This window comes from Schistocerca americana, chromosome 5 (assembly GCF_021461395.2).
Source record: "Schistocerca americana isolate TAMUIC-IGC-003095 chromosome 5, iqSchAmer2.1, whole genome shotgun sequence".
In the NCBI taxonomy this organism is placed as follows: Eukaryota; Metazoa; Arthropoda; class Insecta; order Orthoptera; family Acrididae; genus Schistocerca; species Schistocerca americana.
The window spans coordinates 561,509,959-561,582,047 of NC_060123.1; positions in this window are offsets into that span (position 1 = coordinate 561,509,959).

Here is a 72,089-nt window from a genome sequence, read left to right on the forward strand (position 1 = left end):
TCGTCCAAATTAAGTTAATATACAGGATTTCTCGGTATATACAGGATAGATGGCCACTCTGTTCCCTGTCTTCTAAGTGTTAGTAATACAAAAGAATTTCATGTTCCCAGAATCACATTCCAGAGGACCAACAAAGTGTTTTATTGTTACAGTTGTCCAAGTCCAAAGTGAGAGGCGACACGACACACAGCTATATAATTTATATGTGATAAATAATATAAAAAATATTACGAACTATTCATACAAAATAAACAAGGTATCAAAACAAAAAGCGTGAAAGGAAGGAATACCGCGCCTACCAGTTGTGCAATAGCCTGGCAACTGTGATAGGAACTGAAAATTTTGGTCATTAAGTCCGTAAAGTTCTACTCTCCTAAGAACTATCTTTGACAGCTCGTAATAAGTGTTGTTTTTGGAAAGGAAATTCCGTTCTATCATTTCTTTGCCATTAGTACGAAACTTTTTCAGTGTAAATATGGAAATTTGTTTTTGAAATACAAACAGAAAAATGATTAATCAGTAGAGAAAGAAAGAGTGTTGGAAGAGATAGATACTGCTCTTTTATTTCGACTTATAGTCGTTTAGAACCTACTGAAATGACACTTAAATGTTGATACAATTAATATTCTCAGGAGTGGTATAGTAGTGAAGTGTTATTAAATGTTCATCTCCACAACTCTGATTTCAAAAGACAACATCAAAACAATAAACAACAGTCTAAAACATTTGTTTACCCAGTGTCCAAGATAGAGCTGCTTTATACATAGTACACGAAGTTCACTCGTTTACAAAGGGTTTCGTTTGACTGCTATACCGAGTTATATGCATCCGGTACCAGGATATTTGAATGAGACAAAACAGTGATTTACTATTCTATCAACGCCTTCATCAGATATAATTATTAGATTAGTGTGCTTTTAGTGATTCTTGTGTTGTGTTATATTGCATCAGGATTGATATAACAAGGAACACCTGGAGTGCAAGGTTGCAAGTTCATTCTTTAGCAAGGCTCATCTGACATCGTTGTGCCAACAATTACGGCAGAAAAAAATATTAGCTTCTAATGGTTCACCATGGACTTCAGTAGGACGACAGAAAATTAGTGTATAGGAGGTGCAGAGATGAAACTTCTATGGGATATATGTACGAGGGTTGGAACTTTAATAGTGGCAACAAAATAGATTCGTGTTTCAAAGTTTTACTCACCTTCAAACTAGTCACCAGCATTGTGTATAACCCGCTGCCACCGATGTGGAAGTCGTAGGATACTCTTAGCAGTGCCAGTTGTGTTGACATTTCGAGTGTCGCGGTCTATTGCCCGACGAATTTGTAGCAGTTCTGAAGCGAATGGTTCAAATGGCTCTGAGCACTAAGGGACTTAACTTCTGAGGTCATCAGTCCCCTAGAACTCAGAACTACTTAAACCTAAGTAACCTAAGGACATCACACACATCCATGCCCGAGGCAGGATTCGAACCTGAGACCGTAGCGGTCGCGCGGTTCCAGACTGTAGCGCCTAGAACCGCTTGGCCACCCCGACCGGCTCTGAAGCGAATGCCGTGAAGTGTTTCCTTCAGTTTAGAAATCGAGTTGAACTTACGAGGGTTTAAGTCAGAGGAGTGCCGTAGGTGTGAAACTTCACCTCTGAATATAAAGAATGACTGTGCTGGTAAAACCTGTACGTTACTTGATTTTCGAACTCCAGAGTGAAACTGAACGTACTGAAACTTTTTTCTCTTTACTTATTCTGATCATTTCTAAACTGACACACAATATTTTAGCGCATTTTAGTCAATCTGACTTTTAATAATCCCTACAAAAGAATAGCCCTGACTAACAATAAGCTATACCCTTCATGAATCACTTACCTCACAATAATCTTCGTTACTCGAACTACTGCAATACAGCGAGCGCCAATACTGCCAGCTAAATAAAAGATTCTAATTACTGAAGGCACTAACTACTGATAGGCAAATGAAAGATTTTGATAGAGCACAAACAATGTATTTACCTTAATAGTGTTCAAAAGTCATCATATATATAAATTCTTGACATCCAGTTTAACTAATTTCCTTTTTCTGACGGACACACGTCCAGATCGTCCGCTCATATTAACATCTCAGAACTCTGGCATCTCTCTCCCCACATCCACCACTGCTGGCGGCTCACCTCCAACAACCCAACGCTACGGGCTGTTTACATCCAACTGCCCAACACTACACTGGCGAATAACTTCCAACAACGGGTTCAACCAGCCACAGAATGCACACAGGGCAGTCAGTGATTTTAAAACAGAGCGCTACGTGGCGTTACCAACATAAAAACCTAAACAGCCTACTCACAGGTGGTATAGCACTTAGCAGCCCCATCAGTCAAACAAATCAGTTACAGCTTGCACTGTACGTGCTTGAGCATTGTCCTGCAAAATGATGGTCAGGTTCTGCAGAAGTATCATCACTTCTGTATCTAAGCTGCTCGTAGGTTGTGTTCCAAAAATGAACAGCATAGAGACAGAAGTGATGACACTTTCTGCGGGACTTTGACATTATTTTTTTTTTGCAGGAAAACGCTCAAGCACGTACAGTGCAAGCTGTTCCTGATTTGCTTGACTGATGAGGCTGCTAAGTGCTATACCACCTACTGCACTCCCCTGACTTAAGCCCTCGTGAGTTTAACTCGTTTTCAATACTGAAGGAAACACTTCACGGCATTCGTTTCAGAACTGCTACAAATTCGTCGGGCAGTAGACCGCGCCGCTCGAACTGTCAACACAACTGGCACTGCTAAGAGTATCCTACGACTTCCACATCGCTGGCAAAAGGTTATATACAATGCTGGTGACTACTTTGAAGGTGAGTAAAACTTTGAAACACGTATCTATTCTGTACGATCTGTAAATAAATAGTTGCCACTATTAAAGTTCCAACCCTCGTAATACACTTCACAAAATGGACATCGTCGACAATAAAGAAATTTTCAAAACAAACCATTAACTAGTACCATGAACGCCGAATGAAAAATGCCTCACGATAGTGATCACACAAAGGTTCGCACCATCAAGATCTAAGACAAACTCCTTGGCAGCTACGAACCGTGCAGGATGTTCAGCTAGGTATCTACTCTTAAATAATGCATACAGAATGATATTAGTGTAACGGGATCATGAGAACTGATGGAATGTAATGGCATGCAACCGAATGCATAACAGTTAGTCGTGGAGCTTATGGTGAAACTGGCTATGCTTTGAGGCCTAGTTGCAGACAGTGCGATAGTATGCTTTATTGACACGGAAAAAACAGACATCAAGAGGCTGAATTTGAGGTATGAATTGCGCGCTTTTCCGGAGGGATAGCTTGCTCTAGATGAGTATGATTTTTATACGCCGACCAGAAATCAAGCAAAAGAAAATTGTTTTGACTTGATATATTGGCCAAAATCAATGCTCATACCACAGTTGCAGTTCTCTTACGCCTATTTTCCCACTCTTGCTTGCTCTGGAGTAAGTATTCACTGCAGCCCTTGCAAAATTATGCACACGAGAAAGAATAATAGGGGACAGAGCACCTCAAACTTCTCGCAGCACAATAAATAACTTTCTAGCCAATTTAGCACAGAGATTAACAGTCAGTATAATTGTATATGATGCTAACTGATCACGATACAACTCTCTTCGTACCTCTAATTCCAGTATTGCTTTGAAATGCATTTCCTCTTCAAATCCCGGTTGGTCGGAGTTGTAAACAGATTCCTTACTAAACGATGGAATAATTTTGTTTATCTTATCTACAAATTTTGTTGGCGTTTCAGCAGTCTGCTGTGCATTGTCAACCTGACGTTTTATTTGAAATTTATTTATCTTACATCTTTCAATTCTGTAGCATTGCTTGAAGTTGCGCAACCACCCACTGCTTTCCTTGAAATCACTGTAATATGCAGCGCGCGCCGGGTTTGATGTGCATAACGTCGAAGACCACTATCATGCACATTTTGTAAACTGTATCAAGCATCCTTGAAACGCGCAAGCACCAGTTTTTGTAACAAGTGCGTCTTGTCCTCCCTTGAATATTCATAGTTTTTCTTATGCCCTACACGGTCATACTGCTGCAGACGTATCCGGAATCTGTTCATAATTTAATTTTTGCTATGCTGCTGACGATCTTCCATGTACGTAATTATATTTATTATCCGCACGTTCGACAACGATTGTCCTTTACTACGTTTCACAGGAAACGAGATTTGTGGCTTCCAGTCCGACGTAATGATGAATTGGAGAGCTCGACACCTGTTTCAGTATCACTTTCACTTGTTAAGGGCGTATCGTCATCATTGTACTCCTTATGTACATTGCCCGCACAGTGAAGCGTGTACGACACCACACGTTCCACTGATTCATCTTGCACAAACGCTAATATTACATCTGCCACATTTTTCTGACTCTGCAAGATTCCTTGGGTTCCTTTCCGATGAAATTTCAGCTTCAGCAACTGTTGTTGTAGATACAATGCAATGTTTGCTTTGTTTACCGTTGCCATTTTTCTGCTTTGTATCAACGCCACTAGCACTGTAGCACTGTTGTTACTCGTCTACTAAACAGTTCGATGACGCTTCCTAGGCTCATATGGGTGTTCAACGTTGGATACTTCCTGCCCCTCCCCCTGTGGCCGTTGGCATCCAGAGTTGTGGTTCCATGGCAGACAAGATGTGGGGCGTCGAATGCCGTGGACATCATTGGCCTTTTGCAACCTCGCACTCGAATGGTTGCTTGTGAGAAAAGGTGATTATAATTTTCTGGAAAACTTGAATCTGTTATTATTTTGATTTCAAGCACACTTTCTTTCTGGTGGTACTTTCGGAAGGGTGCTTGTACATTAATCACCTTTACTATGTGAGTGTTCAAGAGGTGCTATTTATGCTACGTAATACACTTAATTTATACTTACGACCATTCTTAAAATAAGTTCATTAGTCGTTAACTTGTGTGTGACTGAGTAATACTTTCACTCGTGTGAGTCTGATGCTTTAATGTTGCACGGTTCATGTTTCTTATTTGAATTGTAACTAGGCTGTTTAGGTTTTTATGTTGGTGACGCCGCGTAGCGCTCTGTATGAAAATCACTGACTGTGCTGTGTGCAGTCTGTGGCTGGATGGACTCATTGTTGGAATATTCGCTAGTGTAGTGTTGTTGGGTTGTTGGATGTGAACAGCGCGTAGCGTTGGGCCGTTGGAGGTGAGCCGCCTGCAATGGTGATGTGGCGAGACAGACGCCAGAGTTTTTAAATGTTAATATGAGAGGACGATTTGGATGTGTGTTCGTCAGAAAAGTAAATTTGTCAAAAATTTATATACAGGATGTTACAAAAAGGTACGGCTAAACTTTCAGGAAATATTCCTCACACACAAAGAAAGAAAATATGTTATGTAGACATGTGTCCGGAAACGCTTACTTTCCATGTTAGAGCTCATTTTATTACTTCTCTTCAAATCACATTAATCATGGAATGGAAACACACAGCAACAGAACGTACCAGCGTGACTTCAAACACTTTGTTAAAGGAAATGTTCAAAATGTCCTCCGTTAGCGAGGATACATGCATCCACCCTCCGTCGCATGGAATCCCTGATGCGCTGATGCAGCCCTGGAGAGTGGCGTATTGTACCACAGCCGTCCACAATACGAGCACGAAGAGTCTCTACATTTGGTACCGGGGTTGCGTAGACAAGAGCTTTCAAATGCCCTCATAAATTAAAGTCGAGAGGGTTGAGGTCAGGAGAGCGTGGAGGCCATGGGATTGGTCCGCCTCTACCAATCCATCGGTCACCGAATCTGTTGTTGAGAAGCGTACGAACACTTCGACTGAAATGTGCAGGAGCTCCATCGTGCATGAACCACATGTTGTGTCGTACTTGTAAAGGCGCATGTTCTAGCAGCACAGGTAGAGTATCCTGTATGAAATCATGATAACGTGCTCCATTAAGCGTAGGTGGAAGAACATACTGACGAAAATAAAATGAGCTCTAACATGGAAATTAAGCGTTTCCGGACACATGTCCACATAACATCTTTTCTTTATTTGTGTGTGAGGAATGTTTCCTGAAAGTTTGGCCGTACCTTTCTGTAACACCCTGTATATATTACGACTTTTGAACACTATTAAGCTAAATACATTGTTTGTTCCTAATCAAAATCTTTCATTTGCTAACTATATGCCTATCAGTAGTTAGTGCCTTCAGTAGTTAGGATCTTTTATTTAGCTGGCAGTATTGGCGCTCGCTGTATTGCGGTAGTTCGAGTAACAAAGATTTTTGTGAGGTAAGTGATTCATGAATGATATAGGTTATTGTTAGTCAGGGCTATTCTTTTGTAGGGATTACTGAAAGTCACATTGCGTTGCGCTAAAATATTGTGTGTCACTTTAGCAATGATCAGAATCACTAAAGAGAAAACTGTCTGAGTACGTTCAGTTTTACTCAGCTGTTTCTGTATCAAATAACGTAGAAATTTACCAGCACAATCTTTCTTTAGATTCAAAGGGGAAGTTTCAGAATTATTCTAAAAGTGTGCACAATATTGAGTTGTTTCAATCTTTTTAAATTTTCACTAACCATTGTACATACAATAAATACCGGGTGGTTTTACATGAGACGGAGAACATTATTGAACCCTTTCATTGGCAGGCGAAAAGACGGAGATCGATAGCGAAAAGCCGGCCGAAGTGGCTGTGCGGTTAAAGGCGCTGCAGTCTGGAACCGCAAGACCGCTACGGTCGCAGGTTCGAATCCTGCCTCGGGCATGGATGTTTGTGATGTCCTTAGGTTAGATACGTTTAACTGCTTCTAAGTTCTAGGGGACTAATGACCTCAGCAGTTGAGTCCCATAGTGCTCAGAGCCATTTGAACCATTTGATAGCGAAAACCTAGTATACTGTCCGTATACTAAATAAGTAACCATCTGGAGCGACCTAAAGTCAATGTTCACATGAAACAAATTGTAGGAAAACGAGTCGCCAGACTGAGATTCACCCAAAGAATGTTACGGAAATGTAATTCAGCCACGAAAGATGTGGCTTACAGAATACTTGTTGGATTGATTATTGAGTATTACTCATCAGTCTGAGATCCTTACCGGGTTGGACTAATAAAGGAAATTGATGAAATCTAACAAAGGACGGGGTGTTTCTTGACGGGATCGTTTAGCAGGCGCCGACGTATTACGGAGACATTCGTCAAACTCCATAAGGCAGACGCTACGGAACACTCGTGTGTCAAGCAGAGATTTACTTTACGCTTCCATAGCTGAGTGGTCAGTGCGTGCGGCTGACTGCCATGCATGGGGCCCGGGTTCGATTCCCGGCCGGGTTGGAATTTAATCCACCCGGGGACTGGGTGCTGTGTTGCGCTCGTCATCGACGCGAAAATGACCGCAGTGCTGCCAACGAAACTGAGTTGCGCCAGACGGCGGGATTCCCCAGATAGGGTGCCTCGACCAGCAATGCCACACTATCATTTCATTTCATTTCGTACTATTTAAATAGTATTTTCGCGGAAGAAAGGACAACATATTACTTCCTCTCACACCTGATCGCACAATGATCACAAGGAGAAAATTCGATGATTTGCAATGAATACAGAGCAATCATTCTTCCTACGCGTCGTTCGCTAATGGAACAGGGAATGAGGAAAAGATAGTGACATCAGAAGTGTCTTCCGCCACACACAGTAAAATGGCTTGCGGAGTATGGCTGTAGAAGTAAATGCGCAGCAGTGAATCTCTTCCACTTATATGGTTCCTGGATGTCAACGCGTAAAAATGTAACTTCAGTCTCTATATCTAAAAGGCAGTGTCCTGACTCACTGACTGACTCATCATAGCCCAGCCGAAACCACTAAGGACAGAAACTTTAAATTTGGGGAAGGTGTGGATCTTATATTGCAGGTGTCGTTTAAGAAGGGATTTTTCGAAATTCCAACCCTACGGGGGTGAAATATGGGATGAAGAGTTTTTTGAAAAAATGTCGCTATTAAGGCTATTTTTAAGTTAGGCCTACGAAAATTGGTATTTGGTTTCTCGGTCAGAAATAAAGAAATACGTGTTTCAGCAATTTTTAGAAATTTAAACCTACTGCGGTGAAATAGTGGGTGAAAGCATTTTTTTGAAAATATACGACTAGTAACGAACTGCTAAAGTATTTTTAAAGCTCCATCTATGAACATGGGTATTTGACTTCTCGGTTACAAATAAAGAAATACGCGTTCCAGTGTTTTTGGGAATTGAGATGAAATAGGGGATGAGATTTTTTATGAAAATATTTTATTATGAAAGCATTTTTAAAGCTAAATCTACACTCCTGGAAATTGAAATAAGAACACCGTGAATTCATTGTCCCAGGAAGGGGAAACTTTATTGACACATTCCTGGGGTCAGATACATCACATGATCACACTGACAGAACCACAGGCACATAGACACAGGCAACAGAGCATGCACAATGTCGGCACTAGTACAGTGTATATCCACCTTTCGCAGCAATGCAGGCTGCTATTCTCCCATGGAGACGATCGTAGAGATGCTGCATGTAGTCCTGTGGAACGGCTTGCCATGCCATTTCCACCTGGCGCCTCAGTTGGACCAGCGTTCGTGCTGGACGTGCAGACCGCGTGAGACGACTCTTCATCCAGTCCCAAACATGCTCAATGGGGGACAGATCCGGAGATCTTGCTGGCCAGGGTAGTTGACTTACACCTTCTAGAGCACGTTGGGTGGCACGGGATACATGCGGACGTGCATTGTCCTGTTGGAACAGCAAGTTCCCTTGCCGGTCTAGGAATGGTAGAACGATGGGTTCGATGACGGTTTGGATGTACCGTGCACTATTCAGTGTCCCCTCGACGATCACCAGTGGTGTACGGCCAGTGTAGGAGATCGCTCCCCACACCATGATGCCGGGTGTTGGCCCTGTGTGCCTCGGTCGTATGCAGTCCTGATTGTGGCGCTCACCTGCACGGCGCCAAACACGCATACGACCATCATTGGCACCAAGGCAGAAGCGACTCTCATCGCTGAAGACGACACGTCTCCATTCGTCCCTCCATTCACGCCTGTTGCGACACCACTGGAGGCGGGCTGGTACAATGTTGGGGCGTGAGCGGAAGACGGCCTAACGGTGTGCGGGACCGCAGCCCAGCTTCATGGAGACGGTTGCGAATGGTCCTCGCCGATACCCCAGGAGCAACAGTGTCCCTAATTTGCTGGGAAGTGGCGGTGCGGTCCCCTACGGCACTGCGTAGGATCCTACGGTCTTGGCGTGCATCCGTGCGTCGCTGCGGTCCGGTCCCAGGTCGACGGGCACGTGCACCTTCCGCCGACCACTGGCGACAACATCGATGTACTGTGGAGACCTCACGCCCCACGTGTTGAGCAATACGGCGGTACGTCCACCCGGCCTCCCGCATGCCCACTATACGCCCTCGCTCAAAATCCGTCAACTGCACATACGGTTCACGTCCACGCTGTCGCGGCATGCTACCAGTGTTAAAGACTGCGATGGAGCTCCGTATGCCACGGCAAACTGGCTGACACTGACGGCGGCGGTGCACAAATGCTGCGCAGCTAGCGCCATTCGACGGCCAACACCGCGGTTCCTGGTGTGTCCGCTGTGCCGTGCGTGTGATCATTGCTTGTACAGCCCTCTCGCAATGTCCGGAGCAAGTATGGTGGGTCTGACACACCGGTGTCAATGTGTTCTTTTTTCCATTTCCAGGAGTGTATGAGAATTTAAATTTGGTTTCTCAGTTAGAAATAACCAAACACATGTTTCACTGATCTTGGAAATCCCACCCCAAGGGTGTGTAACGGCGAACGAAAGTTTTTATGAAATATTTCTTTATGCATGCATTTTTGAAGCTACTATGAAAATTTTTATTTGGCGTTTCTGTAAGAAATAAAACATACGCCTGTCACTGTGTTTGGAAATTCAACCCCTAAAGGGGGTTAAACAGGGGGTGAAATGTTTTATAAAAATATTTCAGTGCTAAAACATTTCTGAAGCTAAATCTTTGGAAGTGGCTGTTTGGATACGCTTTTAGAGATGAAAAAATTAGTGTTTCACTGTTTTTAGAAATTCACTGACTCATCACCGCCCAGGCCAAACCACTAGGGATTTTTAAAGGGGTTGTCCTAAACTCCACTCCAAAGGGTTGAAACAGGGGATGAGAGGCTTTTTAAAGAATGTCGCTATTAAACGAGTTCCAGAGCCAGAACTACGAAGACTGGTATTTGGTTTCTCAGTCAGAAGTAAAAAAATACGTGTTTCAGCAATTTATGGAAATTCAGTCACTAAGATTGGAAATAAACAATTACCAAAGAACTACTGAAGGATTCTTAAGGCTAGCCGGCGATGTGACCGTGCGGTTCTAGGCGCTTCAGTCCAGAGCCGTGTTGCTGCTACGGTCCTGCCTCGGGTATGGATGTGTGTGATGTCCTCAGATTAGTTAGGTTTAGGTAGTTCTAAGTCTAGGGGACTGATAACCTCAGATGCTAAGTCCCATAATGCTTAGAGGCATTTAAACCTTTTTTCTTAAGGCTATATCTGTGAGACTTGATATTTGACTTCTTGGTTAGAAATAAAAAAAATGTGTTTCAGGGATTCTGGGAATTCAACCTCTAAAGGAGTGTAATAGGGGATGGAAGTTTTTAAGAAAATATTTCGTTACATTACAAAAATTTTAAAGCTAAATTTATGAAAGCTGGTATTTCACTTCTCGGTTAGATATAAAGAAATATTTGTGAGGGGATGAAAGTTGCTATGGAAATATCTCCACAAGAGCGCAAACGGCATGTTTAACAAAAACTTTGGACTTCAGCTATCAGAATCGATTTTTGGCCAGAAGTATACTCGGAGAAAACCATTCTTATATGGCCTTAAGTAGCGCGAATAGCTTGGAAGGTATTGCAATTTGTCAACAACATAAAAATTCGATGTAATAAAAACAAAAACATAAATCTCTGCAGGCCATACACCCTACACGAGCGAAGCAGCGGGCGTTAAGCTAGTTTCGCATAAAAATTGCTAATCATCCTTGGAAAATAATGGAATTAATTTGATTTCATTGACCATAATCGATGTTTTAATCATTAATGCAATTAGTTCTTGACTAACATAGTGATTATTTAAATTTCTTTTATAGAGCGGTTTTCTTCATGCAGTTTTTGATATTACTTGTGCTGGCTGTGTTTCATTGAAACAGATAAACTAGAATAGCGTTCTCATAGAAAAATCCTAGTTTCGGAAGAAAATATTTCCATTTCGGAAATGTTAATAACGACTTTAGGACTTCATTTTCGACGGTTAGGAATAGAGATAGCTGTATTGAGACGTAGTCATCACTCTATTCAAGATCATCACCGTAAACTGTATCCACAGGTTTCAAATCAAGAAAGTGAAACAGAGACATCTGTTGAAACTTCCAAGCTGAGAGGCCGTGGTAATTGTATAAAACTGTTTACAGATGGTTCGTCCCAACCTGCGGGAGACATCCTCAGAGGTGCAACTCTGATAACTTCAGCAAAGACGGGGGCGATACATTAGCAAATATTTTTACACATCGAGCGTGGCATTTCAGCCAAGAATCGTTAACAGAAGCAAAACACTGGTCGTGATTATCATTGCACGGTAGACCAATCAGAAGATAGAGTACGGTGCATTTTACACTGAGAACTCCCTAGGAGGAAATGTTTCATAGGATGGATGCCGCATTTGTTGAATATTAACCACAAACTAATGTAACAACGAATATTTCGACAACTCCACAGCTTTCAAAAATCTGAATATTCGTTCTCTATGGACAACATTATTTTTGGTACTGAATTTAGATCGGAGAGCGACTGCTGGTCGAAATAAGTAACCTATATTGCTGTTATTTAAACAGGAAGTGTCTTGTTGCGCGTAGTGGCCCCGCTATCTTGTGAATATTCCTTACAAATCCGCAAGAAGGTTTACGTAAGTCCATAAACCAAGTGCGTTTCATATGCCAAATGTTACCTTAGTAAAGTCTCACTGCTTACCAAATAAAAGGATTCAACCATAAACCAGAGTTTCGCTGATTTCTTAACCCCAATTTTTATCTTTTTAAAAGTGAATTCCACTGATTTCGTGTCCAAAGTTTTTTCAGTGGATGGTTTGTGTGTCCACCACTTCACACCCTAAACTAAACAGCAATCTCTGTAGTGAGCGGTAGCAGTCGGTCGCCAACAACAAAGGAAAGGCGATACGTATCTCAGAAAGGAATACTGTTGTCGTGGTCTTCAGTCCAATAACTGGTTTGATCTAGCTTGCTACGCGAGTCTGCTCAGCGCAAGTCTCGTCATCACTGTAACCCACATTCATTTAAACCTGTTTACTACGGTCGAGCCTTTCTAATTACATACCGCACGCAAAATTCTGGTTTCATCGCAAATACACAGTCTTAGTTATTGATATTTTATAAGAGATTTTTAAAGATAGTTGAAATTAAGAAAACATTACACAGTTAAATCTTTTGGAGAAAAATGAAAAATCAAATACCGTTTGTTTGAATATGCCCATTGTTTTGTAGGACAGATGTGGTCTCACACGAACCAGAGTGATAAGCGCCGCAGAAACATGGTAAACATTAATTTTTATGGCATCGAGCACACTGTACAAATGATGCATTTTTACAATTGTCACCTTAACACTGAAATCTGAGCTCACAGAATTGATCTAGAGCCAAGTTAAGGATATGTCGCGAGAAATAACAAGGCATTTAAACTGCCAAAGGTACTGGAACTAATGCACGAAGTTTTGTGACATGTCACTGCCGAACGATGGCGAAATGCAGAACAGCTCGCCATAAAAGAGGGGGAAGAAATGTGGAATTTTTGGTTGCTTGAGACTTCGTTGCCGATCGCCTCGTTATCAATGTAGCACTACCGAAATGTATTCCTCGGAGTCCGATATGGAAGGAGTTGAGAGATTACCAGACTACTGACTATAGTACGAGTACCTTTAGTGGCGTCAATGTTTAACTGCATGGTGAAATCCCAGCAGTGCTGTTTTACTCCGCTCGTAGCTTATGCAGAAAAACTACCCTTGTTAAAGTCAGGAATTTTCATCACTATCGATTTTAATTACACTACTGGCCATTAAAATCGCTACATCAAGCAAAATGCAGATGATAAACGGGTAGTCATTTCACAAATATATTATACTAGAACTGACGTGTGATTACATGTTCACGCTATTTCAGTGCATAAATCCTGAGAAATCAGTACCCAGAACAACCACCTCTGGTCGTAATAACGGCCTTGATACGACTGGGCATTGAGTCAAACAGAGCTTGGATGGCATGTACAGGTACAGCTGCCTTTGCACCTTCTGCACGATACCACAGTTCATCAGGAGTAGTGGCTGGCGTATTGTGACGAGCCAGTTGCTCGGCCACGACTGACCAGACGTTTTCAATTGGTGAGAGAGCTGGAGAATGTGCTGGCCAGGGCAGCAGTCGGACATTTTCTGTATCCAGAAAGGCCCGTACAGGACCTGCAACATGCGGTCGTGCATTATCCTGCTGAAATGTAGGGTTTCGTAGAGATCGAATGAAGGGTAGAGCCACGGGTCGTAACACATCTGAAACGTAACGTCCACTGTTCAAAGTGCCGCCAATGCGAACAAGAGGTGACCGACACGTGTAACCAATAGCACCCCATACAATCACGCCGAGTGATACGCCAGTATAGCGATGACGAATGCACGCTTCCGATGGGCGTTCACCGCGATGTCGTCAAACACGGATGTGACCATCATGATGCTGTAAACAGAACCTGGATTCACCAGAAAAAAAGACGTTTTGTCATTCGTGCACCCAGGTTCATCGTTGAGTACGCCATCGCAGGCGTTCCTGTCTGTGATGCAGCGTCAAGGGTAACCGCAACCATGGTCTCCGAGCTGATAGTCCATGCTGCTGCAAACGTCGTCGAACTGTTGATGCAGATGGTTGTTGTCTTGCAAACGTCCCCATATGTTGACTCAGGGATCGAGACGTGGCTGCACGATCCGTTACAGCCATGCGGATAAGATGCCTGTCATCTCGACTGCTAGTGATACGAAGCCGTTCGGATCCAGCGCGGCGTTCCGTATTACCCTCCTGAATCCACCGATTCCATATTCTGCTAACAGTATTGGATCTCGACCAACGCGAGCAGCAATGTCGCGATACGATAAACCACAATCGCGATAGGCTACAATGCGACCTTTATCAAAGTCGGAAACGTGATGGTACGCATTTCTTCTCCTTACACGAGGCATCACAACAATGTTTCACCAGGCAACGCCGATCAACTGCTGTTTGTGTATGAGAAATCGGTTGGAAACTTTCTTCATGTCAGCACGTTGTAGGTGTCGCCACCGGCGCCAACCTTGTGTGAATGCTCTGGAAAGCTAATCATTTGCATATCACAGCATCTTCTTCCTGTCGGTTAAATTTCGCGTCTGTAGCACGCCATCTTCGTGGTGTAGCAATTTTAATGGCCAATAGTGTACAATATTATGTTAGCTGTGATTAGAAGCATGTTATGTTTTCCATCAGATAACTTAAGAAGCGTCTCGCTTGAGTTTTACCATTATTTCTTTCTGTTTAAAAATTAAATGACATTTAAAGCTGCATTGTTCTGTGTTCGTCCCTTTATATGGCCTTCCTGCAGTTGTTCATATCACTGCAGGTTAGGTGGTCCAGGTGGCTGGCCACTGCTGTCCAAGTTTAATGCGCCAGTAACTGTTGTTGTCCCGAATCATCACTGAATCGATGTACGCATAAAGCACAGCATAAAACGTAACCTCATTATCGTACTGGACAGTACTCGAGACAGTTTCGCTTCCGCTCCACATGAAACGAAATCCGATGAGGCTCCAGCGAACGAGGAAGAATACATAGTGTAATGTCTACGTGAAGTTTATTCTTATGATGAATGGAGTATGCAGAAAGTTTTAAATGCAATGTAGAGTTGATAACAGCCGTAGATAGGTGTTTGAAAGACTTCCCAGAGTCACAGTTAAGGCACGGAATTTGCTCACTGGAAAGCCATTTGACCAGTTTCATTCACCGAAAGGAAGGCGATGTTGAAAGCTATGTGTATTTTTTTTATCTTGAAAACAGTGTTTTACTGCCAGATGAGAATTTTGTTTGTCATTTAGGTAGGGATTAGGGGCCTGATAAATGAAGACGGTAGCTAACGCTGAGACTTACCACACGCACAAGGCCTACACTGCATCCCGCGAACATGTCTTGATGAAGACTGGGCGATGTCTTCACGTGCAGGCGACTTTGGTGTCGTTCCACAGTTTACAGTGTTTCACACGCTCCCCCTCCCCTTGTCTCTGCTAACTGTGATTGGCGAGCTGGGAATCTTCTGCTGTGTAAGTCCTTACTCGGCAGCAGTTGCGTATTCTTCCTCCGCAGAAAGGAAGCGAGCGAGGGCGTGCTCACTATCTGCCGGGACAGACTGTCACGGCTTCCTCGAAATCCGAGGACGAAAATGATACCGAGTGGGGAACGCTGCTCTGCATGAACAGGATCCCCATTTTGGTACAGAAGTGTACCTTCAGCATCTCGTTTTGGTTGTGTTGTTTCATTCTGTCATCGTGGTTGTAGTGGCGACTAGGTCTAGTTGTTATAGTTTTTTCAGTAACGTTCTGTACAAGATAGCTTTAGATCTGTTTTGACGTGACACACCTTGTAATGGCATCAGTATTATAAATTCATCTCATTTTTTTTCTTATGTTCAGCCACCCGAGATTATTTCCGTTTCTGCACATTGTAACAACTTATCCTACAATGGGGCATGTTGTATCACTAGATGGAACCAGTTGTTACATAGGCTGATTGAGCCTCAAATATTTCCGGAACCGTTTAAGATGTCGTAATAATGTTTTCACCCAGATGACTAGTGAGTAAATCCTCACAAAATGACGTATTTTCTCTTCCGTAGCTATATACTAAGTACATAGATATTTGTGCCGACTTTACTTTTTCAAATGTAGAAATAACAAGTTCCACTGCTACCAAAACGTTTTAAAAGAGACGGATTTAACTGCATTTCACTTGGCAACCGTAGGGAAACAAATTGCAGAATCTTCAGATCACAAAACGACTCGTTCGTGGTACTGTAAGCTGCCTAAGCAGTAGGAAGACAATCGTTTTGCAACACAGACCACATTCGGACACAGAGAATCTAGCAGAGGATTCCTGCAGGGATCAGTCTTGCTTCTCTAGTTATTCAGTCTCTATACTGCAGACCTTCAGGATCTGTTTGCCAGTGACATCCAAATATAATATACGCAGACCACATATGCATGTATTCTGAAGTGAGTACTTTTCAGTCCTGTCATTTGAAAACGCACATCGCTCTCGTACGTGTGCACGGGTAGTGTACAGAAACCTCTGACAGCAAGTCTACTCTTACGATATTTACTCGCCACAGGATTCCACTTCCCTAAAATATGTAACTGGGACAACACAATTTTCCAGTTGCGAAAACAGCACACTGTCAAAAATGGTTCAAATGGCTCTAAGCACTATGGGACTTAACATCTGAGGTCATCAGTCCCCCAGACTTAGAACTACTTAAACCTAACTAACCTAAGGACAACACACACATTCATGCCCGAGGCAGGATTCGAACCTGCGACCGTAGCAGCATCGCGGTTCCGCACTGAAGCGCCTAGAACCACTCGGCCACAGCGGCCGGCAGCACACTATCGTGGAATGATTATCGATGATAAACTAAGGTACGCTCATCATATCCGTCATATTATTACTAGACGTGAAAAAGCCTGCAACTTCATCAGAGCTACGACTGTAGTATGGTGGGGCACTGATCGGCGGACAGCGATAACTTTATACCGGTCCCTGACAAGGGCACATTTTGATTATGAGCACATGTGCTACGGATCAGTATCAGACAGCTCGCTCGAAAGACTCGACAGTAAGCAATACAAATACTTGCGTATAGTTCATGTCAGTCACCACTAACACATTACTAGCTAAAGCGAATCAACCACCTTTAAAGCTGCGACGAATAGTAGTCCTCTGCAAAAAATTCTTCCTGTGGCTCTCTTTCTACAAATATGGGCACAATGACGAAAAAATTCGGGAATTAACATCCTACTGTGTGCGAAAGATTTTGCCCAAATACACTACTTCCAGCCGTCATGTCTCAATATATGGAGATCCAGGCCGTTAAGTCACAAGGTGTGGAAAATTTCTCTTACACCGCATTACAACAGGCCTTAACGAAATATCGACTCTGTAGATTGATGGCAGGACCAGCTTAACGCGTCAAAACTCGGACCCAGTTAATGCAACGGCAATGAAATTGCTATCTCATTACCCCGATGCGTGCGTGGTGTGCACAGATGGGACCAAGTGACGGCGCTGGTCGTGTCTGTTGGATAAGCTGAAGCAAACGACAAGGCATATCTACGAGCTGGATCAACACTCCACAATTATGATAGACGAGCTGATAGCCATTTTGGAAGCCCTGCTATTCGCACAGACGATCATAGCAGACATAATAGTCATAATTCCTGACAGTATGTCAGCCATACAACTGATTAGAACCCATCTTAATAGTTGTACGAACTCCATAGTTGCAGTAATTACTGACGTCGTGAATCGGGTGCAGAGGAACTATCACAAAGTATTATGGTATGGATGAAAGGCCATTTTGAGATACCTGGAAACGAACATATACACTCATGCTCATAAATTAAGGATAATGCTGATACGTGGTGAAAAAAAGCTGTGGTGGGCGGTTTGCGGGTGTAAATCACCTCGGGGTATGACCATGCGGTGCATTTGACCTGCGTTCGTCGCACGGTGGCGCTGGCAGCAGTCCACATATGCCGAGGTGTGTTGGTGCATGTCAGAGGTACGGTGCAGCGAGTAAGTGTGCAGACGTTTTCAGACGTGCTAATGGTGACTGTGTGTTGAAAATGGCTCAAAGAACACATAGTTATGTCGTTATGAGGGATAGAATACTAGGACGACTGGAGGCTGGTCAAACAGTTGGTCGTAGCACGGGCCCTCCGTGTGCGACAAAGTGTGATCTCAATATTATGGCAACGATTCCAACAGACAGGAAACGTGTCCAGGCGCTACAGTACGGGACGTCCACAGTGTACAACACCACAAGAAGACCGATATTTCACCATCAGCGCCCGCAGACGGCCACCGAGTACTGCAGGTAGCCTTTCTCGGGACCTTATCGCAGCCACTGGAACAGTTGTCTGCAGACGCATAGTCTACAGACGACTGAACAGACATGGTTTATTCGCCCAGAGATCTGGAAGGTGCATTCCACTGACCCCTGGTCACAGGAGAGCCCGTGAAGCCTGGTGTCAAGAACACAGTACACGGTCATTGGAACAGTGGTCCCAGGTTATGTTCACGGATGAGTCCAGGTATAGTCTGAACAGTGATTCTCGCCGAGTTTTCATCTGGCGTGGACCAGGAACGAGATACCAACCCCTTAATGTTCTTGAAAGGGACCTATATGGAGGTCATGGTTTGATTGTGTGAGGTGGGATATCATGGTTGCGGCACGTACACCCCTGCATGTCTTTTACAGAGGAACTGTAACAGGTCAGGTGTATCCGGACGTCATTTTGCAGTGGTTCCCACCTTCCTCCTGATGGATGATAACGCACGGCCCCACCGAGCTGCCATTCTGGAGGAGTACCTTGAAACAGAAGATATCAGGCGAATGGAGTGGCCTGCCTGTTCTCCAGACCTAAACCCCATCGAGCACGTCTGGGATGCTCTCGGTCGACGTATCGCTGCACGTCTTCAAACCCCTAGCACACTTTAGGAGCTCCGACAGGCACTGGTGCAAGAATGGGAGGCTATACTCCAACAGTTGCTCGACCACCTGATCCAGGGTATGCCAACCCGTTGTGCGGCCTGTGTACGTGTGCATCGTGAGCATATCCCATATTGATGTCGGGGTACATGCGCAGGAAACAGTGGCGTTTTGTAGCACATGTGTTTCGGGACGGTTTTCTCAACTTATCACTAATACCGTGGACTTACAGATCTGTGTCGTGTGTGTTCCCTATGTCCCTATGGTATTAGCGCCAGTTTTGTGTAGTGTCATGTTGTGTGACATCACATTCTGCAATTATCCTTAATTTATGAGCATGATGTAGATTGAAGGGTGCCAGAATCGACCTGTCGCGCCAGGCCTTTCTGTGCTGTCGACGGCGGCCGTGTGGGCCCGCGTTCCTCCGCAGTTAGTATATAGTATCGCGGGAGCAGGGGCCTTTTCCACCGCGGCCTAAAGCCATTGACACACGGTCGTTGCTGTCGAACGTCAACGTTGAGCGTGCCGAGCTGAACGTGCTGCTGAACGCTCATCGAACGATGCGACTTGTGCACACGGTACGTGGGCCCAAACGTCATATACCCGATCGCAACGCGCTCCAGCGGTGGTATCTGTCTCGTAAATCACACTGTTTATGAATTGGACGAGCGTAAATGTCCTATATTGGCTCAGTTAAAACGTACTTTCCTCTCTTGACCATGTGCTAGTCAGGTTTCAAATGGCTCTGAGCACTGTGGGAGTTAACATCTGAGGTCATCAGTCCCCTAGAACTTAGAACTACTTAAACCTAACTAACCTAAGGACATCACAGACATGCATGCCCGAGGCAGGATTTGAACCTGCGACCGTAGCAGTCGCGCGGTTCCGGACTGAAGCTCCTAGAACCGCTCGACCACCGCGGCCGGCTAGTCAGGTTTTTCTGTCTGTAGTACCCGTAAGTAAAAACTTCAACATCCGTGCAAATATTATAAGGCTAAAAGGAAAGTACCATGACCAGTCAATGCGGACATTGGCTTATACTCAAAAGTTCCAATACAAATAGTACGATACAAATTCACAATAGTATTCCATACAAGATAAGAATTATTTCATCATTTTCACTTTTTAGTAAAGCCCTAAGTTCATTCTTCCTTGATCACTGATCCTACTCAGTAGCTGAATCTCTACAGCATATGAATTACAAAACTTAAAAGAAAAAAGGACAAAATATCTTACTGCAAGTAGTGAAAGTTGTAGATTAAACTCACGCTTCAAAAATAGTGCACTTATATTAACATAACATCGTTTTTTCTAGATTTTCTCCGGGGGAGTACAACAGGGATTTAAAAAACGAAGGAAAATTGCCACCACCACGTTTGCCATAAAAAAAAGCAAACCACCGCTTCAGGTGTTGTCCCCTATGTAATCCTACTCCCAGATAACTAACCTAGAGGCATGAAGGGACGAAAAGGATAAAGGGAAGGAAACCGCAGAGGACTCGTGAATATTAAACATAATTAGTTTTCTATTTTATTTTATTTTTTATTTTCATTTATTTATTTTTTATTATTTTTGTTTTATATATGAGCACCTTGAGCAGCGGTTCCTGCGACGGCCAGCAGGGCCAAGCGTGTCTTCCGTTGAGTGGGCGTAGATTCCGTTATCGGCTCTGTTCGGTTCGGATAGGTTCAGATCAGTTTTCAACTTCTCATGGTTTGGACGTTCCAGCTGCGAGGCAGACATTAAAGGTGCTCCCTAAGAAATTGGAGAAGTAATGCTGATAGCATGGGTTGCGTGTTAGGACGCTGTGTCGTTCGTTGAAGTAATTCCAATATACTAGCACTGACTTATGACCAGAATCAAAAAGGTAACGGATCGTGTTCCAATTCACAGACCGAGTTTTGGTGGTGGCGTAAAAAGTCCGCTACATGAATAAAAGTGTGTGGATGGCGATCTGAGCGGGTGCTTGGCGTGTAAGAAACGCCAAAATACGCCGCTCAAGTGTCCAGAAATTTGGAAATTTGTAGTAAGGTCTTATGGGACCGAACTGGTGAGGTCATCGGTCCCTAAGCTTACGCACTACATAATCTAATTTAAACTAACTTACGCTAAGGACAACACACACACCCATGCCCAAGAAAGTACTCGAACCTCCGACAGGGGGATCAGCGCGGACCGTGACAAGATGCACTAGACAGCGCGGATCATGACAATACGCTCTAGACCGCGCGGCTACCAAGCGCGGATCAAGTGTCCAGACGTCTTACGCTGGACCAAAGTGGAATCGATAGTCGTCTGTGTCGCCCACTCCACAGTGGGTGCAGAGGAGCGAGTCGGCTAGACGAATGCGATGCAGTGGATGTCGGTTAAATTGTTTGCCATTCACTGTGATATACCATGCTTATTGGACGTTGGATTCGAAAAAACGGACATGGACAGCTTTCCATACGTGCCACCACACACGCTAGAGATACTTAATTTCGATGGAATTGGGCGGGCGGCACCGTTCTAACGCTTTGTAAACTGTTTTCATCCGAAACAAACGTGTAATTCGTAAAGACTGGTAGACATAACTGAAGTCCCGGAACAAAGAGGCTGGCGCAAAGTATCGGAAGAGGAGTCAAGTGTGGCTCTGTGGGCGACGATCCTGGAGTTTGAGTTGGGAGCTGATGTACAGCGCCATCACTCTGGTCAGCACATCTATTAGTCCCACCCCACCACGGTCCCACGGGACTGCGAATAACGTCCCTGAGCTGGCGAAGGAGCCCAGTAGCATCAACAGGCCTGAGCCACATGTGGTGTATGGGAGGTGTGATAGATGTTCACATACTAGGCGCACTGGATAATATCGAGGGCTCGTAGCCAGTGATCTGTAAGGCTAGCTCTGATGGTCTGTAGCAAACGACTACCGTTAATGGTCGCTGAGCGACGGAGATTGGCTGTGAAATCAGTGTAAAGACATCAAATGATTATGGCGATGCAAAGGGGGGAGGGGAGGAGACGGAGACGCTTCTTAGCGGTAGGCCTACACCAGCGAGCAAAACCTTGTATTTGGACACGTTGAGGGAGCTGCCCCATGGTTCGCCATAAGTCGCCACCCATGTCAGGACTGCTCGAACTTCATCCTCACTGCGCAGATAAAGAAAGGACTCGGTCACCTGCATAGGCCATGCAACAGAAACGATGCCCATGCAACGTCATACCTTCCAAACTTTGGCACAGTCCCTGAAGCAGGGGTTCCAAAGCGAAAGCATATAAAATCGTGGAAAGGTCGCAGCCTTGCCGGCCAGGTCGTGCTATGACCAGGGGCGGTGTGAGGCGGCCGTTGTACTGGATTCTGGAGGCCGCGCTGCTCAAAAGGCGCAAAATTACCGAGACAAAACCGCCGGAGAAACCCATGTGTTGAAGAATTATCCACAAACAGGAGGGGTCTATACCATCGAAGTTCTGGCTGGAGTCCAGCAATGCCAAGGCACCAGAGAGACGTTGGTGACGAACAAATGCTATCACGTCTCGGTAATGGCATAGGCTATACGGTTATTGTTGTCGTCTCCTAGGCAAAAGTCTTGTCGCAGGAGGTGATGTAAAGTGCGACCTTCTTGAGTTGCGATGCCAGCAGCCATGTAAATATGGTCAAAAATGGTTCAAATGGCTCTGAGCATTATGGGACTTAACAGCTGTGGTCATCAGTCCCCTAGAACTTAGAACTACTTAAACCTAACCAACCTAAGGACATCACACACATCCATGCCCGAGGCAGGAATCGAACCTGCGACCGTAGCAGTCGCGCAGTTCCGGACTGCGCGCCTAGAACCGCGAGACCACCGCGGCCGGCAAATATGGTCATATCGCTGTTGAGCAGCGTGATTGGTCGATAATCATGGGCGCTAGATCGCCCCTGCGGTTTGTGAATGGGGATAATGATGCCAACAAGAAAGGTGTTAGGGACCAATGTCATCAGGAACATCAGCTCTTGTGCAGTGGCTGTCCATGTGGAAGCCAACAAGGAGTTAAAACTTTTGTAAAATTAGAGGGGGATACCATTGGGCCCTGGAAATCTGTTATCAGATCCTGACTTGATAGCAACGAGTACTTCATCTGTGATCATATCTTCCTGGAGTTCACTCGCTACCTCCATCAGGAGAGCGATCGCAATAAGTCATGTGACCTCTGTGATCAGTTCCATGGAATGCGGTTCAGCTGCGTCATACAGTCCGGCGAAATGAAAATGGAGAGCTTGGCCGATGGTGTTTTGGGTCTCATGGCGGTAGCCTTCCGCATCAGTGAGGACATGGACCACAGCCCTGCATCGTCGTTGTCTTTCCTGCAGGAGGTGGTACATCGATGGATGTTCTTGAGGAATACGGTTAGAGATCCGAGATCAGACTACAGTGCCTTCTAGGTGATAGCACAAGATCAAGGAGAACTGTGCCTTTCTTCCTTGTACCACTGTCTGCCTGTCTGGTGAAAAGGCAGCATCACACAGTCATGAAGGATGTAATAATAAAAGCTCAAGCTATTAGTATGCCATGCCTTGGCTTCCTTACTATAGCTCATCAATGTTTTACAGAGGGGCAGCATTGCACACTAGAGTCCCAAGATAAGGTGGAGTCATAGGCGTCACACTGACGTGCCCATGCAGCTTCGACCATATGGTGACAGTCTGCGGAGGTCAGCTGGGCGAAACTGAATTTCCACAGACGGCAACTATGCCATAAATTCTGTCGGGCAAGAGTGACATCGCAGATGTATGCTTCATGTTCTGAAAAGACCAGGGGCCATACTTCTGCATGGTGGGTGCAAGTGTGTGGATGACAAAGATGGAGTCTATGTGGGCTGATGGGTGTGTGGTGTAAAATGTGTAACCAAGTAGGGTTCCATGGAGGTTGATCCAGGTTTCAATGAGCTGCAGGAGATCGATGACCACCAAGAGAGCCACACAAGGTGGATGGTGTGGGAGTTGGTCAGTGGGCCCTTGTGTCGAGTTGAAGTCTCCAACAAGCACCAAATCGTCTTGTGGGCCTGTGAAGAGCGGTGTGACCTACTCAGCGAAGAATGTAGGTCGGTCATGACGCCGGCTAGAGCCAGATGCTGCGTAGATGTTAATGATATGGACGCCAAATAGGGTGAGTGCCGTACCCCGTGCAGTGGGGAGGTATGTGACATCTTCTGAAGGGAACCCGCCATGTAAAAGGATGGCGACCCTGCTACCAGTATCGGAGGGGTGAGAAACATGGGCTGTGTACCCGGTGAGCACTTGAAAGTCAGCAATGAACACCTCCTGTAGGAGTGCAATATCAACATCTGCAGAGTAAATGGTGCCTCGGAACATGGCCAGCTTGTGAGGGCTCGGATGGTGGCAAGATTCGTTGTGGTCATATGATATTGCTATGTACAGCCCCTTGCAGTCGATGCAGAATGCGTGATGGAAGCATCCTGCAGGTGTACACCCGCCAGGTATGCCACAGTGATCATGATTACTGGCAGGGTACTGGCTCAGGCGCCTCCATGGGATGCTCTCACTCAGACATGCTGGTGGTCTGATCCATTTCTTCTTCAACATCATCAGCCCAGGATGCTGAGGTCGAAGACATGTGACAGTCGTTTAATGTCAGACCAGGGGAAGCAGATGCTGCGACAAAAACTGTGTGGGATATGTCGTCCTCGTGTACTGGCAACATCGAGTACGTGTTCTGGATTGTGAGGGGAACTGTCACAGGACAGGCGTCAGGACTGGTCGCAGCATGTGACTGGACGCAATACAGAAGGTCACCATCAGACATCTGGTCATCATCTCGTGAGGCCACCTGAAGGAGGGTGTCGTCAGAGAGTGTTCGTCAGCGACCACTGTTTCCTAATGTCTTGTTCCGAATCAGAATGTGGTCGCCCATCATCCGATGTATGTCGGTCATGACGCCGGCTAGAGCCAGATGGTGCGTAGATGTTAATGATATGGACGCCAAATAGGGTGAGGGCCGTACCCCGTGCAGTGGGGAGGTATGTGACATCTTCTGAAGGGAACCCGTCATGTAAATGGATGGATAAAGGCAGAAGTCGGCATGACATCTAGTTCGAAGTCCATGGATGAAGAACGGTTGTCCGTCAAAGTCCTGCGATTGGATGGTCCCAGTACGAGCACTGGGTGTGATGCCACGGTGGTCTCGTCGACGTGTTGTAATGCAGTGGGTGGCACTGACGAGGCTTCAGGCGTATCCTGAAATGGCGTGGCAGGATTCTGTGCTACCACTGCGTAGGTGATGGATAGGGGCATGAACGTTCATGTCGGGTCACTTTACCCAGTGGTATCCGTATCAAAACATTTGGACCAAACATGTCCTTCCTGGCCATATCCTGGGCACTTTCGTGGCTGGCTATCCTACATGACGATGGCCCACGCTCTGCCAATCATCAGGTATGGTGGAATGCGTTTCGTTAGCTCAATTTTGATCTGCCAAACTCCATTTAACACTCGGTAGGTCGTAAATATTTGCCACTTCTCCACGAGGTGACGCAAGACATTGTCGTACGATTGGAAAGCTCCAATGACTATTCCTGGGGCACCTGGAATGAGCCCTCAAACACCTGCAGTGTTCGGAGACCGAATCCTGCATGGTCCACAGTCACTGCACCTACAAGTTCATCAGAGTGTTTAAATTTTAGTCCGGCGGCACGTCGTTGGACAACTTCAGCACATAGCGTCACCGTCGACATCTTGACGGGTACAACACTTCCTGTGATGTGAAAATGTATTTCGTTCAAGTCCAGGGGGTTCAAATGCAGATCCTCTCGTATGAACTGTTCATCTTCAAAGGCTCTTGGTCGTGGATGTTCGGCCTGTAAGGTTACTTTGATCGCCGCACGGCGGTAAGGGTGCGCCATTGGTAATGGACTCATTTTTTACAAATACCGAGACACGGAAGTAAACTACTCCCCGGAGCACTCGCTGGCGCGCGGTACAGTCCCGCACGCTACCACGGCTGAGAGCCGAGTGATTAAGCTAAGGCGACCACTACTATTAGTCGCACTTATCCAGCTTGTTACCATGTCCTGAAAGCTTTAATCGTACCTATATCACTCATTTAAATTTAATTACAATAAATTGTACCAAGAACAATGTGCTTTTAATAGATCGTCAACATGCCCGCTCTGTCGTATGCGGCATATCAAAACCTGCTGCACTGTGGAAAAAGCTGCGCAGTTTCGGTATAGGGAAGCGAAGATTTGACGCTGTTTATCAAGCGTCTGCAGAAGAATTAAACGATTTCTTCTCAACAGCTGTAAACTGCCACGCAGCGAAAATTACCAGCCCCAAGATATCAATCTCTCGAGAGACAAGTTTTTCCTAAAACATGTCACTACCGGCACAGTACACAAGGCAATTATGAGAATCTCTTCCGAGGCAGTAGGAAATGATGGAGTGAGCATTGGAATGATTAAGAACGTCGTAGACACTATTACTCCAGTTATCACAGACATCTTCAACCTGTCTCTTGTCAGTAGTACATATACTACTGAGTGGAAGCAAATTTTAATTCAACCTATACCCAAGACTGACAACCCTAAGTCGCCAGGTGACTACAGGCCGATCAGCATACTACCTGCAATATCTAAAGCCCTAGAATACATCGTCCATGAACAGCTGACGGATTACCTCAAAACTCATAACATCCACGACAAATATCAGTCAGGCTTTCGAAAGCACCATAGTACAGCAACTGCATTAATCAAAGTAACTGATGACATTAAACATGCTATGGACAGACGTGAAGCTACCATCCTAACACTGCTTGACTTTAGCAAGGCTTTTGATACAGTTGACTTTGATATATTACTGATTAAAATGAAGCAACTGAATTTCTCAAACAGCGCAATACACTGGTTCGACAGCTACCTCAAAAACAGAAGTCAACAAGTCATTTGTGGGTCAGAAAAGTCATCATGGAAAAACGTGCGCTCTGGAGTTCCCCAAGGCTCCGTCCTTGGTCCATTACTCTTCTCACTGTACATTAATGATATTTCTTCAGTGATTCACTCCTGCAACTACCATCTATATGCCGACGACATCCAACTGTACATAAGTGCAAGCCCCAAGAACATTGCTGACGCAGTAGCGAGTATGAACGCAGATCTTTGCTCTGTTTCTCGATGGGCACAGAACCTAGGTCTGAAACTAAACCCCAAGAAATCCCAGGTCATACTTATATCTCATCCAAAGTTAATCAGTCGGTACTTTCGCGAAACAGTCCCTCAAATACTCCTCAATGGTACCCAACTAACATACCAAAAAACAGTAAAAGACCTTGGAATAATCTTGGATGAACACCTAAACTGGGAAGAACAAACAGTCACAGCTTGCCAGAAATCGCTCTCCTCCCTACATGCAATTCAAAAATTTAGAAAAATATTTCCAACCCATGTTAAACAAAAATTAGTCCAAACACTAGTCTTGCCTAATCTTTACTACTGTGATGTAGTTCAACACGGCACAAATAGTGAAAATTCGAGATGCCTCGAGCTACTGATGAATGCTTGCGTTAGATACATATGCAATATACGGTTGTATGATCACATCAGTCCTTCATACTCCCAGCTAGGTTGGATACGCCCACATAAGGCACGCGATCTCCACACGATGTGCTTACTTCATCGATTTCTTAGCCACTGGTGCCCCCAATACTTATCTTCTCACATTAAACACCTATCATCATTCCACAACCGCAATACCAGATCGGATACGTCTAGCATCTTGGCTGTACCTTTACATAACACGAAATCTTTCTCCGTGTCATTCTCCATCTCAGCCATGCGACTATGGAACGCGCTCCCCTGTGATCTGCGTCTTATCCAGAACCACTCAACATTCAAGAGGGAACTCTTAAGACTTACATATTAGGGACGGTATAGCCACCATTGTTGTGCCCCTCTCATCTTTTTCTTTCTCCTCTGCATCATAGCTTCGAATTTTACCATTCTATTTCTCTTCCTCTAACCTATCTACCTCTTCTATATCTCTTTCACCACATTCTATCGTCTTATGTCTCTGCTTGATGAGAATAACTCACAAGCTGCAAGAATATAACGAGTAAATTCCCAACTACCAATAGGACTGACATTCATAAAAGAAAAATACGTTTACTTTCATACACATAGTCATTACTATTATTACTATTATTATTATTATTATTCTTGATTGTTATAATTATTTTTTGATTGTTATAATTATCATTGTACTACTTTTATAATCTCTATTTTTTTTCTTTAACATTAATACTGTATAACATGTTATATGTCCTTAATGTTCTGTAGAAACTGAAATTCGTTGAATCTGAGTATGCCTGGTTAGGTGTAAGAGAGGGCCTGAAGGCCCTAATCTTGCCAGGTAAAATAAATGCATAAATAAATAAACATACCGTCGCCATCAAATGGCTTGCTCTCATAATACGCAAGTTACAATAATTCTTTTACCACGAATACGACGCTTCTCGTCATTTTATTACAATGTATCATTCAATTAACGGCGTGTTTTCGAGAGCTCAGCAGTTCGCTGGTGCTCAGAAACGGCAGAGGGGCTTCAACTACAAGTCAATATGGCGCCTCGCAACACAGCACCGAAGGGAAACGGCGTGCACGTGACGTAGGAGGCGTTCTGCCGTGTCACTGGTCACATTAAAACGCACGTTCAGGATATCTGGCTTGCTAGATATTGCTCTACACGTTCGGAAAGACTCCCCAACGTGCTACTCCGCCTTATGACGTCAGGAACTCGGCACGCTCGACGTTCGGATGCTCGGTCCACGTGCCGACGTCTTAAGGACTGGTGCTGCAAACCGCCGTCTGTGCAAGAGTTCTACTCTACGTGCCGCCACAGGTCCGCAAGCTGCATGTTTACGTCTCTCCTTTAATACCCGGTGAGGACCTTGAAGCTGTTGCTATTATTTAGCAGTGCAGCAGCGCTGTCCCTGCAATTCGGCACCAGCCCAATGTCTTGCAAGGCTCGCTAACTTGCGTAATGCTCGTAAACTGGGTGGACCTCTGAGAGAAGTCGATACCTTCTAATTAAAAAAAAAAAAAAAGGCTCTAAGCACTATGGGACTTAACATCTTCTTATCAGTTCCCTAGACTTAGAACTACTTAAACCTAACTAACCTAAGGACATCACACACATCCATGCCCGAGGCAGGAATCGAACCTGCGACCGTAGCAGCAGAGTGGTTCTGGATTGAAGTGCCTACAACTGCTCGGCCACAGCGGCCGGCTTCTAATTATCAGCTTTCTATTTAAATCACTTGATTTGTTTCACAAAGTTCAGCCTCCGTGGTAAAACTTTCTTTTAATTACATGTTTGCTGCTTATTGCTTGGTCCTTTGGTGACAGAACTGGATAATACATACAATCTGACGTTCAGTAAATTTTGCCGTTGTGAACAGAGTTAAGGTTTGGTGTGACTTTTAATGCTCCATCTGTGTTCTTGAGGCCAGCCTGGGCTCTCTTTGTTGTTGATGGAATTGTCTATTTAAGACTGGTAGTCCGGGTCTTGCAACAAAAAAAGTTTCTACTTCTTGTATATGGAGAAAAATTATGTTAACTTATTGTAGTTCTCTGTCATATCACCTGGCAAATGGACCTTTTTTTATTTTACTTGTTCTTTCTTATATTGTAAAACTGGGTGCTATTGAAGGAAAGGGTGTAGCTAATCCCTAAAACTAATCCCCAGAGTGTGGGATTCAGCTATTTGTTGCCACGCTGTACTGTGCGTGTTGTTTTTATTGTGTTAGTAATAACAATATTGTGTATGTTTTAGAACCAATTAATTTGGCCTCCTGGGCTGCGTTCTTGTGGAGTGTCACGGGTTCTACAGCCCGGTGCGAACAGCTTGCAAAACCAAAAGGTTGCTTCGAGTATTTTGTAGAAGTTTCACCTTCAATTTTCCTATTACAGTTGTTGTATAAGCAAAAGTTTCACCTTCAACTTTCTTATTACAGTTGTTGTTAAGGTAAAAATATCACCTTCAAATTTCTTATTACAGTTGTTGTGTACGTCTTTTCTTAGAACATTCTTTAAATTGATTTAAATTACATCGGATGCGTCCAGTAAGGCTCAGTTGGATGTTAGTGTGCATTATTTCACGCACTGCTAAAAGCTTTTAAGGGCTGTTTGATTTCATCGAAAGCCTATACCGTTAAGATTATGTAATTTTACTTTCAAATGCACACTGATGTGAAGAATATTTGGTAAATATTTGCCTTGAAGTAATGTTAATTTAGAAATTGTAACTATGACTATACCCTTTGGTTTTGGGGCGGTCTTTTTAAGGTTGCTGATTTGTGTGGAATTTTGTAATCTTAATAAAATGTAATTCAAATGTGCATTAACGAATGATGATCAGACCCCACTTATCCAGGTCTTCCTTGTCCCTCCTTGTAGAGGTGTATTGAGGCGTCTCATAATTGGTAACTAGAGCGTGGTCCGCTTTGGTGGTAGGACTTGGGACTGAACATCTTTCGTTACCTGTTAGGTACAGTCAGCAATTGCAGTAAGACTGTTGTTTTGTTAGAATCGACTCGTTTTGCGGTTCTCAGACGAACTTGGAGGCAAGATGGAGTCTCGACCGGCAACGGAGGTTGGCTGTTTGAAGAAGGATGAATTGCGCATTCGGGATCAAGTGGAGGAAGGCGACGCAGCAGAACTGGGAGTGCGTCTCCGTGGGACAGACGGCCTTCCGGTTCAGGTGACTGCGGAATGCACTGGTTCTGTGAGTAGCGCCCTCGAGCGCTGCGCCGCTTCTCTGTCTGATATGGAGAAAAATACGGTGTTCTCAGAAGGTAGTTGCCCGTCCAGAGCCCAAATATATCGACTGCAGTGTCAAATGACCCATTTTTCAGACGTGTTGAAGGTCTACATCTACATCTATATCCATACTCCGCAAGCCACCTGACGGTGTGTGGCGGAGGGTACCTTGAGTACCTCTATCGGTTCTCCCTTCTATTCCAGTCTCGTATTGCTCGTGGAAAGAAGGATTGTCGGTATGCTTCTGTGTGGGCTCTAATCTCTCTGATTTTATCCTCATGGTCTCTTCGCGAGATATACGTAGGAGGGAGCGATATACTGCTTGACTCTTCGGTGAAGGTGTGTTCTCGAAACTTCAACAAAAGCCGAGCTACTGAGCGTCTCTCCCGCAGAGTCTTCCACTGAAGTTTATCTATCATCTCCGTAACGCTTTCGCGATTACTAAACGATCCTGTAACGAAGCGCGCTGCTCTCCGTTGGATCTTCTCTATCCCTTCTATCAACCCTATCTGGTACGGATCCCACACTGCTGAGCAGTATTCAAGCAGTGGGCGAACAAGCGTACTGTAACCTACTTCCTTTGTTTTCGGATTGCATTTCCTTAGGATTCTTCCAATGAATCTCAGTCTGGCATCTGCTTTACCGACGATCAACATTATATGATCATTCCATTTTAAATCACTCGTAATGCGTACTCCCAGATAATTTATGGTATTTGTAGTGTCGGCAGACTTGCCAACACTACGTACACTAATAGAAAGAGGCGGCCAAGATGCACGCGCTGACTCACGCAGGGTGGCGTGAGATCTGAAACATGATACGTAATGAATGCTATAAAGAAAAGTACGTAGCTGCTGGAATACTTAACTTTAATCCATCATTTGTATACAGCGTTCTTGATGATACAAGTGAGACTCTCTCTAGATAAATGCAATGTAATGCTAATGGCGCCTTGCTAGGTCGTAGCCATTGACTTAGCTGAAGGCTATGCTAACTAGCTGCTCGGCTAATGAGCGATGCTTCGTCCGTGTAGTCGCTAGCAAAGTCGTCCGTGCAACTGGGGCGAGTGCTAGTCCGTATCTCGAGACCTGCCTTGTGGTGGCGCTCGGTCTGCGATCACTGACAGTGGCGACACGCGGGTCCGACATGTACTAATGGACCGCGGCCGATTTAAAACTACCACCTAGCAAGTGTGGTGTCTGGCGGTGACAACACAGTATTAACTGCTTCCAGTTGCTGACCTGCTATTTTGTAGCTAAATGATAAAGCATCTATCTTTCTGTGTATTCGCAGCACATTACACTTGTCTACATTGAGATTCAATTGCCATTCCCTGCACCATGCGTCAATTCGGTGCAGATCCTCCTGCATTTCAGTACAATTTTCCATTGTTACAACCTCTCGTTACACCACAGCATCATCTGCAAAATGCCTCAGTGAACTTCCGATGTCATCCACCAGGTCATTTATGTATATTGTGAATAGCAACGGTCCTATCACACTCTCCTGCGGCACACCTGAAATCACTCTTACTTCGGAAGACTTCTCTCCATTGAGAATGACATGCTGCGTCCTGTTATCTAGGAACTCCTCAATCCAATCACACAATTGGTCTGATAGTCCATATGCTCTTACTTTGTTCATTAAACGACTGTGGGGAACTGTATCGAACGCCTTGCGGAAGTCAAGAAACACGGCATCTACCTGTGAACCCGCGTCTACGGCCCTCTGAGTCTCGTGGACGAATAGCGCGAGCTGGGTTTCACACGACCGTCTTTTTCGAAACCCATGCTGATTCCTACAGAATAGATTTCTAGTCTCCACAAAAGTCATTATACTCGAACATAATACGTGTTCCAAAATTCTACAACTGATCGACGTTAGAGATATAGGTCTATAGTTCTGCACATCTGTTCGACGTCCCTTCTTGAAAACGGGGATGACCTGTGTCCTTTTCGAATCCTTTGGAACGCTACGCTCTTCTAGAGACCTGCGGTACACCGTTGCAAGAAGGGGGTCAGGTTCCTTCGCGTACTCTGTGTAAAATCGAACTGGTATCCCATCAGGTTCAGCGGCCTTTCCTCTTTTGAGCGATTTTAATTGTTTCTCTATCCCTCTGTCGTCTATTTCGATATCTACCATTTTGTCATCTGTGCGACAACCTAGAGAAGGAACTACAGTGCAGTCTTCCTCTGTGAAACAGCTTTGGAGAAAGACATTTAGTATTTCGGCCTTTAGTCTGTCATCCTCTGTTTCAGTACCATTTTGGTCACAGAGTGTCTGGACATTTTGTTTTGATCCACCTACCGCTTTGACATAAGACCAAAATTTCTTAGGATTTTCTGCCAAATCAGTACATAGAACTTTACTTTCGAATTCATTGAACGCCTCTCGCATAGCCCTCCTCACACTATATTTCGCTTCGCGTAATTTTTGTTTGTCTGCAAGGCTTTGGCTATGTTTATGTTTGCTGTGAAGTTCCCTTTGCTTCCGCAGCGCGGGTAGCCTCAGACCCTCAAGCTGCTACTACGATCAATGAATTAAGAACACAAGTCATGCAGCTGCGGATAAAACTGAGTGCCTTAGAATTGGGTGGGGAACCAGGTGGCCGTACCCACGACAGTACACCGTTATTAAAAAATTCACGAGATTCGTCCAGTGAAGGAAGATCGAGTGCAAATAGCGAGTTATGTCAGTCTGCCAAGTTACCCAATACCCTTTCTAGTACTTTGAAAGGTATGGAATACCTTACTGTTGATACGATGCAGCAATTGTTGCAATTTTTGTGGTTTACGGTAAATTTAGAGAGGTAGGTTAATGTGTTTAGAGTTCCGTGAGGGGTTGGGGGGCGTAGTATTTCATACGTCATACCCACTGTTTTGCGGTTCCATTGCCCAATGTGTTTGCGTTGGGCTGTCAGAGCAGGGGAGTCTAAGGGAGTTGCCAGCAGGATTTTGAGGGAGACGTTGTGAGCTAGGAGAAATAATGACATGGTCAGTCGGTATTTATCCCGTGTTCAGTGTCAGGTGGTGCCGTTGACGGAATAAATATGACAGATACGAGAGGTTTGTATGGCCATCCTTGCCACGGACGTTCAGCTGTCAGAGTCGGAAGTAGTGGCCTCTATAGTGCAGGGTATGCTACCGGAGGACCGCCCTCCTGTTCTGTTCGCGGAGAAACTATCCTCCTATAGAGATTTAGATCCGTTTGATTAACAGCACAGAAGGAATTACACAAGGCAACATGTGGCGAGGATGGGAAGAGAGCCCTGTTAGACTGAGTGACTATCCTGCTCCCAAGGATGTTTCCTTTTACCATGTCAGCGCATTAAGGGAAAGCTGCAGACAGCCAGGCCACCTTCCTCGTGCTTGTCAAGTTTGGTGTGAGAAATAGTTGAACACCTAACGCCAAGAAAACAGCAGGCAGTTTCTGTCTCGCGAACTGTGGAGAGCCTGTAATAAGGTTAGGGAAATTACTAGTAACTCTTTACCATTTGTGTAAGCTAATCTGAATCATGAACCAGTGTGTGCATTACTAGACTCAGACAGTAGTATTTCACTATTGAATCACAGACGATACGTTAGGTACCGATCAAGTTGTAAATATCCTGAGTTTCAACCCATCATCAGGACCTGCACTGCGGCCAATGGCCAACAGTTAGTTCTGACAGGATCGTCGCGCGCCTCTTGTAGGGTTGGAGAGTTTTCCTTGGCCTTGCAGGTGTTAGTAATGAAGGCTCTGGGTACTGATTTTTTTGTTAGGCTGCGATTTTGTGAAAAATACTGGGTTAATTCTGATTTATTCGCGTGGGGTTTTCTATTTCAAGTTTTGTACTTCGGTAAAGTTCCAATTATGTCGGCATGGTGATTTGTAGGGTGTTTATTCTGTATTAGGTGATCATGGTGGCTTTAATGTGGACCACTTGTCCCTGGAAGAAGCTCAAGTGTTACTCAAGTTGTTGCGACAGTTTCTGGGGGTCTTGAGAGATAAATTAACAGTCACCAGTAAAACAGAATATCGTATCCGCTTGTCGGGTGAAGTGCCAGTTAGACAATCACCTTACAGGGTCTCATCCTGAAAATGAAAGTGTTGAGGGAGATAATTAGGAACATGTTGAGTGAATGCGTCATCCGCCCTTCTACTTCCCCTTGCGCCTCTCCTATATTTTTGGTCGCAAGAAATAACGGAAGCGGGCTCAGGCCCACAGTCGATTGTAGGGGTCTGAATCGTAAGGTAGTTTTGGAGTCCGTACCCTTGCCTGAATTACATCAGAGTTTCACTTGTTTAGCAGGAGCTCGGTATTTTACCAGGCTGGACCTGAGCAAAGCTTATTGGCAGATCTCCCTGGCAGACGAATCCAACACAGCAACAGCATTTACCACGAATTGAGACTTATTTGAGATTAACAGGGTGCCTTTTGGGTTGTCAACCGGAGAAGCCTTTCTATCTAGGCTTCTCGATTCAGTGTTGGGTGATATTAAGTTCGCATTCATATAGAATTACTCAGGTAATTTCCTCTCTGAGGTATTTGGTCTCAGTCAATGACGTAAGGGTTGATCATTCACGAACTAAGGCTATACACAAATATATCGTGGTCTATTGTAAGTCATTTCCCAAACACCTGGAACACCTTCGTCAGGTTCTGTCATGGCTAGCGGAGGCGGGACTCACAGTGAAACCTTCCAAGGTTAACCTGGCACGTCAAGAAATTTCCTCTCTGAGGTATTTGGTCTCAGTCAATGACGTAAGGGTTGATCATTCACGAACTAAGGCTATACACAAATTCTGACCACCAAAGACCAAGAAAGGAGTAGCCTGGTTTGTGGGCATGATAATCTTTCTTCGTAAGTTCATTCCTAGGTTTGAGAAACTTTTTTGTTCATTTGAATTTGTTATGTCGAAAGAGTCAATCTTTTAAATGGACTGAGAGCCTGCAAGCAGCCTTTGGTGGCCTGAAGCCCACTTTAATTAACGCTATGATGTTGGCTGACCAGATTGTGACCCTTCTATTGTACAGATGGATGTGTCATCTCCAGGTTGCACCTGTATTGTTACAAGAGAGGAATGGTGAGCGTCGACCTGTTGCCTATGCATTGCGCTCGTTAACTCCTAGTGAGAGTATATATTCCACCTTTGAGCTTGAGGCCCTTGCTGCGTGGTTCGTCACTGAAAAATTAAAATTCTACGTCGAGCATCTTGAATTTACCCTCGAATTGGACAACTAAGCCCTCACTTCGGTGCTGGCGCATTCCCAGAAAATCAGGCATACTGCCCACTGCAGTCCAAATCTCAGGATTCAAGATCTCTGTACAACTGTGGTCTGTTGCCTGTAAAGATCAAGGTGGGTGACTTAGTTTTCATCAGGGACTTCGGGGGGGGGGGGGGGGGGCGAGACGTTGGAAACGTTGGAAGCAAGTCTCCAGCCAAGCTGGTGCCTCATTTTACAAGTCCATGGCGCGTCTTAGAGCTGTCCACCCCAGTCCTGTCAGAGTTTGGAACGTGGAGACAGGTCACTGCCAAAGTGTACAGCTCAGCCTGATGAAGGCGAGCAATAATGATTAGTTTTCGTTTTTTGCATTTTGTAAATCCTACTTCAGGGGTTGAGTTTATGTGGGGAGAAGGTCGGGCGGGGGGGGGGGGGAGGGGGGAGGAGGCTGAGCCATTTTGCGAATCGAACTATCGCGGCAGGCTTTCATGTGCACGTATCTTTGCCTAGAGGGCGTCCATGGGCGGCTTCTAAGAGGTCTCTGGCGAACTCTCTCTCTCAGACAGTCCGCAGGGCAGGTGGTTGTTAGCTGCCAAAGCTCATGCGACGTGTGGAGCACCTGGTGGTCGGGGGTTGTCGGCTGTGCTTTTAACAGCGGGCGTGTGGGGCACGTTCCTCTGCAGTTCGTGGTGTCGCAGGAACAGGGACCTTTTCCACCGTGGCCTAAGGACTGGTGCTGCAACCCGCCATGTGTGACAGAGTTATAATCTACGTGCCGACACAGGACCGCAAGCTACATGTTTGCGTCTCTCCTTTTATTACCCTGTGCGGAAATTTGAAGGTAACCCTTGTGGGGACTAAATAAATGAGTGACTGTGTTGGCGTAATTGTAGTGTTCTAACAACATTGGCCATGTGGCTCTGCATACAATGCCTGGTTTACAGCTCCACTGTGTAGACGCTTTCCTTCGTACCGTCGTCCCAGCCCAGGCTTCCACTGGCGCCACGGCTGGTATCTCACTATTGTTTTGCTGGAGACCTGTCTCGACGAATGGCTGCCCTGTCTGCCCTGTACGGGTGTGGGCCTGGCCAACAAGATTTACTAGGGGATGGGCTCGCTGCCAATTGCTTTCATCTCTCAATATGCCATTTTTGTGAGCTAAGAACCATAAAAATACCTCATGCTTTTAGCGCCCTACCAGGCTCCATCAACATCTGCTCAGGCTATTAACTTTCTAGAGTCTCGCTCAAGGTGCGTCACGTTGTGATGAAATCTTTAATAATTTTCCGTTTGCGAAAAATAGGTGAGAGAGTAACTTGTCCTCTCTCAAGCTTAAAGTTGTTGCTTACATTTAACACTGCAGCAGCATTGTTACTGCAGTTACGACACATTACACCAGCCGAATATCTTGCAAGGTGTACTAACTTGGTTATTTATTTAATCGTATGGTGATTTTATACAATATACAGTTGATATAAGGCAAATGATTTTATACAATATAAATCTAATATTAGACAAGATTAAACCTTAAAATCCATGTTTTTCAACCAGTTAATTTAGCTGGGTGTGAGAGTGAACAAGTCATCGGGAATTCCAGGGTATGAATGAAGTGGACAGCGTTGGACTAAACGTTCAATTGTCTGCTCTTCTTGATTACATTCACACATTGGCGAACTGATCCAGCCCCATTTGTACATGAAGTACCTACAACAACCATGTCCAGTCCTTAATCTGTTGAGGATGCACCAAAGGTTCCTCAGTAGGTCAAAACCTTTTGGCTTCTTTGGGATCAAGGTGATGAGCTCTTGTACCCAATATTTTTGTTGACCATTCATGCTTCCAGCCTTCATTTAGATCAAAACCAACCGCAATGAGTTGTCCTGCAGTAACAATTGCTGGTCTTCTTGATCGCAATCGTTGCTGTGACGAATGACAGAATTCCTGGTGCAGTGGTAGAGAGGGTGATACAGAGATTTTCTTAGCCTCCCTCAGTAGAGCTTGTTTCCGCCTTAAGTGAGGTGGAGGGGTGTGATTCAGTACTGGTAACCAGTGGCATGGGGTTGATTTGATGGAACCAGTAATACAGCGCATTAACTGAGCCGACCTCTTAGAGAAGCCAATACCAGCTGTTTTATCATCTTGCTATTTAAATCATTTGATTCGTTTCACAAGGTTGAGCTTCCCATGGTAAAACTTCTTTTTAGTTACATGTTTGCTGTTTATTGCACTGGTCCTCTGGTGACATAACTGGATAATACGTACAATCTGACACTCAGTAAATTTTGTCACTGTGAACAGCGTAAAGTTTATTGTAACTTTTAATGTACCATCTGTGTTCTAGCAGCCAGCGTTGTGGAGTTGGCCCGCCCTGGGCTCTCTTAGTATTAATAGAATTATCTATTTAAGACCGGTAGTGCTTGGCTTGCAACCAAAAAAATCTTACTCCTTGCAAATTAACAAAAATTATGATAACTTATTGTAGTTCTCTGTTATATCACCTGGGACTAGGAATTTCTTTTACTTGTCCTTTCTTATTTTGTAAAACAGAGTAGTATTGTAGGAAGGGTGCAGCTAATCCCTAAATCTAATACACAGTGGGTGAGATTCAGCTGTTTGTTGTCACACTATATTATGCATGTTAATTTTATTGTGTTTGTGACTTGTGTGTTTTAGAAACAGTTAATTTAGGCTGCTGGGCCGCGTTTTTGTGGAGTGTCATGGGTTCTGTCGCTCGGTGCGAACCGCTGGCAATACCAAAAGGTTACTCCGAATATTTTATAAAAGTTTCACCTACAAATTTCTTATTACTGTTGTTGTGTACGTCTGTTTCTAAAAAATTGTTAAATTGATTTAAATGTCACTTGAGGCTACCAATTAAGATTCATTTGGGTGTTACTGTGAGTTCATGTACATTGTTTCACGCACTACTAAAACCTTTTAAGAGTTGTTTGATTTTATTTTAAAGCGTATACTGTTAAGATTATGTATGAATAATTTTACACTCAAATTCTCATTGATGAAAGCATATTTGGTAACTTTCATAGTACCTAAACCTTTGACTCGCAGTGCTCTTAATTGAGAAATTATTAACCGCACTCGTTGGTTTTGAGGGCCATCGTTTTAAGTTTTCTGATTTATGTGGAATTTTGTAATCTTAATAAATTGTAATTCAGATGTGCATTAACGAGCGATGTCTCCTTTTGCACAAGTCTCCCTTGTTCTTCCTTGTAAAGGCCTGTTGAGGAGTCTGATAGATGTGCTGGCAAAGCATACATGTATACTTGAAACCATTAAATGATCAGCTCTTTCTTAGAGATATGATACACTCAAGAAGTGGTTGTCATCGGATTGACAAGAGGCACTGTCGAGGATGTATAAAATCAAAGGTAGTCACTATGCACTCATTTATCCCATGATTCTAAGAGTACCATGGTACAATAAGACACAAACATTGAGAAGTTTCATGACAGTCATAGCATGGCTGAAATTTAATCATTGGAAGTTCAACAAACACCTCTAACGCCTTAACTTAAGCACCACCCCTTTATGTGTTTTCGGAGACGAAGAAGATTTAAACCACATACTCCTACAATGTCCTCGGAATGTGTACCACATAAACGTACACGGAAGCAATCTTCGAGTTCTTGGTCATCAGTTCCCAAGCCGACTCCAATACTTGTCAGTATCCAACGACATAGCAACATACAAAATCCTGTACAAGTTTCTTAACGGTGTCAACATTCCGGTACAGCTCTCTGCAGTGCTAATCTACTGCTCTTGGTAATTAGAAGGCCAGGTGAAGAACAAACAGCAATTAACTGACTATGTTCTCAAGTTCAGCTCAGCAGGATGTGGAACGTTCTGCCTGTACATATATGTCACTATGTATCTCCTGTATGTATGTGTCTGCGTACAGGTGTATCTATACACATCGCTGTAATACCCAAATGTGGTTCTAGTATACTGTTCTCATGTTCTGTCGAGATGGTACTCATAAATCTGGGCACATATTCAATTCTCTATGCGCAGCTTTTGAAACAATTTTTACAAAACATACAAAAGAACATATTATTGCTAATTTGGATAACAGTCATTAATACGGCTTGAATTAGGAATATCCGAAATGTGTACCAACGGCAATTCATCATTTCTCATTTTTGTTACCGAAGGACCTTTTATAGTATTCTACCTCCGTGCATTCTGTGTTACATTATCGTCTTGTTAACTCGTTTCAGTATACTGTGGATGTAAAATTTGTTTTATATAGGAATCTGACCTTTGTTAAGCATATGTAACTTAATACCATGGTGCGACGTAAACTAATACACGCTTTGAATTGTCAAAAGATACTGTAGTATAGCATTTCCGTGTTGAGATGGCTGTATGAACACGTCCCGAAAGCAAATAAATTAAAAAGAAAAAATGAGCAGCGTCCACCCTTCAAAATCCGATTACTAGCTTCGGAGTAATTGCAATACCTAGAACTTTGGACTTATCTGATGAAATCATTTCAGACTTCCATCCGGATTGAAATTCTGTTTCGTTTCGATGATTTGCCATTCTCATCGAAACGTCGTGGAATTTCAACGATAGATGTCGTCAATGGTATAGACCTTGAAAGTCTATATTGTCATGTACTAAGATTTATCTGTTTTGAACATTATATGGTTTGGTGCCTAATGTGGACGTTCGTATCCTTATACGAAATTGTCCGTCAAGCTGATAGGGCGTACAACCTTGCAGCGGCGTAGAGAGTGTAGTTACGAAAACTAAATACTGCAGGAAAAATTATTTAAAACTGAAACTAATTGCACATGGCTACAAGTGCTTGGACCGAGATACTAACTAGAAGGCAAGGGACTTGGTATCTGACAAGAAGACATCACCTACTTGACCTCATATTTAATGAGAAATATGAACACACGCGGGGTATCAGACCCAGCAATCGATCCCGCTCGAAAATTTGGGCAATAATTCTGACAGTACGCAGCTACGATCTTCTGAATCTACAGCTAGTTGTCTGTCACTCGCTATGGTCCACTGTAGCCGCCTTATTCCCCCAGCACTACTTACTGTACATTGCTTTGTTCACTGTGTCGAAGCGCGCGATTTCAAACCTCCACCTGGAACCATAGATCTATTCGCTTTCAACATTTCACGTTACAATTCACAAATGCAGTGTTAATGAATAAAATAAATAAGTGTTGAAACGATAACTACTGCTAACTACTGTCGCTTGCCATACAGAAGAGGGCGAGTGGCACAACCTGTTAAACGCCTCGTCTGCACACCGGTTTCGCTGCACACCGTTGCTTTATGCCCTTACATAAACGACAAGGTGGTCTATGAGGTCAGTCAGTGAAATACAGACATATAACAGTAAATAGAAAATTAAGGATATTAATGTATGTTTAGTGCACTTTAGCTTTATATCGTTGCTTTATTCACAGAAATTTGCTTAGCTATGAATGATGGTCCTAGCACAATGGTTCAATCGAATTGTAATCAGTTTTAGCACGGCCAGTGGCAGGCAATAAACAGTTCACTAACTACATCACAGTCACTGTAATTCCACTATGTTCACAGCTCACAAACTTATAAACCGAAGACTAGCTTCTGAACAATCCTATAGGCCTGATCCTGGAACGGAATCAAAACTCGTGTGGCCCCACGCCGTTCTGGTCCACCTTACCCACACGGCTTCCAAACACCAAAAGACAAAGATCTCCGCTTTGCGTCTCTGTTCTGCGTCTTGTCACGTGATGCACTGCTCTAGTCGAATTAACATCCATATTCCATTCGTTTACAAACACTTTTCACAATATATAAAAACTTAAACCGAATACACTACACAGTACTGCACACACTTATTCTACCACATACGATTATATTTTCTCATTGCAGTTATTTTTAATTTAACATATTACATGCACCAGGACAGCAATCGCTCGTCAAAACAACTATTAGTTCTTTCCTTCCCGTTTTGCATTATGGTATTCAAATTCTTCTACAAATATTAATACACAAAATTATTATTAAATGAACATAGAAAATGATGTTTCGGTACTAATTACCCTCGCAAAGGTTAATAGCTTTATTTATTTGTGAGTGGCTCCATTTTAGATGCATAGTTTCACCCATTATGTTACAGTGTGTCATTAAAGAAGTAATTTAGTGCTAGTTAATTATTAACATCGTTGTTGTGCGTTATTATCTTTGGATTGTAATGCTGATATCGTTACAGTGAAATACGTTTGGAGGAATTGCGTTGTGCTTCATAGTTGCGGGCAAGATTAAATTGAGCTTCATTTCATAGTAATTCATCAGTAGCTTAGATTTACTCATTCATATAATGTTGCTAAAATAACATAAAAAGGAACAGATTTCATTGTTTGTTACAGACAGACTATATAAGATAGAAACACATTGCGCATGTCACTGGATATAGGAAGGTTCAAAGCTTTGTGTTCGTACAGACAGTACATCGGCACTCGACAAGAACACCATGCATTGTTCGAGAAACATCGAGATAGTAGTCCATTTCATTCCAGACCCGGGTCAACAGGTATCTGTTCATTGAATCGACAACTTCAGCAATTTGATTTCTCAATTCTTGGAGAGCAGGTGCCATAGTTGATACAAAGATTCTGTCCTTTATGCTTCCCCACAGAAAAAAATCGTATGGTGTGAAGTCTGGTGACCTGGAAGGCCAAAAGCAATTAACAAGACCTTGTTGTCCTTCTTCCAAAGTCCATCATTTTGGGATAGTGTTGTTAAGATAACCCCACTCCTCAAGATGAAAGCGAGATGAGCGCCATCGTGCACAAAATTTAAATCATTGGAATCTTCGTGAGGTGGAGGAAACAAATAGTTTGGCAGCATGTCCAAGTAGGGCATTCCTGTCACAATTTTCCACAAAAAGGAAAGGTCCTTAAACTTTCTGAACAGAAACAGCACAAAAAAATTCAGTTTCAATGAGTCTCTTTCATGTTCGACGACGACGCCAGGATTTTGTGCCCCCCCCCCCCCCCCCCAAATTCTTTTATTATGGCACCTCACGCAATAGACGAAACGTCGACTTGTCAGAAAAGATTGTAAGGCTTCGTATGCAGGCGTGTGTGAACGCATCTCGGATACACTCGACATTTTCATCAGGTGTGCGTGGCCGGCCAGTGCTCTTCCCTTTCCATGTGGAACCAGCTTCCAAGAATTTTTTATGCCAGTCGGGACTTCGCATGATGCGACGTGCAGACCGAAGGAAAAGGGCTAGGGGACCCTACTTTGGCAGTATGCGGCAAATGGGAATTTGAACTGAAGGCGAAGCTTGCTTGGGCAGTCCGTGCAATTTTGTCCGACCATTGTGCCAGGAGACCGTAGATGGTTAGTGCGTCTGCCCGGTAAGCTGGAGACCTGGGTTCAAATCCTGGTCTTCCTACAAATTTTCATTTGTCGCCAATTAATTCTTTCATTGCCCAGATGCGGCAGAGGTCGCAGTTTCTCCTTTCTGAACATATTCTATATCTGGCCATGGGATTAAACACAGGAATAGTGTCTGTTCTTTCTGACACGTCCGAAGGACCAGACACAACTTATACAGACTATTTACTAGGTCTAACCTATAATGAAAACTCACATTATCTTGAATTATTCCATTACCATGTATTAATTTGGTCTTTTAATTAAATGTAAAAGGTTTCTGCACATCTAAGTGATAGACACTTCCATTTTTGTTTAACAAGGCAGTTGATTAAAACACAGAAAGGAACAGCTAGTATAATGCTGCCTGTGTTTAATTACTTAAACTTACGTGGGTGGTCTCCCTCAAGCAGAAGTAACAATAGTTCTTTAAGAAACATCGCAAGATAGGCCGCCTCTTTGACGTCTATTACGGACACACAACACTGTGATTCTAGTATAACACTGTTTTATTTCTCACAGAGGAACGTGCATCACGGAATAGACCAGATGTTAAGTGCCATAGTGCTCAGAGCCATTTGAACCATTTGAACCGGTGTTGAAATGAAATGGCTTTGACCACTATGGGACTTAACATCTAAGGTCATTAGTCCCTTACACTTAGAACTACTTAAACCTAACTAACCTAAGGACATCACACACATCCATGCCCGTGGCAGGATTCGAACCTGCGACCGTAGCAGCAGCGCGGTTCCGGACTGAAACGCCTAGAACCGCTCGGTCACAATGGCCGGCTGAACCGGTGTTGCTTTGTTGATATGAGTGAGACCTACGATACGGTAAATATCAGGAAACTTCTCCGAAATGTGTAAAACTCAGCTAAAGATTACGGCTTTCTGAAGATCACTGCAGAACTGCACGGCAGCAGAAAGGTCTATGTTAGTTTTCAAAACACCACAACTCGGTGGCGCCAAACAAAGAATAGTCTTCCGCAAGGAAGTGTTCTTCCTCCCACACTATTTAATTGTACTCAGCAACTAACCACGTAACAAGGCTTGCACATCATTTATTTATGCCAACGATCTGATCCTCTCTACCCAGCTAAAACATCTGAAGGCGTTGAAAGACAACTTTCGTCTGCTCTTGACGCTATGGGAAAGTACGAGGCCAACAGCCTGAAGCCAAATCTATGGTGTCACCGCCAGACACCACACTTGCTAGGTGGTAGCCTTTAAATCGGCCGCGGTCCGTTAGTATACGTCGGACCCGCGTGTCGCCACTATCAGTGATTGCAGACCGAGCGCCGCCACACGGCAGGTCTAGAGAGACTTCCTAGTACTCGCCCCAGTTGTACAGCCGACTTTACTAGCGATGGTTCACTGACAAAATACGCTCTCATTTGCCGAGACGATAGTTAGCATAGCCTTCAGCTACGTCATTTGCCACTACCTAGCAAGGTGCCATTACCAGTTACTATTGATGCTGTAAAACATGTACCGTCAAGAGCAATGTTCACCAATTATGGATTAAAGTTAAGTATTCCAGCAGCTACGTACGTTTTTTGTTAGTCTCATTTCCTTGACCTGTTCCAGACCTCACGCCAGCCTGCGTGAGCTAAAACGCGTGCCTTTCGGCTTCCTCTCATAGTGGGTTGGCTGTCTTGCCAATCCACAACAAAATCCAAGCGAAACAGTACTCAAGGCTCCCCATCTTCATAACAAATATGCTAACTACAGGTTAAAAGTCTCTTGGTTGGGAACTGCTCTCAGTCACAGCTGTACCCCTAAATACCTCAGGGTTCTTCTTGATAAGAGTCTGACATTCAGGCAACATTGTGACAGTGTCAGAATGAACGTTGCAGCACGAGATAATATCTTAACAAACTCAAAGGCACAAGGTGGAGGGAGTAGGTCCACATGTACTTCAGACATCGGCTCTCGCCTTTTGCTATTCGGTTTCTCCTTTGTCCTTTGTGGTATCAGTCCTGCCACTCGAAACAGGTTGATATTGGTCTTCAGTAAACTTCCGCCAGATGATAGAAAGCTTGACACCAACCCCAATCGAAAAGATCCAGGTTCTGGCGGGAATAGTTCCACCTGATATCAGGTGGATAGTAACAGCAAAATCCGATAGAAGCCAAGTCAACCAATAACAGACACCCATCTCACGGTCATGAACCTGTTGCTCGACGTCTTTGCGGCAGGAAAAGCTTCATCTCAAGCACCTCTACCTTAGTGAAGTCAAAGTCAGCTTTAACGCTGGCAGAAAAGAGTTAAAAGTGATTGCATGCCATCAAAAGTGGAGCTGATCCCAGAAAACAGCTTAGTATGGACAAACTGGAGATCACTTAATCTTCACTTGGGCATTTGCCGAAGTAAAACAGCCATGTTAAAATGGGGGCTAGGCGATAACCAAGATGTGTCCTGTGTGACTGTGGTGTGAGCAGACGATGATGAACTTCCCTCACTGCCCTATCTACATCATATCCTCACGCATCATGACGCAAGAGGATCTGTCATCAGGACGACCAAAAGCAGTGCACCTTGGTGAGGCACTACACTTCATTTAAATGGATGTCATCGACATACTGAGAAGAAGAAGAAGAACTGTTTGTATTACTTACTCTACAATGTAGCTTTTAAAATATGGAGTGTTTTTCCTTTTTTGCCATGAAGACTTGGTCTGTTAATTTCTTCATTTCTCGCAGCCAATGATGTGTTGTATGCACAAATCATGGCAAACCAAGGAGGCCCATGGAACCATATAGTAGCATGCTGAAGTTTGTCTGCTGTGGTACCTCTGGAGATTAAATCAGCTGGCTTTTTCTCACCAGGGCAGTGACTCCACTGTGATAGATTCCTCAGTCTTTCTATTTCTGTATCACAGTTTCAGACAAAGGTCTTCCATCGATCAGAATCAAGTGGTATCCATCCTAAGGCTACAGTTGAATCAGTCCACGATGTTGCACAACTTCCGTCGTAGCTTGTGGCCTTACAGAAATGATGAAGTAATCTTGACCCAAGAAATGTTGCTAGAAGTTCCAGCAGTGAGAGCGTTATCCTCTTGATGGAGGCTAGTCCATTTAAAATGGTGCATAGTACACTAAGAACAGCTCTATAGACCTTTTTTGATGCGTCGAAAACACATGGATATCTGATACAATGTCTTCAGAAACACCAGTCCATCAGGGCATTTGTGTGTGCAAACATGATGCCAAACTTGTTATCCATGTTTGTCTGCATTTGCCAAGATTAAGAGGTAAGAGGTTATCACATTCAAGTATTTCTGCAGTGAGGGGCAGAGGTGACAGTAGACCCAATGAGCCATAGAATATGGTAGTCCTTTGAAGTCCTTCTAGCTTTGTCGCAGGACAAGCTGTGACATTGCCGATGAAATTGTTACAAAACAACACCAAGAGTATCAATCTGTGTAGCCGGCCGGAGTGGCCGTGCGGTTCTAGGTGCTACAGTCTGGAACCGAGCGACCGCTACGGTCGCAGGTTCGAATCCTGCCTCGGGCATGGATGTGTGTGATGTCCTTAGGTTAGTTAGGTTTAATTAGTTCTAAGTTCTAGGCGACTGATGACCTTAGAAGTTAAGTCGCATAGTGCTCAGAGCCATTTGAACCAGCCATCAGTCTGTGTATTCCAGTGGATTACGTTTTCTCTTGTTATTCCCTTGTTTTTCCAGTTAGAAACAACGTTTTCAGTACAAGCTGCATGAGGTTAAATTATCGTTCAGGGTTACTTACGATTTCCGATGTTGTTAATCCACATGTGTTGTCCTGGAGATGTATTTACTCGGTCTGCTTTCTCCAGATGTCATTTTCGACGGCTTTTCGACATTTATTTCAACTCTTCACTTTCACTTTCCACTGTATATTGAAGGTGTGTGTTTACAGTGTGTAGTGTCGCCAACTGTCAGTTGTCATTCCTTCGTCCTTTGTTTTTCTTCTGTTGTGTATGTGTGGTCTGATACCTGTTCATTTGTTATGTGAGTGAGTGAGGGGGGGGGGGGGGGGGGGGAGAAAAAGAAACACAAGAGCAAATACATTTCTTGAATACAACAATAAGGACAGATAAAAGCACACATTTGACATTTTCAGAAAGCCGACAGCAATAGATACAATTATACACACCACATCCAACCACCTACAAAATCAAAAATTAGTGGCCCTATCAATATAAGCAATAGCTCATTGATTACACACACACTATACAAGCACGCACGCAAAACAAATGTCAAACTGCACATACACAACACAACAATAACAAAAAACAATGGATAATGACACAGTGACTGTTGGCAACACTACACGTAAACACACACATTCGTACACAGTGGAAGTGAAGTGTTGAAATAAATCTGGTAAAGAAAAAAAAAACAAAAAAAAATCGAAAATCGACCATGTAGAGTATTCAGAGCGAGTGAATACCTCTCTAGAACGGCCACATGGATTAACAACATCAGAAGTCGTAACACCAAACCATAATTTATCCTCATGAAACTTGAGCTGCAAAAGTTGTTTCTGACCTGAGAAACAAGAGAATTACAACAGAAAAATGTAATGTAGTTATACACATGTAACTATTATATAACGCATTTATCACATACATAAAACAAACATGTATTACAGGCCACTGAAGATGCTTCACAAATAAAAGTAGCAAAATTTGTATAGTAAAATACAAATTACCTTTCATTTAGTAGCAAAGACGGAATACACCTCCGCGAATTTCAATGCAGCTAAGAAATGATGGATAAACGGAAAAAATTGACAAGCATCTGTAGTGTTTACTATACCTACAATCAGCTGGCTTAAATTTGTAGCCCACTTTGCCATTGATAGGCTGCTGTGTCCCATGCATGCTGTAAGGTAGTAATACAAGTTAATCATGGCACCAGATACAAAAATTTCAATAAGTGTCCTGAGAAGAATCCGTTGTGTGCGTTGTAGCAAGTCCTTTCAGCTTGCCTGTAAGAAGAAGCGGACTGCAGAAATTCTGAAAGTAGCAAAGGCAGCCGGGTGAAGCGATAAGTAATACTTTCGTCAGTTGTAATATAGTTTCCTTGTGGATCAATAATTATTGTCTACCAAAATAAACTTCATGGGATTCCCGTCTTTTCTTCCTTGTTTGGTATCGGTAATTAAGGTCGCAGGCTATAGACGTAATCTCAGTAAAATTGACAGAATATCAAGGTGTAAATTAGGACCCATTTCTAAAGAGTCTCAATGAATGCATATTCTCCTCACACGATGAACCGTTGAATGCAATCATCCATTTGATGAGACATAACTTTTCTTATTTTACTGCATGAAGCGCAAGATGAAATGTGCCACTACATATTTGATTGTGTTTTCTGGCGAAAGAAACCTGTTTCCTTTTGTCTTTGATGCAGTAGGATTTTGAAATAAGGATTTTGAAATAAGACCAATTCTTTCGGATTTGCATTTCTTGTTTGGTCTTTTGCGATCCCCTCGATTAATAAATTTCCGAAATCTCATAGAATATCGTCTGTTGCCATCGTTGGCGTTGCTGACCCCAAACAGATATACTTCACCATTACAAGGTTTGCCATTGTGCTTGACTGCCTCCCACTAAGAATCCAACCTGGAATGGAAGGTACCTGTACAATGGATGATGTTAGTCAAATTGAAGGGGACTCCCTGACAATTTTCCAACAGTATTCTGCTCCGATAAGGATCTCGTTGGTAAGATCTTTCATAACATCCTTTGGGTCCGCTTACTGAAGGCTCTGGCTCCGCACTAGTTTCCTTACATCGGAAGGTGCATTAGAATGAAAGGTACCTGTACAATGGATGATGTTAGTCAAATTGGAGGGGAATCTCTGACAATTTTCCAGTAGCAATCTGCTCCGATAAGGATCTCGATGGTAAGATCTTTCGTATCACCTTTGGATCCGTTTACTGAGGGCTCCGGCTCCGCACTAGTTTCCTTACATCGGGAAGTATATTTTGGTGCGGATAAAATGAGTATGTCCTTTCCAGATCCCCTTTGGAGTGAATTCTACGACACGTTGAAGTAGCAGATGGCACTTCGAAGACGCTGACTGCTAGGCCGCGATGTTCTTTCGGGAGTTTTTTCCTTCTTTTAATTTATGTGAAAATTCGCTGTAGTGGATGTGTAGTGAGAGGATGACAGACATGCTGCACAAACTTCTTTGCAGTTTGAGCACCATGAAGTTCTTCTTCCAAACAATTCAGTACATCATCTTCCGGTACTTTGGTTCTTCTAGCATGATTAACCCATATCTGACACATTTCAGCAAAATTTCTTTGTTTCCTCATAGCCTCCGTGTTGGATGTTATAGGTATTCAACCTACTAAAAAAACTTCTGTTCATCTTAGAAATATCCTCATAGGAACACATGTTAGTCTAACCGTAGAAATCGATGGGTCTTTTATCAGTGATCGATCCAAATTATTCCCAAAAGCGGAGCCACATTTCGACACCCCCCACAAAGTGGCTCAATAGTCGTCTCCCCACCTCGCTTTAATTTGAAGTTTGTTAGCTACGATGGTGATTCAAATGAAAACCTTACATTTGCAATAACAAATCTAAATTTTTCGCCGTTACCCTGTAAGTTGGCAAGCGTGCTACAAACAGCGTGCAGAATGGCTTGTAGGTGGCAGCGTGCTGCAGATGCACACATACCATGGCAGTATCAGCATAAAGATGGCCGCCCCACTTGCGATTTGCACCAGGGAAGAACAGCGTTCTGTTATTCAGTTTTTGCGTAGTGAAGGTGTGAAACCTATTGAAATGCATCGACGAATGAATGTTCAGTACGGTGATGCATGTTTGTCACAGCAGAAAGTCTACAAATGGAGTAGGAGCTTCGCAAATGGTGTGACTTCAGTGGAAGATACTCCTCGTCCAGATCAGGCACAACGAGTTGTGACTCCACAGAACATTGCAGCAGTTGAAGCCATAGTGAAGGAAGACGGCCGAGTGCCACTGAATGACATTGCAGCATGTTTACAGACTAGTCATGGGTCAGCACACCACATTGTGCATGATGTGCTCCAGTTTCACAAAGTGTCTGCAAGATGGGTGCCTCGACAGCTGACTCCTGAAATGAGAGAACGGTGTGTTGATGCTTGTGAAGAACTTCTTCGGCGTTTTGAACGAGAAGGTGATGGCTTCCTTGCAAGAATCGTTACTGGGGTCGAAACCTGGGTTCACTTCCACCAACCGGAAACGAAGAGAGCGAGCAAGGAATGGCGCCATTCCTCATCACCAAAACCAAAGAAGTTTCGAACAGAACCATCAGCAGGGAAGGTTATGCTGACTCTCTTTTGAGACGAAAAAGGCGTCATTTTGGAACATTACATGCCTAGATGGGCCACTGTCAACAGTGAATCATACACAGATCTCCTAAAAAATCATCTGCAGCCTGCAATCAAATCAAAGCGACGTGGATTGCTGTCAGCAGGTGTCCTTTTACAACATGACAATGCAAGGCCCCACACTGCCCGTACAGCAGTTGCAACAATCACAGACCTGCATTTTGAGTGTCTTCCTCATCCACCATACTCACCAGACCTTGCCCCAAGTGATTTCCATATGTTTGGACCACTCAAAGACGCAATGGGAGGAAACAAGCTCCGTTCTGATGAAGAGGTACGCCACACGGTGCATGAGTGGTTGTGCGGACTACCAAAAGAATTTTTTCTAAAGGAATTATGCACTTTGTAAGCGCTGGAGGACTTGCATTGAGCGTGGGGGAGATTATGTTGAAAAGTGATACAGTTTTGTACCACTTCTGCACAATAAATAATATTTTAAAAAATATTTAAGGTTTTGATTTGACCGAACCTCGTATTTCTCTGATCCGTCTGGCATTATATCTTACCAAAAACGACTATTGTAAAATTGTTTATTACTTCACGTGTGAATAGCTTAGGCGTCTGACAAAGAGTATATGTGTAAATGTAAAATGAATTAATTTTTACTAGCTAATTAGCTAGGGCCAAAGATTGCACGTATTCAATTGAAACACGAAGTAAAGTTCCTGAACCATGTTGTAAACACTATTTTGAAGCAAGCAATACATATGATCGTATTACAATGGAATGGACTTAGCTTGGGATGTGTCTCAAGCATTTTGAAACCGACGTCCACCATCCTTGCTTCCCCAAATCATTACCTTTATCTGTTTTAATTGTTTAGTGTCGTGAAAGTTGTTTGCTCAAAAATGGCATCTTGTGTCTTTGTGTTTAAAGTGTAAAGGAATTATATTTCATTCGCCATTTGACTCGTTTGAGCGATATGTCATCAGGTTCTTTTTTGGAAAGTGTTTCGTCAAATGCATAAAATACAGATTTCTACGAAAAAAGCAAACTAATATTGAATAAATAAAATGATAGTTGCCTGCGGTAATATGCTTCATTGGCTGAAATATTAGGAAGCGGAAGATTCTTCCGGTAATCCATGCAGGTTGCCTTCCTAATCACAGATTTTCTGGACTTGGAACGTTTGGAACGTTTCATCTCGTAAGACTTTCTGACTTCCTTTTATTTAGTCCATTTTAAGTCTTTGGTGTAGTTAGTCACCAAAATCAGTCGATATTGTTCGTATGAAACATGGTTTAGAGGGTTCTTCTTTGAATGTAATTGGCATAACTTTCGAATATTAAGTTCGTCTGCTAAATATTGCCGTTTGCTATCATGAATGCTACAATGTCATCTGTGGCCTTTCAGTGATTGTATATGTTGATGCGATTTCTCCTTTGAGATTGTTCAATCCAGCGTTCTGATTTCCCCTGGTATCCACATATGCTTTCCTTGTAGTAGCCAATTCCTTTTTAACAGCAATAAGACATCTCTTGGTGATACCTTGCAGTGCCAAAAATGCTGGGTAACGTGCCTGAACATCTTGTGGGTAAATTCAGGAGAGGTGTCACATGCGGTGTGGCTGTGCATCCTTCCAGCAAACACAGACAGAGCATTGGCGCTGCAGTTGCACACTGGACGCCAGGGCATAATGAAACTGTTCACGTTTCGATTGAGTAAGTTTTACTTAAGTTATGGGGGAACAAATTAAGTACGTCTATAGATATCCCTTCAAAACCTCTTCAGGGTAACCATTAGTTCTTAGTCAGTGCTAAACAGTCAAATATTTCGTAATGTTTGAATAGTTGTATTAACAGTAAGGCCATCTTGGCTATCACAAGTCATGAATTTATAAGCTGTAGCATCTCTCCCCTACAGACTGGGATACATGCTGCAATAAAATCCGATAATATGCTCACATTTTTTCGTTAGGGATACTTGCTGCACAAATCAAATAACTGTTTCAAATAAGTGAAAACATTTCTGTTTTGTCTGTATTTTCATTCAAATGAGATAGCACATATTTTTAGGGTGTTCACACAATCTTATGATTATCAATACACAATATTATCAATATTATTCAGTATTCTCAGATATATATATATATATATATATATATATATATATATATATATATATATCTCAGGCAATTACTTAAAATTTATTTACTGAATGCTGCCAAAATACATATACTTACTTTGTAAATAAAACTATATTTTTAATTTTTAGAGTAAAACATCTTATTATATTAATAATTATATGTGGTTTATTTTACGCTTAATAAAAATTTCTACATTTTATAAATGAAAACCTTTTTGCCAAACCTCATAGCCTTTGGGACCCAGAAAGAGGCCAAGAGGCTATTGCCAGAAAACACGATGACGGCACAAAACATTAAAAAAAGTAAGGAGTGCCGAGAATTATACTTGAAAACTGCAAAAAAGTGTGTTGGTTATGTTGCACAACTTATAAATTTTTATCACACAAAGACTGCTCAATTTTTATATGTTTTCTGTCTATTATGGCTGGGAAAATAGAAACGAAACCAAATGGACAAACTTTGTAGATCTTACTTCTGTTTTTGACTTCATATTTCACAAGGAATTACTGAGAGTGTTAACTAAAAATAAATAGATTATTTGTCTCAGTGTTTTCAATTATCAGTAGTAAGCTAGTTATCTAAACCAGTGACTACTTAGATATATAAATAAGATATCATCTAAAAAGGTATTGTTAACTCTTTGTCGTTTTTTCTTCACTCAACAACATATTTATAACCAAAAATTTATTTATAAGTATATAGATACAGGTTTTGACTTAACAAAAGGTAGATCTGCGGTTTTTTAGGATGTGGCATACCATTCACAGGATAATGGACAAGCCGGCTGAAGTGGCCGTGCGGTTAAAGGCGCTGCAGTCTGGAACCGCAAGACCGCTACGGTCGCAGGTTCGAATCCTGCCTCGGGCATGGATGTTTGTGATGTCCTTAGGTTAGTTAGGTTTAACTAGTTCTAAGTTCTAGGGGACTAATGACCTCAGCAGTTGAGTCCCATAGTGCTCAGAGCCATTTTTTGATAATGGACAGATGCCACAATGTAAGCATTTTAGTTGAAAAGTGCTGTGGCGAAGTTACGCGTTCAAATGGCTCTGAGCACTATGGGACTTAACATCTATGGTCATCAGTCCCCTAGAACTTAGAACTACTTAAACCTAACTAACCTAAGGACATCACACAACACCCAGTCATCACGAGGCAGAGAAAATCCCTGACCCCGCCGGGAATCGAACCCGGGAAGTTACGCGTGCTTTCTGTTGCAGCTGCGAGGATAATATTTCTAACTGCGACTGATAACCTACATACATACAGTATCAAACACTAATGTTCGTTCAAACATCAACTGAAATGTACCCGCAGTTAATTAGCTAAGGTAGCCGGAACAGTGTTACTCGCTTCGACAGAAGTCGAAATGGATCCTTTTGTATTTAATAGCGACGCTATTTCTGCGTTAAATCGTCAATGTGAGGGTGCGAGGGATACAGTAAACTAGCAGTGGTGCGACGGAAAACAGATATTTGACTATCAAGAGTAGATCCATACGTTGACCGTAGCCACTTTACTCACTTGGGGAGAAGTCGGCATGGAACCTTTAGTATTTAATAGTGATGCAATTTCTCTGTTAATTCGTCAATGAGAGGGTGCGAGGGATACAGTAAACTGGCAGTGGTGTATCGGAAAAAATATATTTGACTCCCACGGGTAGATCTATACGTTGACCGTAGCCGCGTTACTCGCTTGGGGAGAAGTCGGCATGGATCCTTTATTATTCAATAGCCATGCAATTTCTGTCTTAATTCGTCAGTGTGAGGGTGCGAGGGATACATTCAACTGGCAGTGGTGCATTGGAAAAAAGATACTTGACATCCAGGAAAAGCTCCACACTTTCATAGCGAATGGATTCCTGTGTTAAATCGTCAATGTGAGGGTGCAAGGATTACAGTACATTGGCACTGGTGCGTCGGAAAAAAAGGTACTTGACTCCCAGTAGAAGATCCGTACACTGACCGTAGTTGCATTACTCGCTTGGGGAGAAGTCTGCATGGATACATAACATTTAATAGCGACGCAATTTCTGTAATTATTCGTCAATGTGAGGGTGCCAGGGATACAGTAAACTGGCAGTTGCGCATCGGAAAAAAGGTACTTGACTCCCAGGAGAAGATCCATACACTGACCGTAGTTGCATTACTCGCTTGGGGAGAAGTCGGCATGGATACTTTAGTATATAATAGGAATACAATTCCAGTGTTGATTCGTCAATGTGAGGGTGCTAGGGATACATTAAACTTGTAGTGGAGCATCGGAAAAAATATACTTGACTCCCAGGAGACTATACAAACCTTAGCCGCGTTACTCGCTAGGGGAGAATTCAGCATGGATCCTTTAATATTTAATAGCGACGCAATTTCTGTAATTATTCCTCAATGTGAGGGTGCGAGGGATACAGTAAACTGACAGTGGTGCATTGGAAAAAAGATACGTGCCTTCCAGGAGAAGATCCATATGTTGACCGTAGCCACGTTATTCTCTTAGGGAGAAATCGGCATGAATTCTTAAGTATTTAATAACGACGCAATTTCTGTGTTAAGTCATTAACGTGAGGATGCAAATGATACAGTAAACTGGCAGTGATGCATCGGGAAAAAAAAGCTTGACTCCCAGGAGTTAATCCATACATTGACCAAAGACACGTCACTCGCTTGGGGAAGAAGTCGGCATAGATCCATTAGTATTTAATAGGGACGCAATTTCTCTGTTAATTCGTCAATGTGAGGATCTAAGGGATACAGTAAACTAGCAGTGTAGGATCTGAAAAAAATACTTGACACCCAGGAGAAGATACATGTGTTGAAGGCAGCCATGTTACTCGCCGGCGAGAATTCGGCGTCGATACTTTACTATTTAATAGCGACGAAATTTGTGTGTTAATCCGACAAAGAGAGGGTGAGAGGGATACAGTAAATAGGCAGTGGCGCATCGCAAAAAAAAATACTTGGCTCCCAGGAGATGATCCATACATTGACTGTTGCCGCTTTACTCGCTTGAGGTAGAAGCCGGCATGGATCCATTAGTATTTAATACCGATACAGTTCCTGTGTTAAATCGTCAATGTGAGGGTGCGATGTTTACAGTAAATTGGCAGTGGTGCATCGTAAGAAAAGATACTTGACTGTAAGGAGATGATCCAAACAGTGACCGTAGCTGCGTTACTCGCTTAGGGATAAGTCGGCTTGGAATCTTTACTATTTATTAGCGGAACAATTTCTGTGTTAAATCGCCAATGAGAGGGTGTGAGGGATACAGTAAACTAGAAGTGGTGCATCAGAAGAAAGATACTTGACTCCCAGGAGAAGATCCATACGTTGACAAAAAGCGCGTTACTTGTTATGGGAGAAGTCGGCTTGGATCCTTTACTTTTTAATACCGATGCAATTTCTGTGTTAATTCGACAATGTGAGGGTGTGACCGATACAGTAAACTGACATGGGTGCATTCGAATAAAGGTACTTGACTCACAGGAGAAAACCATACGTTTAGCGTAGCCGCGTAACTCGCATGGGGAGGAATCGGCATGGAACCTTTAGTATTTAATAGCGCCGCAATTTCTGAGTTAAATTGTCAATGTGAGGGTGCGAGGGTTGCAGTATACTTGCAGTGGTGTAACACAAAAAAGCATACCTGACTCCCCGGAGAAGATCCATACGTTGACTGTAGCCACATTACTCGCTTGTGGAGAAGTCCGCTTGGATACTTTAGTATTTAATAGGGACGCAATTTCTGTATTAATGCGTCAATGTGAGTGTGTGAGGGATACAGTAAACCGGCAGTGGTGCAATGGAAAAGATATGCTTGGCTCCCAGGAGAAGATCCATACTTAGACCGGAGCCACGTTACACGCATGGGAGAAGTCGCCGTGGATTTTTAAGTATTTAATAGCGACGATATTTCTGTGTTAATTCGTCAATGTGAAGGTACAAAGGATAAAGAAAACTGGCAGTAGCGCATCGGAAAAAACATACTTGACTCCGAGGAGGAGATCCATACATCAAGCGTAGCCGCGTTTCTCGCATGGGGAGAAGTCGGATTGGATTCTTTACTAGTTAGTAGCGAATGAATTTCTGTGTTAAATGGTCAGTGTGAGGGTGCGAGGGATACAGTAAACTGGCACTGGTGCATCGGAAAAAGATACTTGACTCTCAGAAGACGATCCATATGTTGACCGTAGCCGGTTTTATCGCTTGGTGAGATGAACGCATGGATCCTGTAGTTTCCAAAGGAACGATATTTCTGTGTTAATCCGTGAATATGAGGTTCAAAATGTTCAAATGTGTGTGAAATCTTATGGGACTTAACTGCTAAGGTCATCAGTCCCTAAGCTTACACACTACTTAACCCAAATTATTCTAAGGACAAACACACACACCCATGCCCGGGGGAGGACTCGAACCTCCGCTGGGATCAGCCGCACAGTCCATGACTGCAGCGCCTAAGACCGCTCGGCTAATCCCGCGCGGCAACGTGAAGTTCAAGGTATACAGTAAACTAGCAGTGGTGCATCAGAAAAAAATATACATGACTCCCAGGAGAAGATCCATACGTTAATTGTAGCGGCGTTACCTGCTTGGGGAGGAATGGCCATGGATCATTTAGTACTTAATAGCGACGCAAATATGAGTGTGTGAGGGATACAGTATACTGGCAGTGGTGCATCGGAAGAAAGATACTTGACTGACAGGGGATGATCCATACGTTGACCGTAGCTGCGTTACTCGCTTGGGGAAAAGTCGGCATGGATCCTTCAGTATTTAATATCGACGCAATTTTTGTGTAAATACCTCAATGCGAAGGTGAGAGGCATACAGAAAACTGCCAGTGGTCCATCGAAAAAAAGATACTTGTCTTCGTGGAGGAGATCCGTATGTTGACCGTAGCCACGTTTCTCGATTGGGGAGAAGTCGGCATGGATCTTACAGTATTTAATAGTGACGATATTTCTGTGTTAAATCGTCAGTGTGAGGGGCGAGGTATACAGTAAACTAACAGTGATGCAACGGAAAAAAAACAAACGTGACTCCCAGGAAAAGATCCATTAATTGACCGTAGCCGCGTTACTCGCTTGGGGAGAAATCTATATGGATTCCATACTGTTTAATAGCGAATCAATTTCTGTTTTAAATGCTCAATTTACGGGTGCGAGGGATACAGTAGAATATCAGTGGTTCATCAGAAGAGAGATACTTGACTCCAAGGTGAATATCCATACGTTTACCACAGAGGCGTTACTCATTTGGGGAGAAGTCGGTATGGATCCTTTAGTATTTACAGCAATGGAATTTCTGTGTTAAATCGGCAATGTGTGTTGCGAGGGGTACAGTAAACTAGCCATGGTGCATCGTAAAAAAGATATTTGATTCCTACGAGAAGAGCCATATGTTGACCGCAGCGGCGTCTCTCTCATGGGGAGAAGTCGGCATGGATCCTTTAGTATTTGATACCGACGATATTTCTGTGTTAAATCGTCAATGTGCGGGGCGAGGGATACAGGTGCATCGGAAAAAGATACTTGACTCCCAGAAGGAAATCCATACGGTGACCGCAACTTCATGACTCACTTGAGGAGAAGTCGACATGTATCGTTTAGTACTTAATAGCGACGCAGTTTCTGTGTCAATTCGTCAATGTGAGGGTGGGAGAGATACAGCAAACTAGCAGTGGTGCATCGGAACAGAGATACTTGACTCCAAGGAGAAAATCCATACATTGACCGTAGGGTTATTACTCGCTTATGGAGAAGTCGGCATGGATCCTTTAGTATGTAATAGCGACGCAATTTCTGTTTTTAATCGTCATTGTGAGGGTGCGGGGGATGCAGCAAACTTGTAGTGGTGCACCGAAAAAAAAAACTCGACTCCCAGGAGAAGTTCCTTATGTTGACTGCAGCTGCGTCACTTGCTTGAGGAGAAAACGGCAAGGATCATTTATTATTTAATAGCGACGCAATTTCTGTGTTAAATCGTCAATGTGGGGGTGTGAGGGTTACAGTAAACTGCCAGTGGTGCATCAGAAAGGAGACACTTGACTCCCAGGAGCAGATCCATTTTTTGACTGGATCCGCGTTACACGCTTGGGGAGAAGTCAGCATCGATCCTTTAGTATTCAATAGCGACGTAAATTCTGTGTTCAATCGTCAATTTGAGAGAGCAAGGGATACAGTAAACTGGCAGTGGTGCATCGGAAAAATGATACTTGACCCCTGCTTGCTTATCATCTGTTCATGGTAATCAATCATCGCCACGCCATTAACACACAGCACTCAAACACTCTGTGCTCATCACAGCACATGATGCTGTCTGCACTGCTTGAACCTTGCCTACCTTCCATAATGGCCAATGAAGGGAGCGCCATGTGGCACCTGCCGCCGGCGCCACTCTGTTCTAATCACGAATGCCTTCACAATGGGCAGATGTCTCATTATAATATACAACTGGCGTTGAACCTTTGGTCTGTTAGTTCATCATTAGTTCAGGCATGTCACACGCAAGTGCTGGGCCCCTGCAGATATTACGCAAATGCCAACTATGTCCCAAATTAGACACTCTGGCTCATGCTAATGAACAAAGCCGTCTACACCACTCTGGTATCACATAAATACAGGACACTACACTGATGCCACCAAATGGAGTCTCTTCATCCCTGACCTCCCCAACCAAATGTACTTTCTAGTGGATACTGTGTAAGACATTAGCACATCTCAGTTAATAGCACGTCAATATTTCAACTGACGTCGACCTGATGCCTATTCTCAGCTAACGATGCCAAGAACCAGGTATACAGCATGATATCAATCATCATTCACCTGGCAACCAACCTTTTCGTGTGAATTGGACATATGTGTAACTGACAAGACAGATCTAGTACTGGGAACCAAATTCATACGTGTCCATCAGTTTTCACTGGATGTCATCCACGGCATGCTCATCCAACATCGCACCCTCCACACGTATGACCCAATGTGGCATGCCTGCCCATCAGAACATTACATCTTCGATGACACCTATGTGGAGACCCTCCATAACTGCATTCACACTGTAAACAACATCCCTTTGACGTATCAATGAATTTTCAAATGTCACTCGCAATCAGAATCCTATGATAAAAGAATTCTTCCCTTAGACTGTACACATAATGATGTTGCCAGCAGATACACAGTTGGCTGGGCAAGCATAGGAAGAATGGCAGTGGTGGGTGGTTGCAGGCAGGTACTGTATGGGAAATGCCAAGCATGGGAGAAGTGTCATGCTAAACTGAAGCCTACACTCATATATTTTATAAATATTAAGTGGAATCTCTCCGCTCATACACTTACATGGTGATTATCCAAAAAGACCTACTGTCACATGTGCTTTGGTTAGTATCTAAAAAGAATTCCGCTGAAAAATTCTATAAAAGCTGCGATTTATTTTCCCCTGACTTTTTAATCATTTGTAAGTTTCAGAGAAGCGTCATGAGTAGCGAATTTTGAGTAAAACCTACATTTCTCTTGTCATTTTAAAATTGGCTTATTTTGCTAAAACATAGCAGAGTAAGGATAATAACTTATGAAAAGGATAATAACTTATGAAAAAGCACGGCCTAAATTCAAAAAAACAGTGTTTAGTGTCTTCACTTATGTTGTTCCAAAACCCAAAGCATTTCTCGTTTCAGCAGTTATCAATGGTCATTAAAAAGTTCATTCTTTCATCGAAAAAGTCTATAGTTAGTGGAATAACATGCAGCTAATGAAGTTTCACACAATAACCATATCTCAAAACTCTCTCGCCTTTGTGTGCTATCATTTGCCAAAATCTCGTTTCGATATCTCAAACCATTTATGAGATATGAAGAATGTTACTGATATTTCATTGTGGCTTTATCACTGGCGTAGGTTCGCAAATGTGTAGGCTACATAAAATCAATTTTCTCGAGACTGGTGACTGTTAGAGAGCTCCACATTAGTCTAAAGAAAAATTCAATATGTTAGATAAATTTCCTACTCAGCACCACATGATGTAATACGTAGCAAATGCAAAATCAGAGCGACCCATATTTTTTGTTGCAAACTTTTTTAAATAGCATACAGTGCCTTACTTGAGTGCAAATCTCACAGTAACTATGACTATTAATGAATTGATGGGCATGTCATCATGAAGTCAACACATGAAGCTATGAGTAACACAAAAATGATTTTTTTTTTACCGAATAGTTTCGGTAAAATCGTGTGAGAAAGATTACAAAGCTTGCACCTCGATTCTGTCGGCAGAGTATGTCGCCAACTGTCTGAAAGTGGGCAAACGATGGTGGTCTCCCCTTCCGAACAAACGAATAAACTCACTGAGTGCTTCTCAAAAAAACTGGTCACTGTGCACTGACAGCCGTATCCTGCACAGTCTCTACATACCGTGTCTAAACCACCGCTACAGCACTCGCTTGGACACATGACCATGTGTGGTTCTTATCCACACAGCAGTTGGTTACATCAAATGGGCTGCTGGCCATCACCGCTAACGACAAAGGAGCCATACCCCTACTGTCAACACTACCACTATGGGACAACAGTCACGCCCAGGTTAGCACAAGGCAACACTAGGTGTTGACAAACATTCCTCCCACTACCCACACCTCTTGCTCCCTATCAGTCACATGCTTAATTAGAGAAGGTACAATGCACCACATCATTATAACAGAAAGTTCGCCAAGTTTTAACAAACAATGTCGCGACCAACAACCAACGGATTTGCAGATCACGGAGAACGCCATTGATGAACTGCTCCAAATGGTATTGTGCGACTGTCAGACAGTCTGTGGGCCTCCAGGATCAAACTTTCCCTGTAGTGATTACAGTGTTCAGAATTCCAGGACAATTAATGACAGTTATCCAATTCCTAATATGCATTTTACTTAAGACACTTGTGTGAGCCACTGTGTTCTGTATAATTGACTGTAAATGGGTGTTCCTTCAGATTCCAGTGCGCCAGATGACGTTTGCAAAAACCGTCATCTTACCATGTTTGGGCTCTTCAAGTATCTATATATGCCATATGGCTTGAATAATGTGGCCCAGACATGCAGAGATTCATTGAAGGGTTCCTCTTCTGCCTCCCCCACTACTATAGGTATTTACACGATATTTTGATCTACTCCAGTAACTTTGAAGATCACTCAGTTCATTTAGAGCAGGTCTTAGTCGTACTCTACGAAGAGGGATTATCATAAACGAGGCTACATTCAACTTCAACAACCTGTAGTGGCACCATCGTTTAAGATGGGAAAATGTTAGCTTCGGTGCAATATTTCAGAGTGCACAAGTTGTAGCCTGGCATGGGCCTGTTGACAGAAAGTTACGCTACCAACGGTTGCAAAGTAGGATGGAGGCCACAGTGCCAGAGACCTGCTGAAAAGAGTAAATGCAGCGGTTTGCACGGCGCAAGTTACAGGCAGAAGGGGCCCACTGGCTCAACCCAGGTATTATGAGTATGTGACTCGGAGTGGCGCATTAGCAAAACAGAGGTGCACAGCCGTGTATAAAGAGGCGCCGGTTCACTAACAAGGCATTCAAGTGTGACGGCTCTCCTGGACAGCGGGGCGTGTCACACCACCAGCTACATGTAGCAGCAGATGGGGCGCCAGCATTCCAGTCCACAGCAGGTCGCTGGTTCGACCCTCTGAGGCCAATGCAGGGTCTGCAGCCAGCCAGCAGCAGGCCATGCCAAGGCTTCCTACTGTGGGCAGTCTTGTTGGCTCCCAACCCACTCCGGGGCATCCCGAAGCGAGGGCTGCAGATTCGGATACTGGATAGTGGGCCCTTGTTGTCGCCGCAATCTTAGCCACACCAGCAAGGAAGCATGCTGCATGCTGCCTTACAGCTCTCATGGGCAGCAGGGACGAAGGCCGCTGAGTTGACTGCAGACACATCCTGACGTCGCCATAACTCCATGGCCATACAAGGCCGACACACCGCAGGGCGTTGCATGGGTTGCTGAGGCAGCCATTCGCGCCAAGCCTTTTCACAGACAGCGAAGTGGTATCCTCAGCATTGTGGGATTGCGGGACCCGGTGACACAGACCGAAAGGAATGGGGGCACTCTAGCTGGAAATAATAAATCACGTGAGAAACTTGGACGAGTTTTAATATGGCGCATCTTGACAATCTCCATCCATGTCCAACATACCCTCTACATTTGGTGCCAGAATAGCGGGCAACATCTGTACAGTATGACGTTTGAGCCCACCACCTGCATTACAGTAACAAAATGTGGTGATTGTTGACCAATTTTTCTTTTTGAGTGTTGGAAGTTTTCTTCCTCTTTTCATTTGTGGTTTGAGCATGGCTCCTGGCAGGCCATTTTAGACGTTTTGCGTAGGTATTTTTTTTTATCAGAATAAGTGTGTGTGTTTGGGGCAGTAAGATGTTGTTTTTCATGGCATTTGATTAGTTTTGTATTGGTGTATGATGATACTGAGTATGATGATATGGAGCTGTAGGAAGTCAGGGAAGTCAGGTTATTCTTGAACTTTAATGTTTTGTTTCGAGACTAACTGGGAACGAAAGCAACACAGTGGCAGAGTCAAGGACGCAAGGCGTGTAGGAAACAGAAGCGGTACGGATTTTGTTGGAAAAGGTAGCACAGTTAACAGCGGACAAAACGCTGTTTAGAAGTGAATTAACATCTATGAGTGAACGGGAAACCGCATCTGATCAGTAGATTTTGTCTAGAGTGCCACAGCAGGAGATTGATCCAACCACCACAAGTTTGATTATTCCGTTTTCTGACAAGGCATCTGAGGATGTGCGTTCGTTTGTGGAGGACTTGGAAACTTCAGCTGTGATGAATGGCTGGTCTGATGAATAGTTGTTACATGTAGCCAAGATTAGATTAACGGGAGATGCGAAGAAGTATGTAAGGTGTTCTGAGGCCTTAAGGAAGGTGGGACAGTTAAAGCAGCTGAAGGATGGGCTTTTACAGAGGTACAAGAAACAGAATAGCGCTCGGTACTTCAGGGAGAGGTTCAGCACAATGACAAAGAGGCAGGGGAAGACGGTAGAGAAATTTGTGGACAGGATAAGAGAAATTAGCGAGTAGACTTATAAGTTGGGTCAGAGTGATAAGGCAAATGGTGTCCTGTTGCAGGAGGCCGAGCAAAGGGCACTTGATGTATTTTTGAGGGGTTTACCGGCGCTGGCAATTCGACGTGACGAAATAGATGTGGAAACAGGGGTATGTGATAAACAAGCAGTGTTTACAGCAGGTATAAAATGTTATAAGTGTGGTCGTACGGGACATGTGCAGAGGCAATGTGCCCAGTCACCGAGGAATAGAGCAAGGGGTGGAAATCAGCAGCGTAAAGGATAGAGAAGTGGAGTTAGTAGAGGTGGACAACCGTTAAACGACAGAGGGGGTCCAAGACCCACCTAAGGGAGCTCACGCTTAATTTCAATGCTAGAAATACGTATGCAGAGGTGGAATGTTCAGTGGTAGGAACCATAGGAACTAAGAACTTTAAGATGGCTACTAAGAGTTTAATGGGACGAAGGAAGCTAGACCCACCACGTTATAGGTTGCGTGGAGTGGGGGATAAGGATGTCACATCTTTGGGGTCAGTGACAGTTGACTTTCGAGTAGGGGAACTCCGATTTGATGCATGCATGGAAGTAGTACCATGGGTAAGCGAGGGCTACGACGTGATTCTATGAGTAGATTTCTTGCATCAACATCTTGCCAAAATTGACCTTGGACAACAAACTGTGGAACTTGGTGGAATGTTATTTCAGCTAGGGGAAACTGTTGTCGATGCAGAGCTGTCACGAGGGGCGTTCAACATAATGAACAAACCAATTCAACCGCGTACATTAGCATTAAGGCTTAATTCGCATGAGTGTGTGTCTTGTGACACCGGGAAGTCGCTTTGGGTAAGTGTAAAGTCAAATCTACCTGTGGGTACGGTATGTGTTATTGAACCATTGGAGGATAATGAATTTTTGGATCCATTAGGTTGTTTTGTGCAACGTAGTACTGTACGCATATAAGAGGGAAATGATGGGCGAGTAGTCCCCGTGAACGTGGATAATTTTAGCGCTGTAGACGCGATTTGAGAAAGGAGTTTTAGTAGCGAATTTGGATGTACCAAATGACGAAGACTGGTGTTGGAGAGGTAGGCGTAGCGATCAACCACTAACTGCCGATAGAACTGCATTGCGTAAGAAAGTTAAGCATTTGAAAGGAAGAGAAAAAGAGCACATGGAAGAATTGTTATAGGAATTTAAGGATTTGTTTTTCCCTCGAGGGCCGTTACCGACATCTCCATTAGTTCAACATAGGATACCAACAGGACGCACCTGTTTACCGGAAACCATACTGAATACTGAGGTATTTGCAGTCGATTGTGGAGGATTTCATTGATCAACAGCTTGCGGACGGTATTATAGAGCATAGTAATAGATACTGGGGAGCAGGCATTGTTGTAGTGCCTAAAAAATCTATGGATGGAACTAAGAAATACAGGTTCTGTTTGTTACTACCGATACCTCAATAATAACATAGTAACGGACGCATACCCCATTCCAAACATATCGGAGACTTTGGATCACTTAGGACAGTGCCAGTACTTTTCTACGATGGATCTGACAAGTGGTTATCATCAGTTAGAGGTGGCTCCAGAGGATCGTCCAAAAACTGCTTTCTATACTCCGGGAGGCCATTACCAGTACATCAGAATGCCATTCGGTTTGAGAAACACTCCAGCAACTTTTCAGAGGTTGTTAAACTGTGTTGAGGGGTTTGAAACCACGGCAGTGTCTTGTCTATCGGATGACATTATAGTGTTTTCAAGTAGTATAGAGCGGCATAGACAGCGGTTAAGGGACGTCTTTATGAGGTTAAGAGCAGCTCGCTTGACGTTGAGCCTGGAGAAGTGTCATTTTGCGTTGGAAGAAGTGAAATATTTAGGTCATATCATCAGTAAGGACGGAGTGCGAACAAATCCGAGGTTGGTACAGGCTGTAAGGGATTTTCGGGAGCCGAAAACAGTTTAGGATGTGCAATCATTCGTCGAAATTTGCAATTTCTGTCGAAAGTTCGTAAAGGGTTTTGCAGATTTAGCACAGCCATTGACGCGATTGTTACGGAAGGTTATGAAATTTGAGTGGACAGAAGAGTGTCAAAAAGCGATTGACAAATTGAAAAAAGTGTTAACATCAAGTCCGGTTCTTGTATTTCCAGATTTTGAAAAGGAATCTATTCTAGCATGCGACGCATCAAATCAAGCATTAGGGTGTGTTCTTAGGCATGAAATTTATGGGAAACAACATCCTGTAGCCTATGTGTCTAGGTAGTTGAATGCAGCAGAGAGGAATTACTCAACAACAGAGAAGGAGATGCTTAGCGTAATCTATGGAATTACATTTTTTAAATATTATTTATATGGGAGAAGATTCCGGGTAGTGACAGATCATGCTGAGTTGAAGTGGTTGTTGGGGTTGAAGGATTCGTCCACTAGACTCGCTAGGTGGGCTGTGAGGCTTAGTGAATTCGACTACCGGGTGGTGCACAAGCCTGGGAAGAAGCACGGTAATGCGGATGCACTATGTAGGGAGGTGGCAAAAGTAGAAATCATAGGTTATGACCTAGCAGTACGGCAAGAATTATAGGTTCAAATGGCTCTGAACACTATGGGACATAACCTCTGAGGTCATCAGTCCCCTAGATCTTAGAACTATTTAAACCTAACTAACCTAAGGACATCACACACATCCATGACCGAGGCAGGATTCGAACCTGCGACCGTAGCGGTCGCGCGGCTCCAGACTGTAACGCCTAGAACCGCTCGGTCACTCCGGCCGGCCCCAGAATTATAGGACGCGGACAACGATTGTAAATTGTATCGGACAGAGCCACAATTTAATATGTACTACGGTCTTCTGTGCAGGGAAACGAAGTTAGAGCCAAAGGTAGTAGTGCCAGCGAAGCTGAGAGATGAGGTTTTAGGAGAAGCACATGATCACGTGTTATCTGGTCATGGTGGGAGCAGAGCGAGGAATAGGGGAGTGGTGGAGAGGTATTGGCGGAGAGGTAGGAAAGTGCATGTGGATCAGTATGTCAAGAATTGTGTACCATGTACGCAGAGAACAGATTCAAGTAGGAAACAGATACAGCTACAACGATTGCCGGAAGTGACATGTCCATTTTTCTGCGTTGGGAATTGATGTCTGAGGACCTTTCAGTCGAACACCATCGGCGAACAGATTCATTCTGGCCGTAATAGCCCATTATTCGAGGTATGTGGAGATGATGGCTATGCCAAATCAACAGGCAGCAATGGTCGCGCAATCATTAGTAAATAACTGGATTTTGAAGTTTGGTGTACCGGAGACATAATTACTGACCAAGGGACCAACTTCATGTCGGATTTAATGAAGGAACTGTGTAAATTGTTGAACGTAAAGAAGTTGAGGACGAGCACGTTGCATCCACAGGCGAACGGGAGGACAGAACTGGTACACAGAACGATCGGGAAGACGCTGAGTTTTTATGTGGATTTTCATCACCGTCAGTGGGACGAGTATTTGAAGCATACTGTATGCGTATAAAATGCAAAAGTCCATACCAATACCGGTTTGTCTTCGTATGAGGTAGTGTACAGGCGAAAAATGCCGTCACCATTTGATTTAGTGAAGCTACAGAAAGGAAGGACCGGTGAATCTGTACGTCAATTCGCGAGAACAATTCGGCATGTTTGGAAACGGGTACAAAAGGCGAATACGAAGGCTTTGGAAAGGCAAGAAGACGCAGTGAAGCGGAAAGGAGGTTTACCGCAGTATAGAGTAGGGCAATGGGTAATGCTATCCAGCCCCTATACACCAAAAGGGAAAACGAAGAGGTTCGTCACGAGGTATCAAGGGCCATACCAAGTAGTTGAAACCACATCCCCCGTTAAAAAGCTTCAGCTGCCATCTAGAACAATGATAGTACACATTGGGCAGTTGCAGCCATTTAAGGGTTGCCCGGATGTGATTCCAGGCATGGCACAGGAAGGTAAGAGGAAGAAAGAGAGAGTGAAGAGAGGTGTTCAGCGCAGGGAAAACCAGGAAGATAGAGTACAGCATGATGTACCTTATGCTTTGCGATCCAGAAAATAGTAGAGTATTTGTAGTTGTTTGTTTTCTTGTTATGTATCATGGGTTTGTGTAGATTAATTAGGCATTGTATTTTCATATGTTGTATGTGTTTCGAGTATTGTGAGCCTGCTAGGGGGACAGCAGTCTTTTGAAGAGGTGATGGTGATCCCTGTCCTCAGGTCACTGAGAGGGGGAGTGTTGGCAGTAATCCATCTCTTCATCATCGGGGTGGACGCCTTGCGGGTGCAGCATCTGGATGGAGGTGTGCTGTGCTCGAGGCAGGAAGATGTGATGGTGTCAAGTCACCAGGGGCCACTAAGGTTGATATGGAACGTACGGGAAATTCGGAATGAAGCAAGGAGGCTTGAGGAGGTGTTTGAGGAGCTTAGGCAATGTGCACAGAGGGCAAGGGAATGCCGAAGGAAGTAGCCATGGAGTATAAGAAATTGCATGAGGCTAATGAGACCGCTACGGAAGCAGGTAGGATGGCTGGAGGAAGCGGTACCACGGGTAAGACGGAAACGAGAGTGGCTGAACGCGGGGGGGGGGGGGGGGGGGGGGGAGGTATTGATAATAGTCTTTGGAACTGCGGACGAAAGCGATATAAAGGAGATGAATAACACGGTGGAAGCGGTGAGGCTACTTGCAGAGGGGAATAGAGCAGCGGAAGCTTGGCACGCAACCCAGATAGGGACGTTGGAAGGGGAAGTCCTGAATAACACACGGTTACTCCGTTTATTAGCAGGACAGATAGTGGAATATGCTAAGGCCTCAGAAGACGTAATAAATTGTAACCTGTGAACCTTATAGGGGAGTCTCGAAGTCCTAGATATCCGGCTGATCTTAACTAGACTTCTGCAGGGGATAGCTGACCGTGTCTGGGATGTACAGGGAGGGAGTGATAACGAAACTGCAAGAAGCACTGCATCATGCTTTGCGAGGCCATATAACTACCGATTTCTTAACGCCGGACCAATATTTACATGGGTTCCGCAAGGCGCAGGAGGAACTACCATCAGGGTTATATTTAATAACGGAGCCCAGCGAGAGAAATTTGCCGTTTTCCTACTATGTTGCAACGGTAAAGGTAACGATCGACCGCGCACGAGTGTATATTTTAATCCAATTCCCAGTTATGGGGAAAATGCAAGGTTTGCGCTCCACCCGTATCCAGTGAAGTGGGGAGCCTTGAGAAAGTTTGTAGAAGTTAAAACTGAGGAGGTATTGCTGATCTCGGCAGTTAACAGCCAGTACGGCGAAATGACAAGGGAGGAATTACGGAGCTGCCATAGAGGGAAGGTAACAGTATGTCCAGCCAGGCTGATAAACACCAATCCGGACATGTGCAAGGCGTAGTTATTTTTAGCCACGAGGAAAGAAATAGACTGTCCAAGGGACATCATGGAGCCAAAATTGAGCTTGCAACGGGTTGGGATGCACTGGATCTTCTCCACCTACGAAAAATTATAGCAGTAGCAAGTTCTTTTGAGAAGGGAGTATTTGCCGAAGCGAAACGTATAGAGCTCGAGGGGAGCGGAATTTTAATCAATGGAACTAGGTGTTACATAATAGGACCAACCTTCCATCTGCCAGCGTCAATTTCAGGAGTCACGCAATTGAATGTTACACAGCCACAGCTGTACTGGCCAGAATCAACTTAAGAGTTTTTTCCAAGGCAGAATCTGACCTGGTTAAATCAGAATCTGGAGTCGGGTCTGTTGAGATCCGTAAACCAGCTCATTTCAGAGCAAGAGGGGCGCATCTCAGCCGAGCAGCTTGTGCAGCATGTTGCTCAAAATAGGGAAAGGTAACGACAAATAACGATTGTTTTGAGCACCTCTGTGCCAAGTGCCATTGCAGCCTTAACTTTGTTGTGTGTTGGTTTCATTCTGATCAGCGGAGAGCCGATTCCAAGAGGGAACCGACGGTAGTCCAAATCCCAGTGGATTGGCTACCGAGGGCGTAAGACAGGTAGGTAAGGGGTTGATCGAGCATTAAGTGGAGTGGTCATCTAGTAAGGAATTTTTACATTTTGTCTCATGTCAAGTGTTTTAAGAGGACTAGACCATATCTAAGTTTTCTCTGAGTACACTACCGGCCATTAAAATTGCTACACCACGAAGGTGACGTGCTACAGAGGCGAAATTTGACCGACAGAAAGAAGATACTGTGGTATGCAAATGATAAGCTTTCCAGAGCATTCACACAAGGTTGGCACCGGTGGCGACACCTACAACGTTCTGACACGAGGAAAGTTTCCAACCGATTTCTCATACACAAACAGCAGTTGACCGGCGTTGCCCAGTGAAACGTTGTTGTGATGCCTCGTGTGAGGAGGAGAAATGCGTACCATCACGTTTCCGACTTTTATAAATGTCGAATTGTAGCCTATCGCGATTGCGGTTTATCGTATAGCTACATTGGGGCTCGCGTTGGTCGAGATCCAATGGCTGTTAGCAGAATACGGAATCGGTGGTTTCAGGAGGGTAATACGGAACGCCGTGCTGGATCCCAGAGGCCTCGTATCACTAGCAGTCGAGACGACAGGCATCTTATCCCCATGGCTGTAACGGATCGTGCAGCCACGTCTCGATCCCTGAGTCAACGGATGGGGACGTTTGCAAGACAACAACCATCTGCACGAACAGTTCGATGATGTTTGCAGCAGCATGGACTATCAGCTCGGAGACTATGGCTGCGGTTCCCCTTGACGCTGCATCACATACAGGAGCGCCTGTGATGGTGTCCTCAACGACGAACCTGGGTGCACGAATGACAAAACGTAATTTTTTTTATGAATCCAGGTTCTGTTTACAGCATCATGATGGTCGCATCCGTGTTTGGCGACATCGCGGTGAACGCACATTGGAAGCGTGTATTCGTCATCGCCATACTGGCGTATCACCCGGAGTGATGGTGTTGGGTGCCATTGGTTACACGTCTCGGTCACCTCTTGTTCGCATTGACAGCACTATGAGCAGTTGACGTTACATTTCAGATGTGTTACGACCCGTGGCTCTACCCTTCATTCGATCCCTGCAAAACCCTAATTTTCAGCAGGATAATGCACGACCGCATGTTGCGGGTCCTTTACCGGCCTTTCTGGATACAGAAAATGTTCGACTGCTGACCTGGCCAGCACATTCTCCAGATTTTTCACCAATTGAAAATGCCTGGTCAATGGTGGCCTAGCAACTGACTATCACAACACGCCAGTCATTACTCTTGATGAACTGTGGTATCATGTTGAAGCTGCCTGAGCAGCTGTACCTGTACACGCCATCCAAGCTCTGTTTGACTCAAAGCCCAGGCGTATAAAGGCCGTTATTACGGCCAGAGGTGGTTGTTCTGGGTACTGATTTCTCAGGACCTATGCGCCCAAACTGCGTGGAAATGTAACCACATGTCAGTTCTAGTATAATATATTTGTCCAATGAATTCCCGTTCATCATCTGCATTTCTTCTTGGTGTAGCAATTTTAATGGCCAATAGTGTAGTAGTAAATATGTCCTAAGAACGTGCCGACCCAAACACGTTTAGGAGTCGTTAGAGGTCGACCCGGGGACCAGGTCTTTCCGAAGGGGGGAATATCGTAGCGGCACCACCGTTTAAGATAGGAAAAGGTTAGCTTCAGTGCAATATTTCGGAGTGCACAATTTGCAGCCAGGTGCGGCCTATTGACAGTAAGTTACGCTGTTATTAGCTTTTCTTCCCATTCCATTCACATATGGAGTGTAGGAAAAATAATTGTCTGAATGCCCCTGTGTGGCAATAGTTATTGTAGCCTTATCCTCACAATCCCTATGTGAGCGATACATAGGGGATTCCAGTATATTCCTAGAGTCACCATTTAAAGACAGTTCTTAAAACGTCTATGGCGACTTTCTTGGGATAGTTTATGTCTATCTTCAAGATTCTGCCAGCTTAATTTCTTCAGCACCAGTGTAACACTCTCCCAAGACTCGAACAAACCTGTCACCATTCATGCTGCCCTTGTCCGTATACATTCAATATCCCTGTTTAGTCTTATTTGCTACGGGTGCCACACACTTGAGCTAACGTTGGCGTGAAAAGAAAAAAAAAAAATAGGGATTCACAAGTTGTAAGTGGTAGTCCACTATAATTTTAACCACCTTAATTTTTTTGAGTACCTGGTGTATTTTAAGAACGTCAGCGACTGTTACTTGTAAAAACAAGCATATTCGATATTCAGTAAAACACATGTAGAGACTTGCAAAGTGC